A 64,130-nucleotide genomic window follows, 5' to 3' on the forward strand; every position below is an offset into this window, starting at 1 on the left:
TTCAATGAAACACTGAAATAACGAAATATTGCACACAAGTCTGTTACTACTGTGGAAACAGCGATTAGTTCATAAAAAATTTGATTTGGTGAAACAAAGTGAATGAATTCAGTTTGGATTTGTATGGATTTGGGTGTAAACTATAACAGTATGTCAGGTTTTGAGATTGGCTTCAACACAAATTAGTGAATCAAGGAAAAAAACGGTATGAAGGCAACTGGAAGTATGTGCATGGGAAGTTATTTTACCTCTACAAAGGTCAGCTTTATGAGGGCTTCTGGGTGGACGGAGTGGCCAAATGTGGAACAGTGTCGGACTTTGGAAGAGAAGAGGCAACAACAACGACAATATACACAACTCCTAAGGTACATACTTTGTATTTTGAAGCATTTAAAAGTTTGTCTTTTACTTGGTGTTGCAGGTGTGGTGCTGACCCCCCTAGCAGACCAGGGTTCAAATACTATTTCAAATATCTCAATTACTTTCACATACATTTCAAAGTATTCTGATATTTATTTGAAAAGACAAGTAGTTGAATATTGGAATGTATTTGGAAAGTATTGGCAGCTATTTGAAAATACTCAAATACACTTCCATGCATTTAACCCAGGTATTTGAAAATACTTTTAAATTACTTCCAAAATAAGTAATTGCTTCAGGCCACATTATTTGAAAAATAAAGAACAAATAATAAAATACACATGTATTTGAACCCAGGTCTGGTGATGATCAATTCACTGTATGGTGAGGTGTCCCACTTTTCTCTGCTTAAGGTACATCTGTTGGATGTAAGATCAGTTTTAATGGAAACACAGTCAACGTACCAGTGAATAGGACATACCACAGAAGGACAACAGGAGGACCACCCTAAAGTGCTTCATCTCTGTTGATCTCTGGACATGTAGTAAAATGCCATAATTTAACAAATAAAGAGAGCACATCATCATGAGTAAGATCTTAGTAACTTTACTTCTCTGAAACAGGACCACTGAACATGATCAGACTTGTAATGAGGTCACAGCACCATCTGTCTATCATTCCCCAATGGCAATTTGAGGTATTAAAAAATGTATCCTAGAAGCAAAACAAAAAGCAAATGGTTACATGGTTTAAGGATGTTCTATATTCACCAAGACCTACCAACTTAGTGTGCAAACAAGTCAGAGGGTGCACTTTTGACAGGAAATTAAAGCAACATAACACCTTTTACAAAGCAAATTGTGTTGAGAAAATATGTGCAGTTCATTTCTGTATTCACTGTTTAAGCAGCAGTGAAAATAGCTTTATGTCACAAAAACATTGTTCAGACAACCATGGTACAAATTTTTTAATTCAATAACAAATAGTTTACATAGTAGTAAACTGTTGTGAGTTTATGCAGTAACATTTGGACTACAAATAACTTAAGCAGGCCGATTACATTTAATATCAAACATTAACTCTAAAAAGTAAAAATCAGAACATTAGGTTGAATATGGAACATATTCAACTCTTACAGAAGTAATGCCACATTCAAGACAACTCGGAACTTACATTTCCTGCTTGGAAACTCGTTGTAGAAAGATGAGAAATGGGTTTCCCAGGAAGCTCTACGCAAATTTTAACTTGCGAGGTTCAGAGTTGTCTTAAACACCATAAGACCTTCAGTGGTGCTCATAACAATAAAGCAAGCCACCTTGTCACAATAGATTGTTAACGAGAGCCCTCTTCAGTCCCATGCATTATTACCTGTAAGGTAAATGGAATTTTAAAAAACTGTCCACAATACAATGCTCCAAGTGCCAGTTAAGACAGTGTTTTTTTTTTCTGTTGAAAATGTGTACATGCGTTAAGTGGCATAGTTTTACAGTTATATGTAAGTAAAAAAATCTAGAAATGTGAACATTTCAAACAGTGAATAGCACAACACTTTCATATAAATGATGCAGTGTTTTTAATAGAAATGTCAAACTAATGGCAAAAGTATTGTCGTGGTAGAGATATCTATCTTGTCAGAGTGGTCAGTCTTTAAGGGAATTGAGAGCTGGGGGATTGCATGAGGGACTCCCCTCTGCCGTCCAGCTCATTCTGCAGCCTGGTCAGGTTGGATAGCTCCTCCAGCTCCTGGAACTGTCTGTCTGTCTTGTGGCTGACAAGGGAACGGTAGAAATGTACAGCAAATACTATAAATATCAGGCCAAAAGGCACCATGATGGAGGTGGAGGTGATGGCAGCAGCCACACCTGCAGATATGGTCCCATTGTTGGGATTGTGGTTCTTAGGCCTAATGGGTAGAAATTTGACCCAGCAGAGGAGTACAACCTCAGCCAGGAAGAGCAGGGTGCCAATGACTGTAGAGAAGGCCCAGGCCAGCTCGATGTGGTGGTGCATTCTCTCATGTGGAGACTCCTTCACGGAGTTGAGGTTGTGAACGTTGCTGACTGCCTCAATGTTAGGCAGGATGCAGGTACTAACCATCAGGGCAAAAAGGTGAACAGCCACCAACACAGTGGTGCAGGCACTGAAGGCAATGAGGAGACCAGGTGGGTAAGGATAGGTTGTGTCCAACTGAACCTCCACCATTGCTACCTAGAGAGGAGAAAGGGATAGTAACAGTATGAAATGTATATCAGAGAAAATTAGCATTCATGACAGAACGTCTGGAACTAGAGATCTATAAAGGAGGGAAAACGTGCTGTCAAAATTTCATCCAGACATGATCTTCCCAAATGAAGAAAAACTGCAATGCAAAACTAGGGGGTGCAAAGAATCTATACAACATGAGATGAATACACAAGGATTCTGCTTTTGGATTATGCCTAGCCGTCATCCTACTATGGACATCAAAGACTTGCCTTTGCTGCAATGCATCTTTGGGCGAGTATATTCCTTACCATAGCGAACCCAGATAGTAGAGCAGACGTTCGACTGGAAGCCTTCAGTTTTGCTCGACTCAAGTAAAGCTTCCTCCAAGACAGTGCTTGCAATGAATGCTCGTTCAGACTCATTGTGCCGCTGAAATTGAATAGACTGAACAGGCGTTGTTTGATTCGTATGTGGCTGTTTAATAAAAACGATAGGCGTTAGCTAGCCAGAGATAACATCCTCGGTGTCCAAATAAATTGATGTAGAAATTGGCAGCAGTTCAGATACTTTCAATCGATTTTCGCTAGCGCTATGTTGACATTAAATAATGGCAAAGTATTGTAAGCATAACGCTGTTTAAACTTCATACCGTCTACTTCCTCTGCAGCGCCTCTGAACCGAACATCTAGACCCTGCCGTTTCGCTCGAGCTGGCTGCACCCATAAGCCACTGCGGCGAAGCTTAATAAACTACGCACAATTCTGCCTATCCATAATAAGTATAATAAGTTAGTTGGATCATACAAACAAAAATACATTAAACTTTCACATGGTAACTAGTTACCCTGAAACGATATTTATATTGCGTACAATAATTTGGTTACTGTCATTAGTCAGTCATGCAGGGCCACTCGTGGAAAATAGAACCTGGCTATCTGAAACGTATGCAGGTGAAGAATGCGAACCAAACAGTGTCAGTTATACTTGCAAATTATTTATAATAATTTGAACGACAGTGGATGATTATAATTTAGCCATTCGCATGACACGTTGATACAAATGTCTAGCTACTAACTAACAATTTGCAATAATCAATTGAATAATTTTAGACAATGTTCCCACGGCCCATTGTGCCCAAGAGCGTACATGCATGCAATATATCCATATTGAGGGATCTAAACTAGAGCTAGCATGCATGCGGACTCCAAGCAGCTTTTGTTGTGTATGCAATTGCAGGTCTATGACAGACCGCGAAATAGTCGGCGAAATAAATGTAATAGCATTTGTTTGTTATACATTCAGAACTATTTTCATAGTTGACGTGAAGAATAAGTAGTGTGGGAGGTGACGCATGACGTTGTCCAACAATGTTTTGATTCTGTCGGTGACGTTATCCAGCACAAAACAAATATGGTTACCACTTAGTTGAGTCGAAACGCAGTGATAATTAGTTTAAATGTGATTATTATCATTTTTAAATGAAGGGCTGAACAGATACACTAGGCAAGGGCTCAGATCATGGAAGCTGGTGCAGATTCTGGACGCAAGCTGGTGTGTAGCATTATTACCCTATTCTAGCATAGCTAGCCTCGCTTTTAACTGGACTAGCTAGCTAGGTTAGCTGAGATATCAGTGGTAGCCTAGCTTATCATAATTTCATTGACCCTCAGAACAGAAGATGTCATATGTTGTTAAAATTTGACAAACGTCAGCTTTATGTAGTTACTTAGGCTATATTTTACTTGGTAAATTATAGACGTCATTCACAATCCCACTCAGACTCTGCGTACCGTTGTTATTGTGCATCTTAGCACGTTATGTTAATGTTTGTCTTGGACATAACGAGTGAGGTTATTAACTAGCATTGTTTAATCATCTGTAAAGGTGTTTGCAGCTAAAGGCCCACCTACAACCACAAATACAGCATAGCCACGTGCACCACTGTTTTATTGTTATCTCTCTCGAGCCTACATAAGATAATGTACTGCCTGGCCTTTGCTTTTTCTAATTTGATACGACCGCCCTTATTCAAAGCTATACTTGCATGTTCATTATATACTCTAGTACTTTAAGAACATTATTGGTAAGACGTGATAAATATTGACTCATACTTTTATAACCTGTATTTTCATTCCTCTACTAGCGCTCCATCTGCCGGACAATGTACGACGAAAATGAGGACTTCTCTGACGTTGAAGAAATTGCAAATGTCAGGGGTTTTAATCTGGAGGAGAAACTTGTTAGTAATTCGTATAACAGACATTTCGTTCAGTTGATGGACGGCAAAGGTAATTTAAAATAAAATGCTTAATTCGTAATTTTAGCCTACCACACTCACTGTCCCCTCACTGGTGGACATGCTTAAAGGCCAGTGCAGTCAAAAATGTAATTTTCTTGTATTTCATATATTTCCACACTGAGGTTGGAATAATACTGTGATAATGCCCATTTAGTGTAAGAGCTGTTTGAAAAGACTGCCTGAAATTTCAGCCTGTTTTGGTAGGATGGAGTTGTGGTGTGCCTTGTGACATCACCAAGTGGTAAATTAGTTAATACACCAATAAGAAAGAGCATTCCAAACCTCTGCCAATAACAGCTAGTTTTCCCATTTTCCCCTCCCCACTCAGACCACTCCCAGACAGTCTTAGGAAAATGATTGCTTGAGAAATTGGTCTTTGCTAAGAAGCTACTGTATTTTTTTTTGCATTTTAATTGAAAACAATCACAGCAAGGTACTTAATTGTTACTGAGAAATGATTTGATATCGAGATAAAAAATGTCTGCATTGGGCCTTTAAAATGTTCTTCCTTTTCATCCATTGCATTCACACACATTAGGGGAGAAGTTCCATTTGGTTAATTTGTCTTTGTATAGGATGTCCTCACACATCTATGGCAGTGTTTAGACAGGCAGCTGAATTCTGATATTTTTTCCACTAATTTGTCTTTTGACCAATCACAACAGATCTTTTCACACCAGATCTTTTTCAGAGCTGATCTGATTGGTCAAAAGACCAATTAGTGAAGAGAAAAAAAGACCAGAATTGGGCTGCCTGTCTAAACGCAGACATTGAGACGCACACAAATTGTACTCTACTGTACCATGTGCAGAGTGAAGTTATAATGAACACCTATACTTTTTTTCTTCTCAGATTTCACTTATGAGTATGTTCAAAGAGAAGCACTTCAGACCCCTCTTATTTTCAAAGCCAAAGATGGACTGGGGCTCAGGTGAGAGATGAGTACAATATGAAGACATGTGAACAATAAAGTCCTATTTAGCCTATTAAATGTTCTTGTTTGCCTTGGTTAAATATTAGGTTTTGTGGAATGGTTTGAAGGTAATATGCTTATCTTGACTTTATTCTTGAAAAAATACAGAATGCCAGACCCGGAGTTCACTGTCAGTGAGATTAAGGGTTTGGTTGGTAAGTCTATCTTTTAAATATTAGGCATGGTACATATTCCTTTCACTGCATAAATACTTCTCTTAGACTCATCATTTAGTTTGGACAGCAGTGCCCACACTGTACTCAACAATACCCTGCATTTGTTGATGAATGAAAAGCATGCTGCCGGAAAAGGTGTCAAGTCAAAAAGTGTGTGGGTGTTGATGGAAACTTTTTTTTAAAGCCTGTAATGCAGGGTTCTTTCACTTGTGGAACAAACATTAGATGACTCACTTTACCAAGATGCATTTCAGAAATTTCCAGTGCAGACACAACACACATAGGCCTATCCATCTATTTTACAGAAAGTCAGACTGAAATCAGTTACAGTTAAATGCCACTTTTTATTTAGGCTTTTTACTTAATTACCTCTAATAGGATCACTCATGTGACCTGGTAGTGTTCAGGTTTACGGTAAGACTGCTGTGTTTGTGTTTGCAGGTAGCCGTCGTGCCGTTGATGTGATGGACGTGAGCACTCAGAAAGGCTCTGAGATGAGCATGGCCCAGTTTGTCCGCTACTATGAGACGCCTGAGGAGGAGCGGGACAAACTCTTTAATGTTATCAGCCTGGAGTTCAGTCACACCAAACTGGAGAACCTCGTCAAGAGGCCCACTGTGGTAAGATGGCACCGCCAGTTTTTGATTAATTTATCCATTATGAACAAGGGCAAATTTGATAGTGAATGCCAACTGTCAACTCTCTCTTATAGGTGGATCTAGTGGACTGGGTGGACAACATGTGGCCCCTTAAACTGAAACAAAGACAAACTGAAGCCACTAATGTCATCTCAGAGATGAAGTACCCCAAAGTACAGAAGTAAGTAATTTGTCTTTTAGAAATTCAGTTAGTTATTGTGTGCAATGACAACGTTTCTTTTGATGTGTGGACCTGTTACAAAAATGCAGTTGATTGTACATAACAGGAAAACGCTGAAGCACAGGCCAAAGTTTCTTTTAAAAAGCTGTGAGAAAATTGCTGCTTTGCTGGGAGGAAATATTAGCTTACTCCTCCTTTTTCCAAAGTCCCTTTGCCCTCTCTCTTTTAGCCCCCTGCTGTCATTCACTTCCTCTGATGGTTCTAGATGGTTGCTAGGCAGCAGGGCTCTTTCATGGTAGAGGGCGGTTCTTCACAGGATGCCGAAGTGACTTCATGGCTCCTCTTCAGCCAATCAGCTACCAGCATTATGACATAGACATAATTCAAGAGCCAATTGTGCCCTCCCTTTCGCCCTCACTCTTCCCCTCTCTCTTTCTAGCTCTCTCTTTCACTCTAATATTCTCTCTCTCCTACTCTCACTCCTCTCTATTTTTTACTTAATGGTGCAGGGCAGAAATAAAATCCGGAGCAGTTCTCTCCTGTCTGGTCGGTGACTAGCGGGTGGGGTGGGGGGTGGTCCTGAGCGAACTGGGTCAGAGAGAGGAATAGCTATCGGGTACGTCTGTCTTTTATTGGGAAAAGCTGTTCAGATTGAGAGATGTCGGGAGTACTCTATCATGTCATTTGATTTATTTACACTGTCTTTAATGGAGACGCTCAAGGGCTGGTGTGATTGATCGTGAGTGGTGTTTTGTAGTGGGATGTTGGGCTTCAATAGCCCAGGGTCTGCTCACTCTCTGTCCAGAGGAGAGCTGCAAACTGCTGTACAATAGGCTGGGGATCTGTGTGTGTGATTATGTGAGTGTCTCACAGGTTCAGCAGATGGGCCCTCAGTGAAGTCTGTAAGCCATACAGTATTATGCGTCTCAACATGTTCTGTTGAGTGTCGGTGATATGTGTCTATATGGATGAGGTGACCTTCTCCCTCTGAGTGGGAGCATTTATAATGTGCTTACACTGGCAGTTTCTACCATTACCTCAGTCAAGGTCATACTCCAGTCTCCAGCCCATGTGAACCCTCTCCTCCGGTGTCTCTGTGGCAAGGTGCAGATACACTGCTGTGGGATGGATGACAAGACTGTATCTGTCTGACTGGCCTCATACAGTAAGAGTCAGCCGGGGCTGGAGAACTATAACTTAGCCATAGACTTATGTAACTAGACCAAATCAAATGATATGTATGGACAAAATGAGCCAGGGTTTATGTTGATCAGTGCCAGGTATATAATTAATATATGGTTTATTCATCACTAATTTTGGATGTCCCATGGCTTGAAGAGTGGAATTTCTACCCTGCCATAATCACAGTAGAAGTATCACAGCCTTTTTACTAGGGCTGTGATGATACCAGTATCACCATTTTTTCAGACAAAAATGGAAACATGAAGCAGACCAAAACTCTAAAATATTGTGTGCTATAGCTTGGAATTATTATTATTTTTGACTCTGGATGACAACATAATGATGTTTGTTTCCAACATTAGGGCTGTGATACTGGTATCGTCTCGTCCCAAACTTTTTATTTGGCCTTTAAAAAAAATCTATCACACACTCTGTGTGGTATGCACTTGTTATTAGCTGATTTCAATCTGATAAACCTTGAGCGTAGACTAACTGTGCTGGCTGCAAAATGATACCAGAAGAACAGATGCACCATTTTACAGTAACCTACATACAAATCAAACCACCTAACAAAAATCATGGCTGTGGCTCTAACAATAATGTGCCATGTAATGATAGTATGGCCGGGATGATACCTGTATCGTGATACTCATTAGTATCGTGGCAAGGAAACAAAACACGAAGTGTATTTAATAACTTTAGGAAAACAGCACTAATGTTGGGAGATTTTTTTAAAAATTTGGTCATTCAGTCACATTCATTTATTTTCCAAGCTGTAGCACATTAAGTTACATACAGATGGTTTTTAAAGGACCAAAGAGTTTTGTCTGCTTAGTGTTTTCAGTTTTGTAATGGAAAAAATATTGCGATATTGGTATCGTCCCGGTCATAAATGATAGTGTTCCATTTTCTCCACTGAAGCCCTGGAGTCATAGCCTCGCAAGCCGCCTGATTTCGCGAGCTTACATAGTTTTACTATAGCGCAGCGGTAATCATTCTGGTTTATATGAGGCTACTGGAGTCAGTGGTCGGGTCCCATTCTATTAATAGACCTGTTCTCATTCTTATCTTACTGAATGATTTATGTCCCACGGAGCCCTAATCATTCCACAATTAACTTCCAGAGGAGAGGCTGTTGTGAGTGATTCTCTTAGCTTATTTGTGGTTACTGATTTTTGTTGTTGTTGTTGGTGTTTGTTGGAATAGGGTACTGGCAGTTGTAGTACAGTAGAGAGTAGCGGATTTCAAACAGATATTGTGGTTGAGCTGCTTGTTTCTTAGAAATTAATCACTTAGAAATTAATCACAAAGACATTTTCATCCAAATAGCTTTCAAATTCAGTTGTACATTGTACAGCTGGAATGTTGAAATGGTACAATTACTGTATAGTTTCTGGGGTAAGAACAATTAACAAAAAATGAGCTCACTTAACATTTTTAACACACTTTTTTGATATAATTGGTGACTATACTTGGTGGCCGTACTGCACATCTTTTATTTCCCCCTTTCGGTTTCTGATGTTCATTCAGCTCAGCCCCTAACCCACAGTCGTCTTAGTTACATTTTAGTCATTTAGCAGATGCTCTTATCCAGAGCGAATTGCGGGAGCAATTAGGGTTAAGTGCCTTGCTCAAGGGCACATCAACATATTTTTCACCTAGTTGGCTCAGGGATTCAAACCAGGGACCTTTTGGTTACTGGCCCAACGCTCTTAACGTCTAGGCTGTCAAACAAAGAAAATATGCTCCCCTAGGTGCGTCATAACTATTCAGATCCAGTGGGTCATCATTCACCCCTCTCATGTCCCTCTGTAGGTACTGTTTGATGAGCGTGAAGGGCTGCTATACTGACTTCCACATTGATTTCGGGGGCACGTCTGTGTGGTATCACGTTTTCAAGGGAGGAAAGGTAAGTTGTCATGTTTGTTTTCCAGATTGTATGTGGCAAAATAGTGCATCCTGAGGCTCTCTGGTATACCGTCCCCCAATCCTGGTACTGTACATGTATCCTATTTCTGTAGAGGCGCTACAAGTGAACCCGTTCCCTGTTTGTCTCAGCGATTGCTGCAGAGTCAGCAGACATCAGAGGATTGTTGCTAGGGTGTCCGTATGCACACCTTTGACGGATCACATTATACAAACTTGCAAAGGTCAAGCTAGGGCATGAAGAGGAAGCGAGGGGGAAGAACATTATGTGAAAGGATGAGCAAATCTCCGAAATGTGCTGACTTCTCTAATATAAGCTGTAACCTTGAGAAATATATCGCCCTTGTTTTTAGATGACAACCAAAGCCACATCCCCAACTTTTATCTCCCTGTCCTGTGCTCAGGTGTTCTGGCTGGTGCCTCCGACACCTCATAACCTTGTCCTGTATGAGGACTGGGTTCTGTCAGGCAAGCAGAGTGACGTCTTCCTTGGAGATCGTGCAGATGGCTGCCAGAGAGTTGAGCTAAAACAGGGCTACACCTTCTTCATCCCCTCCGGTGAGCTGCCTAGCATTTTGTTTTGATCTATTCCTATCATAATATCATTAATATCATTGTAACAAACCATACAGTACATGCACTGCTTTATTCAGGCATGTGTTTGAGAACATGTTTGGGCATACCATGTCTGTCTGCCTGAGCATGTTTTGAGTGGGTCAGCTGGTTCTCATGATGTTTGGCTGGCTGTCCCGTTTCAGGCTGGATTCATGCAGTCTACACCCCCGAGGACACACTGGTGTTCGGTGGCAACATTCTGCACAGCTTTAACATTCCCATGCAACTCTCAATCTATGAGATAGAGAACAGGACTAAGGTAGGCTGTCTCATACAGGTGTTCCAGTACTGACGCTTCACTCCACCTTTGACCTGCTCCATTAGTGAAACCATTAGTGAAACTAAACTGTGTCTCTACAATGAAGATTGATGGGGAAAAAGCCTCACCTCATACAAACAAGTCTAGGTCACTTAGTTTGCTATGTCAATGAGTATGAGAACTGAATAGTCCCTTCCTCAGCCCCTACCTCTGTTTTTTTACAAATCTGAACTGGATAGGTGAAATCCGAAATGTATATGAAAGAAGAAATTGGGAAGCTAGGGATTGAAACAAGGCAGGAATGTGACACAAAGGCCCAGGTGCTGAAAATTCTGTCATTTGCATTACCATCTAATTGAGAAACAGACTGATGTGCTCATGATGGCGCGGATGAGGTCTGTGCCTGGAAGAAAATCCATCCATATTCATGTGGAAATAGTCTGTGACAGCGGTTCATGTAAAATCAGAATACAGCTCTAAAAGGGCAGAAATGAATCATGGAGCTTGTTGTGTCATATTGGCTTAATCTCTCGTGGAGAGATCCTGCGCGTAAACCGACGAATCTGACACTGATTATTTGGAAGTATAATTGGACAAAGGCGGTGCTTAAGCAATTTTAAACTCCAGGGGTGATCAACACAGGTTTAATTAGTGGAGGGGAGGGGGTTTTGGCTGAGTTTCTTTTTGCTAGGGTGGAGATTTCGCCAACCGAACCGTATGGACCCACGCAGCTGATCAAATTACGCAAGATTTAAATTCTGGGTTAACTGAGATTAAATACTGGCAGCCTGAGACTGAAATACTTAAAGGAAAGAGTGTTTCTCTTCTTTTCACATAAACTCCCTGGGCCTTCTTATGTTGATGAAATAAAGTGTATATGAGCCTATTGCTTTTGTGTGTATGCATGTGTTTGTATTGTATATGACATAATTAGAGGAATGTCTAGAAATATTTCACTCTTTTTATTCCGGTATTCTTTCCAATAATAAGATCGGAGTAGTTGCTGTAATGATATGGATGCTTGTCCTGCAGGCTTTGAGGTTTATATGGATACTTGGCTAAATGTAGCTTTCTCAGTTATGATGGATAGCTGGTTGGAAGAGTCAGCTTTGCTGAAAGTACAGTACTATTTTTGTTTCTGCTGGAAAAGAGGCATGAGAGAAACAGAGACCGTTTCATATGCTCCCCAGGGCTTGGCACATTGCGTTCACTCTATTTTTACACCTCAACACAGAAATGGAGCTGGAGAAAGAAAGGATTATCACTGAAAAGTGTTGATCTGTATGAAATCATCTCAGCGAGATAAATATAGCTGTGTTTCTAAGAGGAGAGTGGGAATCAGATCATGCTGCTGTGTCTGAGAGGGCAAGCTCTCCCTGGAGAGATGGGAATGAATGGAAGAGCTTGGCCTTGAACAGGGCCTCTGGTTTGCCAGTGTGTGTTTAACTTAACCGTTGTCTCTATCAAATGCAGTTGAATTGTTCATCTAGTTTCTTACACGACATGATCAAAGTATGTGGACACCTGCTTGTCGAACATCTCATTCCAAAATCATGGCATCAATATGGAGGTAGTCTGTGGGGTGGGGAACTGTGGGGAACTGCTTCCATTCAGCCACAAGCATTAGTGAGGTCGGAAGCTGATGTTGGGCGATTAGGCCTGGCTCGTAGTAAGCTTTCCAATTCATCACAAAGGTGTTTTATGGGGTTGAGGTCAGGGCTCTGTGCAGGCCAGTCAAGTTCTTACACACCGATCTCGACAAACCATTTCTTTATGGACCTCGCTTTGTGCACTGGGGAATTGTCATTCTGAAACAGGAAAGGACCTTCCCCCAAACTGTTGCCACCAAGTTGGAAGCACAGAATCGACTAGAATGTCATTGTATGCTGTAGTGTTAAGATTTCTCTTCACTGGAACTAAGGGGCCTAGCCCGAACCATGAAAAAACCGCCACAGACCATTATTCCTCCTCCACCAAACTTTACAGTTGGCACTATGCATTAGGGCAGGTAGCGTTCTCCTGGCATCCACCAAACCCAGATTCGTCTGTCGGACTGCCAGATGGTGAAACGCGATTCATCAAATCACATTTTATTTGTCACATGCGCCGAATAAAACCAGTGTAGCATTCCACAGTAAGGTCTAATTTACAAGCCCTTAACCAACAATGCAGTTTTAGAAAAATATTTACTAAATAAACTAAAGTAAAAAATAAGAGCAACAATAAAATAACAATAACGAGGCTATATACAGGGGGTACCGGTACTGAGTCAATGTGTGGGGGTACAGATTAGTTGAGGTAATATGTACGTGTAGGTAGAGGTAAAGTGAAGATGTATAGATAATAAACAGCGAGTAGTAGCAGCAGCGTCAAAAAAAGAAAGAAAGGGGGGGGGTGTCAGTGCAAATAGTCCGGGTAGCCATTTGATTAGCTGTTCAGCAGTCTTATGGCCTGGGGGTAGAAGCTGTTAAGAAGCCTTTTGGACCTAGACTTGGCACTCCGGTACTGCTTGCCGTGCGGTAGCAGAGAGAACAATCTATGACTAGAGTGACTGGAGTCTCTGGCAATTTTTAGGGCCTTCCTCTGACACCACCTGGTATAGAGGTCTTGGATGGCAGGAAGCTTGGCCCCAGTGATGTAATGTGCCGTACACACTACCCTCTGTAGTGCCTTGAGGTCGGTGGCCGAGCAGTTGCCATACCAGGCAGTTGCCATACCAGGCAGTTGCCATACCAGGCAGTTGCCATACCAGGCAGTGATGCAACCAGTCAGGATGCTCTCGATGGTGCAGCTGTAGAACCTTTTGAGGATCTGAGGACCCATGCCAAATCTTTTCAGTCTCTTGAGGGGGAATAGGTTTTGTTGTGCCCTCTTCACGACTGTCTTGGTGTGTTTAGACCATGATAGTTTGTTGGTGATGTGGTCACCAATGAACTTTAAGCTCTCAACCTGCTCCACTACAGCCCCATCGACGAGAATGGGAGCGTCCTTGGCCCACCTTTTCCTGTAGCCCACGATCATCTCCTTTGTCTTGATCACGTTGAGGGGAAGGTTGTTGTCCTGGCACCACACTGTCAGTTCTCTGACCTCCCTATAGGCTGTCTCATTGTTGCCGGTGATCAGGCCTACCACCGTTGGGTCGTCGGCAAACTTAATGATGGTATTGGAGTCGTGCTTGGCCGTGCAGTCCTGTCAAGAAGTCCAGGATCCAGTTGCAGAGGGGGGTGTTTAGTCCCAGGGTCCTTAACTTAGGGATGAGCTTTGAGGGCACTATGGTGTTGCATGCTGAGCTGTAGTCAATTAACAGCATTCTCACGTAGGTGTTCCTTTTGTCCAGGTGGGAAAGGGCAGTGTGGAGTGCAATAGAGATTGTGTCATCTGTGGATCTGTTGAGGTGGTATGCAAGTTGGAGTGGGTCTAGGGTTTCTGGGATGATGGTGTTAATGTGAGCCATGACCAGCCTTTCAAAGCACTTCATGGCTACAGATGTGAGTGCTATGGGTCGGTAGTCATTTAGGCAGGTTACCTTGGTGTTCTAGGGCACAGGGACTATGGTGGTCTGCTTGAAACATGTAGGTATTATGGATTCGGCCAGGGACGGGTTGAAAATGTCAGTGAAGACACTTGCCAGTTGGTCAGGGCATGCTCGGAGTACACGTCCTGATAATCCGTCTGGCCTTGTGAATAGTGACCTGTTTAAAGGTCTTTCTCACGTCGGCTATGGCGAGCGTGATCACACAGTCGTCCGGAACTGCTGGTGCTCTCATGCATGCTTCACTGTTGCTTGCCTCGAAGCAAGCATAGAAGTAATTTAGCTCATCTGGTAGGCTTCATCACTCCAGAGAACGTGTTTGACCTGCTCCGGAGTTCAATGGTGGCGAGCTTGACACCACTCCATCTGGCGCTTGACATTGCGCATGGTGATCTTAGGCTTGTGTGCGGCTGCTCTGCATTGGTAACCCATTTCATGAAGCTCCCGACGAATAGTTCTTGTGCAGACGGTACTTCCAGAGGCAGTTTGGAATACGGAGTGTTTCAACCGAGGACAGACGATTTTTACGCGCTTCAGCACTCTGTGGTCCTGTTGTGAGCTTGTGTGGCCTACCACTTTGCAGCTGAGCCGTTGTTGCTCCTAGACATTTCCACTTCACAATAACAGTACTTACAGTTGACCAGGGCAGAAATTGGACAAACTGACTTTTTTGAAAAGGTGGCATCCTATGACGGTGCCACGTTGAAAGTCACTGAGCTCTTCAGTAAGGCCATTCTACTGCCAATGTTTGTCTATGGAGATTGCATGGCTGTGTGCTTTAAAAAAAATGTTTTTTTAATACCCCTGTCACCAATGGGTGTGGCTGAAATAGCCGACTCTACAAATTTGAAAGTGTTTCCACATACTTTTGTATTATATAGTAGCAGTCAAAAGTTTGGACATGCTGTGGTAGCCATGCAGGTTAAGTGTGCCTTGAATTCTAAATAAATCACTGACCGTGTCACCAGCAAAACACACCATCACACCACCACCACCACCTCCTCACGATGGGAACCACACATGCGGAGATCATCCGTTCACCTACTCTGCATCTTACGAAGACACGACGGTTGAAACCAAAAATCTCAAATTTGGACAGATCAAAGGACAGATTTCCACTAGTCTATTGTCCATTGCTCGTGTTTCTTGGCTCAAGCAAGTCTCTTCTTCTTATTGGTGTCCTTTAGTAGTGGTTTCTTTGCAGCAATTCGACCATGAAGGCCTGATTTACACAGTTTCCTCTGAACAGTTGATGTTGAGGTGTGTCTGTTACTTGAACTCTGTGAAGCATTTATTTGGGCTGCAATTTCTGAGGCTTGTAACTCTGATTAACTTACCTTTGCAGCAGAAGTAATTCTGGGTCTTCCTTTCCTGTGGCGATCCTCATGTTTTAGCCTAGAGTAAATGATAACTGTCTAGTCCCAGACATTAGGCCTACTGCTTGAGTATTAATACAGAAGGAAGTAAATAAACCACCAGACCTACAGTGAAGATTAGGCGTTAACTCTTGTTAATCAGTACAAAATGGTAGCAGACTGAACATGGGAATGACTACCCTGATTGTCTTTTTAGAGACTTTTGTTCTCTTAATCACATTTTCTCTCCAAACTCGTTTCAGGTTCATTCCAAGTTCCGCTACCCGTTCTACAATGAGATGTGCTGGTATGTCCTGGAGAGGTACGTGCACTGCCTGACCAAGCGCTCCTATCTTGCTCCGGAGTTTCACAGAGAGCCTCTGCTAATCGGTGAGTGAGCCCAACTAATGGAGCTGTTTAACCAATGACCCGGGTGTGTCCATGAATGCTGCTTCAATCTTTCTTCTATCCCGAGAGCTCCTGCCTTGCACTCTTGTTGTAATTACCACTCACAAGTGGGTAACTCTCTAATCCTTTGCTAAGAGCCAATGTTATAACACCTCTGACCTCTGTTTAATCAGTGAGACTGCGTTATCACAGAAATGATAGCTAGCATGATGAAAGTGACAGAAATTATAATCTGACCGGAATGGTTACACATGGAGCACATCAGACTGGTCCTTTAGTCTTCTCTCATCCTCCTCCTGCACTTCTTCAGATTTGGAGACGAAGCTGAGCACTGAGAGCCCCTCTGACTCGCCAAGTCAGGACATGGACGAGGAGGACTCCTGCGAGACGCAGCAGGAACGAGAAGAACGGAGTGACAGGTCAGCATTTGATGACCCCTGCTCTCCTGATAACAGGAAGGGTAAACCCAGCGCCCCTCAGCCTCTCAAAGCTGCCTTGGATGATAGCTGCATCCCCACCTCCATCCAGCCTCCAGAGTTCCCCAAAACCCCCTCTGGTTCGCCAGGCTCAGAATCTCAGAGTAAATGGACTCATTTGACTGAGTTTGAACTGAAGGGCCTTAAGGCCCTGGTGGAGAAGTTGGAAGCGCTCCCCGAAAATAAGAAATGTGTCCCAGATGGCATGGAGGACCCCCAGGCCCTGCTGGATGACATGAAGGTATGTGCCTCGTCCAGCTCAGCTCTAATGTATTTTCTGTCTCTGTGTAAATATCTGGACGTACCATTACAAAACACAGGAACTTACTCTTTTACCCGTTCCCCAGGTTGTCTTGAAGGAACATGAAGACGATGATCCCAAAATGGCTGCCACTGGTGTACCTGTGGTGTTCTGGCCCAAGAAGTCTGTCAAGGTGAGAATGCGGTGTTTGTAGCCTCAGTATTGTCATTCATTTGTCATCTGAAAGCCTGCCCATATTCATACTCTGTCTTGGCCTAGTAGAGCAGGGCGTATGTTGAGATTTTGGTACTCGTGTCTCTCTCTCAAACTAGATTATCTTCTTCCCTAGAGCAGTGGTTGTACTTATTTGCATAATGTTGATTTAGCGGGCTGCAGAATTGCCTAACGAGGGAGATAATGAGATTTTCTGTATTGTTTTGCTCCTCATCTCTTCCATGTCACAGCTGGGTCTCATCCACAGTGTCTGTCATTGTTGGATAATTAACACTGTTCTGCGTGATCTTGTTTACCAAGTGAGGGCTTTGAGTTTACTGATAAAAGGTTAACTAAAACTATGCTCCTTATGGGTGATCTATCTAGGCCTATTGATCAGCTTGACAAATAATTTGCAAATAAGTCTGATTTATTATTTTGTATCGAAGTCCAAAAATGCTTAATTGTGTCACTGCATCTCATTAGACATCACTTCTACTGTTGTATTGACTAAGACAGAATGGGGATTGAGGGGAGGAGTGGCGGCATGATAGAAAATGGTCTGTGTGAAGCCCCTTTTGATCTTTAACTTCCTTTACTGCATTAAAAGCTCCAACCAACCACCGTACAGCTGGGCATAAAGTAGAAGCCAGAGCAGAGCAATCAAAGCCAGATTCACTGATGCAGCGGGCAGGCAGGAAAGCAACAGACTAGATCAATCCCTCACAAAGAAGTGTGATGTGGACACAGTAGCACATAGCTGCATATGGGATGGATTTTGATCATAGAAATCTGTGGTCTGCTGCTCCCCCTACACGTCGTTGATCAATTCAAAGGCCAGATGCTGATTCTGTGGGCTCTTTTTGTGTTCCTTTTGGAATAAAACACCATCTGTCTCTCTATTGGCTGAATTTGTCTGGTCTTCCTTCCCAGTGATCCTGCTCATGTAGGAATATCCCCAAACTGGTTCTGCATTCTCCTTCCTGACTGGAAGAAGGTGGGGCTCCACTGCACATATTCAAATACCTTATCTGCATATGGTCTCCCCATTGGCTGCACTGTCTCCCTGTACTCCTTCCTCCCAGAGACCTAGCCATTCCCTATTCATGAGCTAGCCTGCTCTGCTCTGCTGTGTATATTGCCTTTGCTGGAAGATTGTGGAGCAGGAGGGAGGGCTGTGCGGTAGACGGCAGCAGCAGCTGGATGAGGAGGAGGCTCAGGCTGGGGCGGGCTGCAGCCATGTCAGTTTGCTGTGAGTTGGTCAGGGTATGAAAAGCAGCCATGGCCATGTCGCTGAGCACTGACGATGAGGATTACGACTCAGAGGCTGAGCAGGTTGGTTAGCGCACTGAACTCCTCGGGACATAGCAAAGGAGAGGAATGTGTCTGTCTGTGAGGCACAGTTAATTGAGCTGAGTGGTGATTGATTGTTGTAGGGAAAGGGAGCCACCTGAAGAGAAATGCTGCTTCTGTTTCTGTGTTAGCCTCCTTTCTTGTGTTCTTTATTTTCTTCCCTGTGGTTGTATGTTGATTTACAGGTTGTGTGTGTGTGTGTGTGTGTGTGTGTGTGTGTGCCTGAGAAATGCAGTAAGGAGGTGTGATGGCACAGACCGTTCAGACAGCAGCGTCAGTCCTCAGGGAAACTACTGGTTGTTCCAGAACAGGGAAGAGAAACGAGATAAACAACAACAATGTGTGTGAGAGATCAGGCAGAAAGATGCAGATTAGAGATGAATATTTAATAGGTTCGTATGTATGAACAGGGAAGAATACATCTGATACATTTAATATATTTATTGTGCCTGCAATTGTGTATGATAATGAGGGAATATAGTTGATGTGTACCGTATGAATTGGCTATGGCACGTAAATGAGCCAGGAGATTGTGTATGTAAACGCTGAGGAAGATTGTGTTTGTGTATAGACTCCTCTGCCACATAGTCATAGCACTGCATTCCACAGCCCCTTCCAATTATACACTGACTGTGAGTGTGTTTATCATTGGATACAGTTTAATTCTTTTCGATCCTGCCACAGATGAGATGGCGGAATATATTTTTTCCCTCCCTGTTGCTGTTGATATCAACACAGCATTTGTACGTGGTGTTCCTGTTCGATAGGGATGTGCATATATTTGGTGTTCAAAAAAAAAATATATATATATATCACCTCCATCTCAACTGTCTGGTTGCAGATTATTATTATTCTCATGTGCTCAGTGCCTATGAGATGATAGATTGAGATAAATGCCTTTGAGTTGTTATATCAAGAGCAAATTCATTAGGCTTGTAAATCCCCCAGAAGCCCACAATAACAGTGTCAATGTTTGGACAACTGTTTTTTTTTTGGGGGGGTGGGGGGCATTAGCAACAAACCTTTTTGATCGGCATACATACATTTTCACAAAGTAACCTAAAATAAATCACAATCTATATTTTTTGACAGTATCTCTGGGCGCTCAGTGCCTCAGTCTAAGAGAGCCTTGCATCTATTATTCCTCGCTTGCGTTTGAGGTTTACCAGCAGTGGTGTTTTATCTTGTTTGTGCTGTATGACTGATTGGGCGTGTGCCTGTGTGGATATGGGCTATTCAAATTGAGCAGGTCTTCCTGTGTTCCACTGTGACGCAGTAGGTTATTACACTGTGGCACATACTCCAACTCCTCTGCTGAACCTCAGCTTTGCTGAGCTAAGGAATAGCACGCTGGTTTGTAGAGGAATGTTCATCATCATACCTTAGATCTAGGGTCCTGTGTCTTGGTTAATCATGTCACATGACCTGGATTTTCACCATTATTTTAAGCCTTTTCCAGAAATGAGAATTAGACCAAAAATGAAAGCAATTGTCTGAGGATGGTTCTGGACCATCTGACATAAAAAGAAAATGGGACAGCTTTGATAAAAAAGCTTTAAATAAAGGTTAAAATCCATGTCATGTGACATGATTAACCAAATCACAGGGCCCTACTAGCTAGCTACATAACATACCTACATGTGTGCTCTGGTAATGCATTACATAGTTTACAGATAACAAACTTTCTAGGCATGGAAGGCTTTGACGCTGATGAGATAGATAAGCTACATTTCTGTCATTGCATGTCCTTGCAAGGAGATATAATGCTCCCTGTACAGTCTCCATTTGGGATATGATGAGGAACATCTTATGTCACTCAGTGACCTGAGCTTCCTGAGACTGACTGATGGGTCAGTTCAGGTTCTGTAAAGTTAGTTTCACTTCCTCTTTTTAGATGGAGATTTACACCCTTCTGTCACTGCTCTACAGGATTCCCAATCCTATTGTGTTTTTGTGTCGCTGGGAGACGAGGGGATTTTCAGGACAATGTGGAGGGCTGTCTGGAACATATTTTCTCATGTAAGGTCCGTGGTCCTTTGGGGTCAGGTCCGATCTGACAGTGTTAGATCTACTCCTTTGAGCCAGGTTAACTTGAAAATCACTAAATGCTGTCAGGTAACCTGTTGGGTTATGACTTTTGATATGGGCAAATGGATCCTCTGTCATTGTCTATGGTTGCTTGTGACAGATATGTCAAGGAGGTGACCGGTGACAGGACAGATCATAGAACACTGCATGTTAGGGCTGGGAATTGCCAGGGACCTCACGGTACAATATTATCACGATACTTAGGTGCCGATGCGATATGTATTATGATTCTATATGTATTGCGATCCGATACTGCGATTTGATGTTTCAAACATATTGCTGACTGTACAGTGCATTCGGAAAGTATTCAGACCATTTTGACTTAACACATTTTGTTACGTTACAGCCTTATTCTAAAATTGATTAAATAAACATTTTTCCATCAATCTACACACAATAACCCATAATGACAAAGCGAAAATAGGTTTTTAGAAATGTTATCAAATTTATAAAATACAAAAACCATACCTTATTTCCATAAATATTCAGACCCTTTGCAATGAGACTCGAAATTGAGCTCAGGTCCATCCTTTTGCTATTGATCATCCTTGAGATGTTTCTCCCAACTTGATTGGAGTCCACCTGTGGTAAATTAAATTGATTGGACATGATTTGGAAAGGCACACACTTGTCTGTATAAGGTCCTACAGTTGACGGTGCATGTCAGAGAATAAACCAAGCCATGAGGTCGAAGGAATTGTACGTAGAACTCAGAAACAGGGTTGTCGAGGCACAGATCTGGGGAAGGGTACCAAAACATTTCTGCAGCATTGAAGGTCTCCAAGAACACGGTGGCCTCCATCATTCTTAAATGGAAGATGTTTGGAACCACCAAGACTCTTCCTAGAGCTGGCCACCCGGCCAAACTGAGCAATCGAGGGAGAAGGGCCTTGGTCAGGGAGGTGACCAAGAATCCAATGGCCACTCTGACAGAGCTCCAGAGTTCCTCTGTGGAGATGAGGGAACCTTCCAGAAGGACAACCATCTCTGCAGCACTCCACCAATCAGGCCTTTATGGTAGAGTGGCCAGACGGAAGCCACTCCTCAGTGGAAGGGACTGGGAGACTAGTCAGGATCGAAGGAAAGATGAATGGCGCAAAGTACAGAGAGATCAGGACCTGAGACTGGGGCGAAGGTTCATCTTCCAACAGGACAATGACCCTAAGCCAAGACAATGCAGGAGGGGCTTTGGGACAAGTCTATGAATGTCCTTGAATGGCCCAGCCAGAGCCCGGATTAGAACCCGATCGAACTTCTCTGGAGAGACCTGAAAATAGCTGTGCAGCAACACTCCCTGTCCAACCTGACAGAGCTTGAGAGGATCTGCTGAGAATAATGGGAGAAACTCCTCAAATACAGCTGTGCCAAGCTTGTAGCGTCATACTCGAAGACTCGAGGCTGTAATCGCTGTCAAAGGTGCATCAACAAAGTACTGAGTAAAGGGTCTGAATACTTATGTAAATGTGATATTTGGCATGGGTCCCCAGATCCTCAAAAGGTTCTACAGCTGCACCATCGAGAGCATCCTGACCGGTTGCATCACCGCCTGGTATGGCAACTGCTTGGCATCTGACCGCAAGGCGCTACAGAGGGTAGTGCGAACGGCCCAGTACATCAGCCAAGCTTCCTGCCATCCAGGACCTATATAATAGGCAGTGTCAGAGGAAAGCCCATAAAATTGTCAGAGACTCCAGTCAACCAAGTTATAGACTGTTTTCTCTGCTACCGCACGGCAAGAGGTACCTGAGCGCCAAGTCTCGGACCAAAAGGCTCCTCAACAGCTTCTACCCCCAAGCCATAAGACGACTGAACAATTCATAAAATAGGCAACGGACCATTTACATTGGACCCCTCCCCCCCTCCCCTTTTGTACACTGCTGCTACTCACTGTTTGTTTGTTACCTATGCATAGTCACTTCGCCCCCACCTACATGTACAGATTACCTCAACTAGCCTGTACCCCCGCACACTGACTCGGTACCGGTGACCCCTGTATATAGCCTCGTTATTCTTATTGTGTTACTTTTAAATTGTTATTTATTATTTTAGTCTACTTGGTAAATATTTTCTTGAACTGCGCTGTTGGTTAAGGGCTTGTAAGTAAGCATTTCACGGTGAAGTCTACACTTGTCGTATTCGGTGCATGTGACAAAGTTTTTTTATTATAATTTATTTTATTTTTAATACATTTTCAAAAATGTCAACCTGTTTTTGCTTTGTGATTATTGGGTATTGTGTGTAGACTGATTTAGGGAAAAAACTATTTAATCAATTTTAGAATAAGGCTGTAACGTAACAAAATGTGGAAAAAGTCAAGGGGTCTGAATACTTCCCGAATGCACTGTATGTCTGCTGCAGAGAGACAAGAGGGAGCATAAGAAAACGAGTCTTTAGTTATCTGCACTTCCTCTCTGGCTCAGTCAGGCCCCGAGTCTGTAATCCAAACAGATCCTTGGATTCCACCACAGATTATAGATGCCCCCAATATCTAAAATAAAATGTTATTTTGCCAAGATCTCTGATCACCCCAGCCTAGCCACTCTGCTTGGTGTACACTTGTTTTAGGATAAGTCTAGAACAAGGCAAGGTTTAGCCCCTGACCCTGATGTTCTTCGCTGATAGGTTATTTGCATTTTCTCTGTCCAGTGGTAGCAGCACTTGGTTGGCTACCCAACTCTCTCTGCATGTCACAGGAATAATAGAAAGTTTGTTGTTGCTATGCTGATCCTTGGAAAATGTGCACTGCTGATGTTGCTATAGAAATCTGATACACCTGATTGGCTGTGGCTGTTTTTTGTTCCATTCTTTGCTGTAATTGTGATCACTGATTTCTCTCATCTCTTCCTACTGCTCTCACTAGGCTAGGTGGAGAATGTTATGATGACATAACCATTCTATTGAATTCAAACACCTCATTACATCATGCAAATTCTTCCAAAGCGGTTTGTGGTTTTATTCTTGCAAAACCTGTTAGTCCCGCTGGTTGGCCATTGAGTGAGGATAGGGAGGAGGTGGAGTGTGCACAGCTTAGTGATTTAGTATGAGGATCAAAGGGATTAGTGAATTAGCAATTTCAATGTTGTTATTATTTTGACTCACATATTGTGTTTTGCATAATGCTTTTCAGATAGAAATATAAAGCAGTACACACACCCAGTGTTGCTGGTGCAGCTCTGAGCAGTCAGTCAGCATTCACCTGCATTTCCTTAGTACATGCCATTACCAACTGTAAATCACAGGATGGGGGGAAAGTAACACATGTTCAGTACCGTGGGTTGCTGTGGAAACAAGTGCCTGTTGGATACCTGCCATTTGAATTCACAGTAACCACATTTCCTCTGGCATAGCTCGTGCCCAATCACCATGTACTGTACACAGCTAGGTTATACACTGAACAAAAATCTAAACGCAACATGTAAAGTGTTGGTCCCATGTTTCATGAGTTGAAATAATAGATAGAAAGTCAGTATGAGGGTTAGCTCAGGATAGAATGAAAGGTGGCTAGTGCGTGGGAGAGTATCTGTAGAGGTCAAAAAGTACTTGCACTCAACCATGAAGAGGAATAACCCAAAGAGGCCAAGATGCAAAAATAATATCATTAATTTAATCCACACTCAAAATAATACAGAAAGTGCAAGGTGCTAATAAAACAAATTCAATAAACTGAGCATACGTTTTGGCCTCATGCCTTCATCAGTGCTGTACAAACAAATTAAAAAGACACGTACTTAAAACACCTGCTGTGCGTAACAGGCGCAACAGGTGCAAGCAGATAGTTCATTAGAGACTGGCAAATGGGGAGTCGATGCATATTAAAAAGGAATATATAAAGTATCAAAAATTGACAATTTGTCAGGTATAATTGGAAAGAGACAATCTAGGCTACATAGCAATAGATATGAAATACTCGAGTAGGCTAAAAAGCTCAGCGATCCCATACGCACAAAAAGCTTATTTCTCTAAAATTTTGTGCACACATTTGTTTACATCCCTGTTAGTGAGCGTTTCTCCTTTGCCAGGACAATCCATCCCCCTGACAGGTATGGCATATCAAGAAGCTGATTAAACAGCATGATCATTACACAGGTGCACCTTGTGCTGGGGACAATAAAAGCTACTCTAAAATGTGCAGTTTTGTCAAACAACACAATGCCACAGATGTTTCAAGTTTTGAGGGAGCATGCAATTGGCATGCTGACTGCAGGAGTGTCCACCAGAGATGTTTCCAGAGAATTTAATGTTCCTTTCTCTACCAAAAGCTGCCTCCAACTTTAGTTTTAGAATTTGTCAGTACGTCCAACCAGCCTCACATCCGCAGACCACGTGTATGGTGTTGAGTGGGCGAGCGGTTTGCTGATGTGAACGGAGTGCCCCATGGTGGGGTTATGGGCAGGCATAAGCTACGGACAATGAACACAATTGCATTTTATAGATGGCAATTTGAATGCACAGAGATACCGTGATGAGATCCCGAGACCCATTTTCGTGCCATTCATCCGCCGCCATCATCTCATGTTTGAGCATGATAATGCACGGGCCCATGTCACAAGGATCTGTACACAATTCCTGGAAGCTGAAAATGTCCCAGTTCTTCCATGGTCTGCATACTCACCAAACATGTCACCGATTTGAGTACGTTTGGAATGCTCTGGATCGACGTGTACGACAACATGTTCCAGTTCCCACCAATGTCCAGCAACTTCGCACAGCCATTGAAGAGTGGGACAACATTCCACAATCAACAGTCAGATCAACTCTATGTGAAGATGTTGCACTGCATGAGGAAAATGGTCACACCAGATACTGACTGGATTTCTGATCCACGCCTCTACCTTTTTTTTTAAAGGTGTCTGTGATCAATAGATGCATATCTGTTTTCCCAGTCATGTGAAATCCCATAGATTAGGACCTAATTGACTGATTTCCTTATATGAACTGTAACTCCAGTAAAACCTTTGAAATTGTTGCATGTTGTGTTTTTTAAATATTTTTGTTCAGTGTATATACAGTACAAAAGTACATGGACACCTGCTCGTCAAATATCTCTTTCCAAAATCATGGGCATTAATATGGAATTGGTCCATCCTTTGCTGCTATAACAGCCTCCACTCTTCTGGGAAGACTTTCCATTAGACGTTGGAGCATTGCTGCTGGGACTTGCTTCCATTCAGCCACGAGCATTAGTGAGGTCGGGCACTGATGTTTGGCGATTCGGCCTAGTCGCAGTCGGCGTTCCAATTCATCCCAAAGGTGTTCGATGGGGTTGAGGTCAGGGCTCTGTGCAGGCCAGTCAAGTTCTTCCACACCGATCTTGGCAAACCATTTCTGTATGTACCTTGCTTTGTGCACTGGGAAATTGTCATGCTGAAACAGGAACGGGCCTTCCCCAAACTGTTGCCACCAAGTTGGAAGCACAGAATGGTCTAGAATGTCATTGTTTGCTGTAGCATTAAGAATTCCCTTCACTGGAACTAAGGGGCCTAGCCCAAACCATGAAAAAACGCCCCAGACCATTATTCATCCTCCACCAAACTTTACAGTTGGCACTATGGATACGGGCAGGTAGCGTTCTCCTGGCTTCCGCCAAACCCAGATTCATCCGTCGGACTGCCAGAAGGTGAAGTGTGATTCATTACTCCAGAGAACACGTTTCCACTGCTCCAGAGTCCAATGGCGGCAGCGAGCTTTACACCACTCCAGCCGACATTTGGCATTACGCATGGAGATCTTACACGCTACCCAAACTGGACGTGTCAAGTGTGCAAGCGTTGCAAAATAAATTTACACATACATGTTATTCAATCATTGCACCCACACTGCTCGCACGTGCCAACGAGCGTCTTCGTTGCCAAGCACTAAAATAGAAGGTGCTTCTATTTGTTATTCCGAACGCGATGCAAGTCCTGCCTCTCCCATCTCCTCATTGTCTTTTACAAGCAAATACCCACGTGCCATCTCCTCATTGGTTATACACACGTGGGTGATTGAAAGATGAACTGAGGTCGGTCGGTAGTTGTAATACACCTTATTATGAAAGTTTGATGCCAATCGCCATATAAAGTCCATAAAGAAAAATCCTGGAAGGAGGAGAGATGACTAGAAACTATTCGGTAACCGTTTTATGTGTGGATTAATTAGAGGACTTTGCATATCAGGTAAAATAACAACTCAACATTTTATATACCAGGACAAATTAGCTAGCAACTGCAAGCTAGCTAGCTAAATTGACATAAATGATTAATGCTTTTCGACCTGTCCCCAAATTAATATAATTGGTTGAGTTTGTTTTGATATTTCAACCTGCGTGTCGTGATTGCGTTCTGTGTGGGGGGACAAAATCAACTTGCGTACGCACCGTATCCGGTTTGGGCATGGTGTTAGGCTTGTGTGCGGCTTCGGCCATGGAAACCCATTTCATAAAGCTCCCGACAAACAGTTCTGAGGCTGACGTTGCTTCCAGAGGCAGTTTCGAACTCTGTAGTGAGTGTTGCAACCAAGGACAGGCGATTTTTACGTGCTATGCACTTAACTTCTCGCGGCCCTGTTCTGTGAGCTTGTGTGGCCTACCAATTCCCGGCTGATCTGTTGTTGCTTCTAGAAGTTTCCACTTCACAATAACAGCACTTACAGTTGACCTGGGCAGCTCTAGCAGGGCAGAAATTTGACAAACTGACTTGTTGGAAAGGTAGTATTCTATGACGGTGCCACGTTGAAAGTCACTGAGATCTTCAGTACGGGCCATTCTACTGCCAATGTTTGTCTATGGAAATTGCATGGCTGTGTGCTCCATTTTTATACACCTGTCCGCAATGAGTGTGGCTGAAATAGCCGAATCCACTAATTTGAAGGGCTGCCCACATACTTTTGGTTATGTAGTGTATCTATGCCCATAACCATATATCAGTATGTGCCGCTTGGTGACGTACATTATAACCCTGTGGTCTATGGGTGAACGGTCGTGATGAGCGCAGTATCTCTTTGAAGCATACTGAACAAAAGTATAAACGCAAAATGCAACAATTTCAACGATTTCACAGTTTAAATAAGGAAATCAGTCAACTGAAGTTAATTCATTAGGCCCTAATCTATGGATTTCACATGACTGGGCAGGGGCGCAGCCAATTAGAATGAGTTTTTCCCCACAAAAAGGGCTTTATTACAGACAAATTCTCCTCAGTTTCATCAGCTGTCTGGGTGACTGGTCTCAGACGATCCCGCAGCTGAAGAAGCTTGATGTGAAGGTACTGGGATGGGCTGGTTACACATGGTCTGCGGTTGTGAGGCCAGATGGGTGTACTGACAAATTCTCTAAAACGACATTGGAGGTGGCTTATGGTAGAGAAATTAACATTAAATTCTCTGCCAACAGTTCTGGTGGACATTCCTGCATGCCAATTGCACACTCTCTCAACTTGAGACATCTGTGGCATTGTGTTGTGTGACAACTGCACATTTTAGAGTGTATTTTTATTGTCCCCAGCGCAAGGTCCATCTGTGTACTGATCATGCTGTTTAATCAGCTTCTTGATATGCCACACCTTTCAGGTGGATGCGTTATCTTGGCAAAGGAGAAATACTCACTAACAGGGATGTAAACAAACGTGCAAAAATGTGGGAGAAATAATATTTTTGTGAACATTTCTGGATCTTCAGCTCATGAAACATGGAACCAAGACTTTACATGTTGCTTTGTATTTTTGTTCAGTACAGAAACAAACCTCCAATAGTCTGCCTAATATAGATGAGTTCACAGTACCCTCGGGATGTTTCAAGTTTTATTTGTCACGTGCACAGGTACAGTGAAATGTGTAACTTGCAAGACCTACTCTGCAGTATTCAATATCAAAATAGTATAACAAATAAAATATTTATATGAAAATCAGTGTGATTTTGAATATGATTTAAAATATGAGTTTGTTTACAGTAGCTAACAGTAGCTAATGCTTGGGTGTTCCACCTAAGTGTTTTCCGGTCCGCCTAAGTTGTAATTTTGAAATATGTAGAAAAGATAATGTACCTATATACAGTACCAGTCAAAAGTTAGGACTCACCTACTCATTTTGGGGTTTTTCTTTATTTTTACTATTTTCTACATAGTAGAATAATAGTGAAGACCTCAAAACTATGAAATAACACACATGGAATCCTGTAGTAACCAAAACAGTGTTAAACAAATCAAAATATATTTGAGATTCTTCAAAATAACCACCCTGTGCCTTGATAACAGCTTTGCACACTCTTGGCATTCTCTCAACCAGCTTTTTATTTTATTTAACCTTTTTATTTAACTAGGCAAGTCGGTTAAGAACAAATTCTTATTTACAATGACGGCCTACCCCGGCCAAACCCTCCCCTACCCCGGACGACGCTGGGCCAATTGTGCGCCGCCCTATGAGGAATGCTTTTCCAACAGTCTTGAAGGAGTTCCCAAATATGCTGAGCACTTGTTGGCTGCTTTTCCATCACTCTGCGGTCCAACTCATCCCAAACCATCTCAATTGGGTTGAGGTCGGGTGATTGTGGAGGCCAGGTCATCTGATGCAGCACTCCATCACTCTCCTTCTTGGTAAATTGCCCTTACTCAGCCTGGAGGTGTGTTGTGTCATTGTCCTGTTGAAAAACAAATGATAGTCCCACTAAGCGCAAACCAGATGGGATGGCGTATCGCTGCAGAATGCTGTGGTAGCCATGCTCGTTAAGTGTGCCTTTTTTAATTCTAAATAAATCAGTGTCACCAACAAAGCACCTCCACACCATCACACCTCCTCCTCCATGCTTCATGGTGGGAACCACACATGTGGAGATCATCTGTTCACCTACTCTGCGTCTCACAAAGACTCAGCAGTTGGAACGAAAAATCTCAAATTTGGACTCAACAGACCAAAGGACAGATTTCCACCAGTCTAATGTCCATTACTTGTGTTTCTTGACCCAAGCAAGTCTCTTCTTCTTCTTATTGGTGTCCAATGCCTGATTTCACACGGTCCCCTCTGAACAGTTGATGTTGAGATGTGTCTGTTACTTGAACTCTGAAGCATTTATTTGGGCTGCAATCTGAGGTGCAGTTACCTCTGCTGCAGAGGATAAGTTCATTAGAGGTAACTCTGGGTCTTCTTTTCCTGTAGCGGTCCTCATGAGAGACAGTTTCATCATTACGCTTGCTGGTTTTTGCGACTGCACTTGAAGAATCTTGAAATTTTCCAGGTTTGACTGACCTTCATGTCTTAAAGTAATGATGGACTGCTGTTTCTCTTTGCCTATTTGAGCTGTTCTTGCCATAATATGGACTTGGTCTTTTACCAAATAGGGCTTCTTCTGTATACCACCCTACCTTGTCACAACACAACTGATTGGCTCAAATGCATTAAGAAGGAAAGAAATTCCACAAATGTACTTTTAACAAGGCACACATGTTGATTGAAATGCATGTAAATGTAGCCTTTTATTTAACTAGGCAAGTCAGTTAAGAACAAATTCTTATTTACAATGACGGCCTACCCCGGACAAACTTGGGCCAATTGTGCGCCGCCCTATGGGACTCCCAGTCACGGCTGGATGTGATACAGCCTGGATTCGAACCAGGGACTGTAATAATGCCTCTTGCACTGAGATGCAGTGCCTTAGACCGCTGCGCCACTCGGGAGCCCAAGAGTGTGCAAAGCTGTCATCAAGGCAAAGGGTGGCTACTTTGAAAAATCTCAAATATGAAATATATTTTTATGTAATACTTTTTTGGTTGCTACATGATTCCATATGTGTTATTTCATAGTTTTCATGTCTTCACTATTATTCTACAATGTAGAAAATATTGAAAAATAAAGAGAAACCCTTGAATGAGTAGGTGTGTCCAATCTTTTGACTGGTACTGTATACAGTGCCTTGCAAAAGTATTCATCACCCTTGGCGTTTTTCCTATTTTGTTGCGTTACAACCTGTAATTTAAATGGATTTTTATTTGGATTTCATGTAATGGACATACACCAAATAGTCCAAATTGGTGAAGTGAAATTAAAAAAATTGAGTGTTTCAAAAAATGAAAAAGTGGTGTGTGCATATGTATTCACCCCCTTTGCTCTGAAGCCCCTAAATAAGATCTGGTGCAACCAATTACCTTCAGAAGTCACACAATTAGTTAAATAAAGTCCACCTGTGTGCAATTGAAGTGTCACATGATCTCAGTACTTATACACCTGTTCTGAAAGGCCCCAGAGTCTGCAACACCACTAAGCAAGGGGCTCCACCAAGCAAGCGGCACCATGAAGACCAAGGAGCTCTCCAAACAGGTCAGGGACAATGTTGTGAAGAACTACAGATCAGGGTTGGGTTATAAAAAAATATCAGAAACTTTGAACATCCCACAGAGCACCATTAAATCCATTATTAAAAAATTGAAAGAATATTGCACCACAACAAACCTGGCAAGAGAGGGCCGCCCACCAAAACTCACAAACCTGGCAAGGAGGGCATTAATCAGAGAGGCAACAAAGCTGCAAAGCTCCACAGCGGAGATTGGAGTATCTGTCCATAGGACCATTTTAAGCCAAACACTCCACAGAGCTGGACTTTACGGAAGAGTGGCCAGAAAAAAGCCATTGCTTAAAGAAAAAATTAAGTAAACACGTTTGGTGTTCGCCAATAGGCATTTGGGAGACTCCCCAAACATATGGAAGAAGGTACTCTGGTCAGATGAGACTAAAATGTAGTTTTTTGGCCATCGAGGATAATGCTATGTCTGGCGCAAACCCAACACCTCTCATCACCCCGAGAACACCATCCCCACAGTGAAGCATGGTGGTGGCAGCATCATGTTATTATTTTCATTGGCAGGGATTGTAAAACTGGTCAGAATTGAAGGAATTATGGATGGTGCTAAATACAGGGAAATTCTTGAGGGTAACCTGTTTCAGTCTTCCAGAGATTGGAGACTGGGATGGAGGTTCACCTTCCAGCAGGACAATGACCCTAAGCATACTGCTAAAGCAACACTTGAGTGGTTTAAGGGGAAACATGTCTTGGAATGGCCTCGTCAAAGCCCAAACCTCAATCCAGTTGAGAATCTGTGGTATGACTTAAAGATTGCTGTACACCAGCGGAACCCATCCAACTTGATGGAACTGGAGCAGTTTTGCCTTGAAGAATGGGCAACAATCCCAGTGGCTAGATGTGCCAAGCTTATCGTGGCATACCCGAAGAGACTTGCAGCTGTAATTGCTGCAAAAGGTAGCTCTACAAAGTATTGCCTTTGGGGCCACCGTATTTAAAAAAGATATATATCATCTTTGAGAACTAACTCACCAAAATAAAAGCTAGGGGGAAAAATGAATACATTCGGGATTATTGATTTTGTTTGAGCATATTACAGCATTAGCCATGGCAAAATGCATAGAATTGCAAATTTTTCTCAGCTCCACGGCAGGATGTTAAATCGCAGGGAATTCGCTATAATATTGCAACATTTTCTCTCCGCTCCATGTGTAGAATTGCAGGTAATTGGCTTAAAATGCAAACATTACTCTACACCGCCAAGATTGGGGGCCTCAAATGTTCTTGCACATGAACCGGACCGAATTCGGCTGCGTCGATGGGCCGACCATGGCTATTGCCACATCCCCCTGCCACACCCACCTTTTTTGATCCAGAAAAATATTTTAACGTGTGTGTGTGTGTGTGTGTGTTTTATGAGCAGCACATACAACGTTGTCTTTGCGTTGGCTCAGGGCCAGAAATAAGAGGGGAAAATAAACACTCTCAGGAAGAAATAGACTCAATAATGGAAAATGCTCCACATCAAAGCAGCCCCTCCCTTCCCCTCAATCTCCCACTGCCTTCAATTTAATTTTACAGCATATTTAAACTTGTGCCCTCTCGTTGTTACGTAAAAGTGTTAGTGTTTTGGCATACAATGTTGCTAGGGAAACATGGAAACACTTTCAAACCAAGCTTTTAAGATGTTGGAGTGCAGATGATTTGAGTTAGAAAAATTGCATGTTCTCACTTGAGTGCGGTCAGATGTTGATGACTTCAAATTGTATTAGTCACATGCGGCGAATTCAACAGGTGTAGACCTTAGTGAAATGCTTACTTACGAGCCCCTAACCAACAATGCAGTAAAAAAAGAAGGAAAAAAAAGAATAAGAAATAAAAGTAATACGTAATTAAAGAGCAGCAGTAAAATAACAATAGCGAGACTATATACAGGGGCGTACCGGTACAGAGTCAATGTGTGGGAGCACCGGTTAGTCGAGGTAATTGAGGCAATATGTACATGTAGGTAGAGTTATTAAAGTGACTATGCATAGATGATAACAACAGAGAGTAGCAGCGGTGTGAAAGGGGGGGGGTGCAATGCAAAGAGTCTGGGTAGCCATTTGATTAGATGTTCAGGAGTCTTATGGCTTGGGGGTAGAAGCTGTTTAGATGCATCTTGGACCTAGACTTGGCGCTCTGGTACCGCTTGCCGTGCGGTAGCAGAGAGAACAGTCTACGACTACGGTGGCTGGAGTTTTTGGCAATTTTTAGGGCCTTCCTCTGACACCACCTGGTATAGAGGTTCTGGATGGCAGGAAGCTTTGCCTCAGTGATGTACTGGGCCGTACGCACTACCCTCTGTATTGGTGGCCGAGCAGTTGCCATACTAGGCAGTGATGCAACCAGTCAGGATGCCCTCGATGGTGCAGCTGTAGAACCTTTTGAGGATCTGAGGACCCATGCCAAATCTTTTCAGTCTCCTGAGGGGGAATAGGTTTTGTCGTGCACTCTTCACGACTGTCTTGGGGTGCTTCCTTGGACCATGTTAGTTTGTTGGTGATGTGGACACCAAGGAACTTGAAGCTCTCAACCTGCTCCACTACAGCCCCGTCGATGAGAATGGGGGTGTGCTCGGTCCTCTTTTTCCTGTAGTCCACAATCATCTCCTTTGTCTTGATCACATTGAGGGAGAGGCTGTTGGCACCACACGACCAGGTCTCTGACCACCTCCCTATAGGGTGTCTCATCGTTGTCGGTTGTCATCGACAAACTTAATGATGGTGTTGGAGACGTGCCTGGCCGTGGAGTCATGAGTGAACAGGGAGAACAGGAGGGGACTGAGCATGCACCCCTGAGGGGCCCCTGTGTTGAGAATCAGTGTGGCGGATGTGTTGCTATCTACCCTTACCACCTGGGGGCGGCCCGTCAGGAAGTCCAGGATCCAGTTGCAGAGGGAGGTGTTTAGTCCCAGGGTCCTTAGCTTAGTGATGAGCTTTGAGGGCACTATGGTGTTGAACGCTGAGCTGTAGTCAATGAATAGCATTCTCACATAGGTGTTTCTTTTGTCCTGGTGGGAAAGGGCAGTGTGGAGTGCAGTAGAGATTGCATCATCTGTTAGGGTGGTATGCAAATTGGAGTGGGTCTAGGGTTTCTGAGATAATGGTGTTTTTGTGAGCCATGGCCAGCCTTTCAAAGCACTTCATGGCTACAGATGTGAGTGCTATGGGTCGGTAGCCATTTAGGCAGGTTTCCTTAGTGTTCCTGTGCACAGGGACGATGGTGGTCTGCTTGAAACATGTTGGTATTACAGACTCGGACAGAGGTTGAAAATGTCAGTGAAGCCACTTACCAGTTGGTGAGTGCATGCTCGCAGTACATGTTCTGGTCATCTGTCTGGCCCTGTTGACCTGTTTTAAAGGTCTTACTCACATCAGCTGCGGAGAGCGTGATCACACAGTCTTCCGGAACAGCTGGTGCTCTCATGCATGTTTCGGTGTTATTTGCCTCAAAGCGAGCATAGAAGTAGTTTAGCTCGTCTGGTAGGCTCGTGTCACTGGGAAGCTCTCGGGTGTGCTTCCCTTTGTAGTCTGTAATGGTTTGCAAGCCCTGCCATATCCGACAAGCGTCAGAGCCGGTGTAGTAGGAATTCGATCTTAGTCCTGTATTGACGCTTTGCCTGTTTGATGGTTCGTCGGGGGGCATAGCGGGATTTCTTATAAGCTTCCGGGTTAGATTCCAGCTACTTGAAAGCGGCAGCTCTAGCCTTTAGCTCAGTGGGAATGTTGCCTGTAATTCATGGCTTCTGGTTGTGGTATGTACGTATGGTCACTGTGGGGATGACGTCATCTATGCATTTATTGATGAAGCCAATGACTGATGTGGTGTACTCCTCAATGCCATCGGAGGAATCCCGGAACTTATTCCAGTCTGTGCTAGCAAAACAGTCATGTAGCTTAGCATCTGCTTCATCTGACCCCTTTTTTTATTGATCTAGTCACTGGTGCTTCCTGCAGGAATCAGGATAGAATTATGGTCAGATTTGCCAAATGGAGTGCGACGAAGAGCATTGTATGCGTGAGTGGAGTAAAGGTGGTCCAGAAGTGTTTAATTTTATTTATTTATAAAAAATAAATAAATCTTCCTCTGTTTGCACATTTAACATGCTGATAGAAATTTGGTAAGACTGATTTAAGTTTTCCTGCATTAAAGTCCCCGACTATTAGGAACACCGCCTTTGGGTGAGTGTTTTCCTGTTTGCTTATGGCGGAATACAGCTCATTCAGTGCGGTCTTAGTGCCAGCCTCAGTCTGTGGTGGTATGTAGACCGCTACGAAAAATACAGATGAACTCTCTAGGTAGATAGGTGTACAGCTTATCAGGAGATGCTCTAACTCAGGTGAGCAAAACCTCGAGACTTCCCTAGATATCGTTCACCAGCTGTTATTTACAAAAATACATTGTCCGCCGCCCCTTGTCTTACCAGACGCCGCTGTTCTATCCTGCCGATACAGTGTATAACCAGCCAGCTGTATGTTGATAATGTCGTTCAGCCACGACTCCATGAAGCATCAGATATTACAGTTTTGAATGTTGGTAGTTTAATCTTCCGCATAGGTCATCGATTTTATTTTCCAAAGATTGCACATTTGCTAGCAGAATGGAAGGCAGTGGGGGTTTATTCCAGCCACCCCAGTCATAGACTGTTCTCTCTACTACCGCATGGCAAGCGGTACCGGAGTGCCAAGTCTAGGACAAAAAGGCTTCTCAACAGTTTTTACCCCCAAGCCATAAGACTTCTACCCGGGACTATTTACATTGTGTGCCCCCTCCCCCCAACCCCTCTTTTACACTGCTGCTACTCTCTGTTTATCTTATATGCATACTCACTTTAACCATACCTACATGTACATACTACCTCAATTGGGCTGACCAACCAGTGCTTCCGCACATTGACTAACTGGGCTATCTGCATTGTGTCCCACCTCCCGCCAACCCCTCCTTTTACACTACTGCTACTCTCTGTTCATCATATATGCATAGTCACTTTAACCATACCTACATGTACATACTACCTCAATAAGCCTGACTAACCGGTGTCTGTATATAGCCTTGCTACTCTTATTTTCAAATGTATTTTTACTGTTGTTTTATTTATTTACCTACTTACCTACACACACACACACACACACACACACACACACACACACACATACCTTTTTTTTTCGCACTATTGGTTAGAGCCTGTAAGTACGCATTTCACTGTAAGGTCTACACCTGTTGTATTCGGCGCACGGGACAAATAAACTTTGATTTGATAATGAATTCTCAGAAGGCAGCCCGCCTGCTGGCTCCTTTTTCTCTGCCTTCTCTTCACTCAAATGACAGGGATCTAGGCCTGTACCCATGGTTCTGTGTTTTCCGTAGTAGATGGTTAGACCAGCGAACTAGGTATCACAGGTCATAATAAAAGCACTGCTTCTTGTGGTGCAGAACTTAGTTGGTCAACTGCTGGGATTGATTAGATGAGTCAATTCACCTGGTTTCCCTAAACAGCTGCCAATTCCGGGGTCAATATGACAGCAAATACTGCAACACCCTGCAGACCTGATCCTGTATTCACAAAGCCTTTCAGAGTAGGTGTTGATCAAGTGTCAGTCTTTTAGATCATAATGAATTGGGAGTATTTGGACTGATTGGGACCTGATTCTAGATGAGCACTCCTACTCTGAGACTCTTTGTGAATATAGGCCCAGATCCATCTGTCTCTGTACTAGACCTTGCTTTCACTTTTTGTGTTGTTGTACTATAAAGATACCTGACTCCTACCTCTTCATCTTCTCCATTCAGCAGCAGAGACCTCCCAACAGGCCCAAACCCAAAATGGCGGCCTCGTCTCCTGCGCCTGCGGTCAAGCTGTCGGCCAGCCGGAGCACGTCTGGGGCCCGGAGAAGGAGGACGCGATGTCGGAAGTGTGAGGCGTGCCTGAGGACAGAGTGTGGAGAATGCCACTTCTGTAAAGACATGAAGAAGTTTGGCGGGCCGGGTCGCATGAAACAGTCCTGCATCATGAGGCAGTGTATCGCGGTAGGCCTCATACTAACCTGCAGAGTATTTGGACATTCTTTGTATGTGTGTGGACATTTTATCTGGTGACTATGTGCAGAGGGGGAGTTTCTAATATACTAATGTGGTGTTTGTTGTCTCCAGCCTGTCCTGCCACACACTGCGGTGTGTCTGGTGTGTGGGGAGGCAGGGAAGGAGGACACAGTGGAGGAAGAGGAGGACAAATTTAACCTCATGCTCATGGAGTGCTCCATCTGCAATGAGATAGTCCATCCACTCTGCCTCAAGGTAAACTGCTCAAGACAGTATGCTGTTAATGAGCATCTTATCTGTTTGATTTAATTGATTCAGTGTGAGCACTTACATTACTGCAGTAATATTTGTTTATGGTAGCCCTTCCTCCTATAGAGCAGGGGTCGAGTGGTTTGGTTTTGTCCCGCACCCCCAAAAAAAACTATTTAGAATTTTTAAGATTTATGTTTTTGGTCACCAGGAGCAAGTCACAGGAGCAAAAAATTAGTTTAATTTAGGAAATCTGTTCCCAGGTATTCCCACAAATAAAGAGACATACGTGAACGTGTCTCAATGTATTCAAGGTATGAAATTATTGTTTAGGGGTTAGGGGTTCAGAGCAAAGCCGTGGCGCAGTTATAAGCAGTCTCACTTAAACCCCCATATCCGCTGCTCCGTTTGACATTTGTTACGTTACAGCCTTATTCTAAAACGGATTACATGTTGTTTTTTCTCAATCCCCATAATGACAAAGCAAAAACAGGTTTTAAGAAATGTTTTCAAATGTATGAAAAAAAAAAAACTGATATCACATTGACATAAGTATTCAGACCCTTTACTCAATACTTTACTTCACCATAAGGATGGTGCCAGGTTTCCTCCAGACGTGACGCTTGGCGTTCAGGCCAAAGAGTTCAGTCTTGGTTTCATCAGACCAGAAAATCTAAATCTTGTTTCTCATGGTCTGAGAGTCCTTTAGGTGCCTTTTGCATTTTACTGAGGAGTGGCTTCCGTCTGGCCACTCTACCATAAAGGCCTGATTGGTGGAGTGCTGCAGAGATGGTTGTCCTTCTGGAAGGTTATCCCATCTCCACAAAGGAACTCTGGTGCTCTGTCAGAGTGACCATCAGGTTCTTGGTCACCTCCGTGAACAAGGCCCTTCTCCCCCGACTGCTCAATTAGGCCAGGTGGCCAGCTCTAGGAAGAGTATTGGTGGTTCCAATCTTCTTCCATTTAAGAATGGAGACCACTGTGTTCTTGGGGACCTACAATGCTGCAGAAATGTTTTGGTATCCTTCCCCAGATCAGTGCCTCGACACAATTCTGTCTCGGAGCTCTACGGACAATTCCTTCGACCTTATGACTTGGTTTTTGCTCTGATGTGCACTATCAACTGTGGGACCTCATATAGACAGGGAATTGCCTTTATAAATCATGTCCAATCAATACATTTACCACAGGTGGATTCCAATCAAGTTGTAGAAACATCTCAAGGATGATCTTGAGAAAAGGATGATCATGGAAACAGGATGACCTTGAGAAAAGCTAAGGGTTTAGTTAAGAGATGGCTGAGTTATTGATAAATCAGGAAATGTGATTTCATGTGTCAATTTTAAATCCTTTGTAAATCCTGTGTAATGTCATCAAAGACATTACATTGATGAACCATGTTACGTTTGGCATTGATATCTTAACAAATAAGCAAACTAACAATTCACTTGTTTAACTATGTAATGCTAGAACTTAAAATAATCATAACAAATCTTCTCATTGACAAAAGCCAGATTCACTCCAAATTTGGTTGTTGGACTCATCACAATGATCCCTCAATGTTCGCCAGTAGATGCATATTAGCACATATGTTAAAATATACCAAAATACTTAATAATAAAATATCTTCTCATGAGCCATAGGACCAAATGACACCAAATTTGGTCCTGATCAGTAAAAGATGGCTGAGTTATTGACAAATCAAAATCTGATTTTAAGTGCTCATTTAACCCACTGTAAATCCACATTTAACAGTGGCCTATCGACTTGAAACTTGTCATTGTTATCATGGACGTCCTTAAGATGTACTACACTGAATTTGGTATTGATATATTTTTTTTAAACAAGAAAAATATTAACAACTCACTCTTTGCATATGTAACGCTAATGATTTTGTATTTAGTGCACATAAAGGAAGATACAGTAGTTCCTACATGATAGTGCTTGCTTTGTTATCCAACTGATCTTGTGTTCCTTTTGTCACCCTGTGAACCCTGTTTATTGCTGCTCGTAGCTATATTTTTCACCCCCCAAAAATATGAGGGTCTAAGTTGTGGTCAATTTGCAGTGTACATATTATCATAATTATGTTCCGGCCCCCCATCATCCGCTCCGACAAAAATTGGTCCGCAGATTAATCTAGTTGCCTTCCCCTGCTATAAAGGACTTATTCTGCAAATGATAAATGATAGCTTTGTTTCATACTTTATCACTTTTACTTGTGTTTCCTATCACCTTCACCCACTCACTACTTGTGCTCTCTTGTTCAGGTGAAGAATTCTGGTGGAGTTGTAAATGAAGAGTTGCCAAACTGCTGGGAGTGTCCAAAATGCAACCATGCAGGGAAGACCGGGAAAGTAAGCATCTATGTGGTTGTGGAAATGAATGTTCTAGGCAGAATATCTACGCTCTGCACTGTTCAATAAATCACGTTTATTATAAAAAGACTTGAATTGTCTGGAAACAAATAGGCAAAAGGTATAAAGTTGTCTTCCCTTGTTTCTTCCCTTTTGGCTGTCAAGCAAAAAAGAGGACCAGGATTCAAGTACGCGTCCAACCTTCCCGGGTCGCTACTGAAGGACTCACGATTGACCCGTGACGTTAAGGAAGAGTCCGACCTTCCCGGGTCGCTACTGAAGGACTCGCGATTGACCCGTGACGTTAAGGAAGAGTCCGACCTGCCCAGTGTGCCAACATCACCCACTGCAGTGAAGAGGAAGGTAGAGCGTGATGACACCCCCAAGAGGAAAGCAGAGGAATATCCTCCTCTGAAGAAACGTTCTCCCATGTTGTCTCTGGGCGGGCTACCTCATCCCCGACCCAGGCCTGAGGACAACCCTCTGAGGAAGAAGAGGAAGCTGTTCGACATCAAAGATGAGGACGAGCCTCCTGTTGTCAAGAAAAAGGTAATTTATCCAACAGGCTTTAAGCTGACCATGGATAATTATTTTTATATTGACTGTCTTTACTGAGCATTCCTCTTGATTTGATAAGAGACAGATTTGATAAGGCCCAGAGTTTATTTTGTCAAGATTCTATTACCAAACAACCCTTTTGATTTGAGAATTTGTAGTCCACTTACTTGTCAAACACTGTTTGGAGAAAAATCTATGATAAATAAGGTCTTTATAAAAATGCAAATTAAAACTGTAAAGATGATTGTAACAAATTAATGTCAGAGTAATTGATATGCTCCCCATGTGCCCTTACAGAAGAAGCCCCCAAAACCCGATGACACCTTCACCTCCAAGCTGTTACAGCCCATCAAGCAAGAGAAAGTTGATGAGGACGAAGACCATGAAGATGACAGATACACAGGGGACAGGGTTGCAGCTAAAGGGAAAAGAGAAGAGGATGAAGATGAGGAGGAAGAAGAGGAGAAAGATGGTGTAGAGGACAGTAAAGACGGTAAAGTAAAGACTATGCTGAGTCCACTGTTACGGACGTCTGCAGCCAGAGAGAGTGACCAGTCCTGCTCCAGCTCTCCCCGGGCAGGGCCCAGCAGTGAAGGGGGCGATGCCCCAGAGAAGACACTTGGCCAGCTGAAGGCACACCAGCGACGCCGCCTACCCAACAAAGAGCTGAGCAAGGAGCTGAGCAAAGAGCTCAACCTGGAGATCCAGAAGACCGAGGACTGCTTGGCCAATCAGAACCGCAGACCACTGAAGGGGGAGAACAGCCCAACCAATAACAACCGTCGACCACTGAAGACTGAGGACTCTATCAATCAGAACCGCAGACCACTAAAAACAGAGGACTCCCCCACCAATCATAACCGCAGGCCAATTAAGACTGAGGATGGCCTATCCAATCACAACCGTCGACCATTGAAGACCGAGGACAGCTTGGCCAATCAGAACCACAGGCCAATGAAGACAGAGCCTGAGAGTGACGGGGAGGAGCATAAGCCCAAGCGGCCACTCGACAACGGCAGCAGTGACCTCGGAGACTGGCTCCACCCCAGGGGGCGGGAGGTGAACGGGACGCCCCGCCAGCTCTCGCCCCTGGGGTGGAACCGCAGCTCTCCGATCACACCTATTTGCCCACGCCCCCCTCCCTGCCACTCACCGTCCAAGTGTGTACAGATGGAGCGTCACGTGATCCGGCCGCCTCCCATCAGCCCCCCGCCAGACAGACTTCCCCTGGATGACGGACAGGCCCACGTGATGCGCAGGGAGGTGTGGATGGTCGTGTTCGGCCACCTCGCACACAGAGACCTGTGTGTCTGCATGCGCGTCTGCAAGACCTGGAACAGATGGTGAGCTGTAGCTATCGGAGGTCGTGTCTACACTTGACAATTACATGCAACTTCTGCTATCAGAATACGAAGATCGTATGGGTCTAGATGCACAAAAGTCACTTTGTGGTCTGATTGTGTTCAGATCTGTCTGACCACTTAAGGAGGTGGTCAGGGATGCGTTGTGTGCGGATTTCTCCTCAGTCTGGACGCAATCAGGCTACCAAAAGCGCATACAGTGGACGACGTCATCAGTGTCTAGAAAACTTGTGTTTTGGGACCGAGAGGCACCTTATCAAAACAAATTTATTTATAAAGCCCTTCTTACATCTGCTGATATCTCAGTGCTGTACCGAAACCCAGCCTAAAACCCCAAACAGCAAGCAATGCAGGTGTAGACGCACGGTGGCTAGGAAAAACTCCCTCGAAAGGCCATCATTATAACATTGGAGGAAATGCGTTCCTAGCGTGTGAGGATCGTGTTTGCTGGCCTCATAAATGCTTTTGTTTGGCTAGAGTTATGCAATCCCTTCAGCATTGCTTGGTAACTACAGAGGTTAGCTGGCTACTTAGCTATATAGTAGTTAGCTACTGCCGTCTATTGTTGTTGTTGTTATCATATTTGGTTTATTCCACCATTTGTAGAATGCACACTGGCATTTGATTATAGTGCAGGAACGGACACAATGTGGACGCATTTAAATATAGACTCGTGACGTGTTCGGAATTCCATGATCAGAACTCCATTATCAGAATACTAAAGTTGCATGAACTGCCAAGTCCAGACAGGGCCTGATAGACCAAAACGTCTGGTACGAAGTTGGACAAGTCAGTCTTGTGAATAGTGGGTTGTGTTTTTCAAAGTGGTCCTTGTTTATTGGAAAGACCGTATGAACACTAAGCTGTAAGGCTCGTGGCTTGCCTAGAGCTCTCACCTCAGTGTAGTCTTTCCACAGCTGTAGCTATGGTGGCTGTGTGATCGTGTAGTTACCTTCGTCCCTGCCTCCCCAGGTGCTGTGATAAGAGACTGTGGACGCAGATCGATCTGAACCGCTGTAAGTCCATCACTCCCCTCATGCTGAGTGGCATCATCCGCAGACAGCCTGTGGCTCTGGACCTCAGCTGGACCAACATCTCCAAGAAGCAGCTCAGCTGGCTCATCAACAGACTGCCAGGTATATTCAACACCAGCCAGCAGTGTTGTAACTGAGGCAATGTGCATATCCCTCTGTGGCTTTTTAATAGAACGGTCTACAGTATACACCTAGCCATTATACTGTGTCTGTCCATGGCTCTGGGTACACATTGCAAACCTGATGTCACCACTGCAGCCTGTTACTGTGCTTCTCTGTACTGAGAGCATTGATAAGAACGTATTTAATGCGACTAGTTTGGTGATAATGTAACGCTGTCTTTGTTTCCTTGGTTGGGTGAGCTGGAAGTTTCAGAGAATGCTGCCGTATGTCTGAGATTCTGCTCCATAATAATGGTATCCCCAGGGGTTCCTCAGTGTTTCTGACGATTGGCTTTGTTTCTTCTTAGAATTAATTATGCGGCGACTGTAATTACATTTGCATAGTGATGGTTTTTGTTTGCTTGATTTTGCACCCTCAGGTTAATGAACTGTTGGAGACTATTAAGACCCCCCCCAAAAGGATTGAACGGGGCAGCAGATAATGTTACACGCTTTGAGTTTTGAGTTACTTAATTAGGACTGACTTAGTCCAAGGGAGGCAAACCCAATTCTGTATTATTATGGCGTTTTGGTTTCGGTCATTTTGACAGTGCTAGGGTGTGTTTAGTAGGAATTGAGAGAGTGAGTGATGTCGTTGAGTTTGACCCCTCTTAACCCCTGACTGTTGTCCCTGCAGGTCTGCGGATGCTGCTGCTCTCAGGCTGCTCCTGGGTGGCTGTGTCTGCCCTCTGCACCGCCAGCTGCCCGCTGCTGCGGACCCTGGACGTCCAGTGGGTAGAGGGTCTCAAAGACGCCCAGATGAGGGATCTGCTCTCACCCCCCACAGACAACAGACCAGGTAGGTTTTCGCCATCCTGCACTGTGTTAGTGACCATCTGGACACATGGTGTGAAGTATTGAACAGTATGTCAATCTGCTTTGGAGTCCAGTCAGGCTGCTGCAGCCCATCCATGTCAGGTCTTGCTGTGCTCTCTGCTGACCATTTGTGTCGGTCTTTATAGGCCACACAGCTGGAAAAGCTTGCATTCGATTTTGCTCCTAGTAGAAGTAAGGAAGCTTTTTAAAAAAATATTTAAAAAAGAACTTGACATGCATTCAATCTTTGTCTCTCTCTACCTCTCTAGGTCAGCTGGACAACAGGAGTAAGCTGCGAAATGTGGTGGACCTGCGTCTGGCCGGGCTGGACATCACGGACACCTCTCTGCGCCTCCTCATCCGCTACATGCCCCAGCTGACCAGACTGGACCTGAGCTACTGCAACCACGTTACTGACCAGTCAGTCAACATCCTGACTGCTGCAGGGACCACCACCAGAGACTCGCTCACTGACATCAACCTCTCCGGTAGGATCATACAAGGCCATGTCACAATGCCTACTATCACTATAGACATTGGCCATGTCAGTGTTAAGTTCATGTTTTAAGTATCCCTATATTTCTGTTATTACGGGGCTTTCACTCAGTCAAGAGTGCGCATGCGCAGGAAGTCTTGTCGTTGTTGGACCTAGCCTTGAGTGTAAAGGCTACCTTGTAGTGTGTTCATTAAGTAGAGTAAACTTTGTTAAACTGGAACCTTGTCGTTGTGTCATTTCGAGTTAACATTGGTAGCAGAGGATGGCTTCTAACTACAACGTGCCACCTCGCTTCGACGAGAAGAGGTCGTACGAAAGTTGGAAAAATGAACTGGGAATCTGGATACGCGTTACTAATCTGGACGGGAAAAAGCAAGCACTTGCGGTGGTATTATCGCTCGAGGGAAGAGCGAGAGATACAGCACTGGATTCTGTATTTCTCAAAGAAGAGAAAGACCGTGCCTACGAGGCATATTCAAACTTTGACAGTGTTACGAGAGATATTTCGGTTGCAATGGCAGACTACATCATTGATTTCGAACAGAGGTACAATAGAATGCGCAAGTACGACATGGTTCTCCCAGATGCAGTGTTAGGGTTCAAGTTACTAGACACTGCCTGTCTAGATGGTAGGGAGAAACAGTTGGCTTTGACTGCTTGTACTGTGCTGACTTTTGCATCTATGAAGTCGGCACTAAAAATAATATTTGGTGAAAAGACGCCTGTCGCGCCAATAACAGATGGAATGCAAGTGAGTGACGCAGCATATTACACCGAGCAGCACAGAAAAGGCGCCAACAAGTCACGTTCTCAAGACAACCAGAAGAGGGCGCCATTTCCCGGCACAAATCCACTGGACACATATGGAAGGAGATCGAAATGTGCTATTTGTCAAAGCACTTACCATTGGGTTAAAGACTGTCCTCATAAAAATGAACAAGTTAAACTAACAGAGGAAAATGTAAACACAGAGATAGAGCAGTGTAACATTACACTGTTTTCAAATGAATCTGCTTCTGATACTGAGATTTTTATAGTTGAATCCTTAGGATCTGCTGTGATTGATACTGCATGTACACGGACAGTGTGTGGTGCAAAATGGCTTGATAGCTATGTCAGTGAACTAAATATGAAAGAAGTACAAAATATGATTGACACACCAAGCAACAGAGCTTTCAAATTTGGAGACGGGAGAATTGTCCATTCTACCAAGAGAGTTAAGATACCAGCAAAAATTGGTCAGACTAAGTGTCACATTGAAACAGAGGTGGTCCCTACAGATATCCCCTTACTATTAAGCAAAGCTTCCCTCAAGAAGGCAGGGGCTGTATTAGACATAAAAAATGACAAGGCAGTGATGTTTAAACAACCAGTGACTCTTGAACTTACTACCTCAGGCCACTATTGTGTAAACATTTTAGACAAAGACATCACACAGAGTCCATGCAAAAATTAGATTCTGACAGTCACAGAGAACATGAGCACTAAAGAAAAACACAAAGTCTTGTTAAAGCTTTACAAACAGTTTGGACATGATACAGTTGACAGACTTCAGAAGTTACTCAGCAGTTCAGGGAATAATGATGATGAGAAGTACGAAACTGGAAACAAAGTGTACTACAAACGAGTTGACTGTCAAGAGTGGAAAGGACCGGGAGTAGTCATTGGTCAAGATGGTGTGGTGATATTTGTGAGGCACGGAGGCATGATTGTCAGGGTGCATCACTCAAGATTGCGGAAAGTAAATGATCAACAAGATAGAGGAGCTGTTGCTGAGAATCAGTCTCCTAATGAAAATGACAAAAAGGACACAGTAACAGACACAAACCTACCAGATGTCGCATCCAATGATATGGACACCGAAACTGACACAGGAAATGGAGCAGAGACCTTCAACCATGCCACAGGTAATACTGTTGAGCGTTCAAATGAGGAAAACATTCAACAGCCACATGTGTTAAGAGAACATGGTTGTTCCAATCTGAAAACTGGACAAACTGTTAAATACACGGACAGAGAAAGTGGTATTCCACATACAGCAACCGTCATTGGACGAGCAGGAAAAGCAAAACACAAGAACTGGTACAACTTGCAGTACTCTGAACCAGCTACACTTTCTGGTACAACAGGGTCAGCTGACCTGCCACTTGTAGATAATATCAGAATTGAACCAATGGAAAATCGAGAAAAACAGAATGACATTCAAAATGATGATGTACTTGAAACAAAGGACGTGTCATTTGACTCAGCTAAGCTAGATGAGCTCAGTAATTGGAGGAAAAATGGAGTGTTTGAGGAAGTCAAAGACATTGGCCAAAAGTGCGTCTCAACAAGGTGAGACGTACCCTTAAAGAATCCTTAACTGGAATAGTGCCCAAAGCACGTCTAGTGGCTAGAGGTTTTGAGGAGCTGGCTGCTAAAGAACTCCCAAAAGACTCACCGACATGCGCCTCAGAGTCACTCAGATTGCTGATGTCAGTGATCTGCCAGAAAAAATGGAAACTTAATTCCATAGACATCAAATCTGGATTTTTGCAGGGAACAGAGCTGTCAAGGGACATTCACATCCGACCTCCGCCCGAAGCTAAAAGTGAAGGAACACTGTGGAAAATAAAAAGGTGTGTGTATGGACTGGCAGATGGATCACTCTACTGGTACAACAAAGTCAAGGCAACAATGCTGAATACAGGTCGAAAAATGTCACAAGTGGATCCTGCAGTCTTCTATTGGCTTGATCAAGACTGCAATGTGAATGGAGTACTTGCCTGTCATGTTGATGACTTTATCTGGGGTGGCTCACAGACCTTTGCTTCAACTGTGATTCCACACCTCAAAGCTGTTTTCTAGGTTGGCAGTGAGGAGCATGATCATTTTTGTTATGTTGGCATAGAGTTTATTACAGTTGATGGAAAAATACTGATGCAACAGGAGAGCTATATCAAGAATCTTCAACCTATCCACATGGATTCTTCAAGAGCCGTACAAAGGAATTCCCCTCTGTGGAATTGAAGCTGTTCAATTGAGGTCAAAGATGGGACAAATTTTATGGGCTGCGAGACAGAGTAGACCTGGTTTGATGGTTGCAACTTGGCATCTAACACAACACACGCCACTGTACAAACCATTCATGAGGCAAACAAAGTTGTTCGTAAACTGAAATCACAACAAGTGACTTTAAAGTTTCAGCATGTTGGAAAAGATGACTCTTTGAAACTAGTTGTCTTCCGTGATGCTTCGCTAGGTTATCACTGGAGGGACAAAACGGCACTTCCTACCTGTAGTTTGTGTCACTGACAACTACTCATTAGTTGATGCTGTGAAGTCAACCAAGTCTGTCATAGAGAAAAAACTTTGAGATTAGCAGCATCAAGGAACTTATTCAAGCACAGAGAATCCAGCGGATTCTGTGGTCGACCACAAAGGAACAGCTTGCTGACTGTCTGACTAAAAAGGGAGCATCCGGTCTTGTGCTCCTACAGGCTCTCAGTAATGGAAAGTGGCAGCTTGAGTAATACAAATAAAAACTGTCACACAACCCATTTGTAATGGGGATCTTGAATAATACTTGGACATTTAATTATGTTGTTGATGTTTTATTTGTCTTTAAAGAAAAGGGGGAGATTGTTAAGTTCATGTTTTAAGTATCCCTATATTTCTGTTATTACGGGGCTATCACTCAGTCAAGAGTGCGCATGCGCAGGAAGTCTTGTCGTTGTTGGACCTAGCCTGGAGTGTAAAGGCTACCTTGTAGTGTGTTCATATAGTAGAGTAAACTTTGTTAAACTGGAACCTTGTCGTTGTGTCATTTCGAGTTAACAGTCAGAATGTCTCTACTAAAAGTAATCACTGCTAACAGTACTATTCACTATTTAGAACATACTGGTGAGAATCCGGACATGGCCATTGACTGCTCATTGCAATGTTCATTCATTGCTTCATAGGTCTTATTGAATAACAAATGTTCCCTACTGAGATGAATGTGTGCCTCCATAAAGTCATATAACGACCTCATAAACACCAGTATAAAGTATAAATAGCTTAAATAGAGAATTGTCTCTATTTCTGATGCACAGTTGGAGCCATGGGGTGGAGTAAAACTAGGCTCCATTCCAAACACCATAACTGAAGTACCCCCATGGTTCTCCTCTCCCTGAGTAGTGCTGTTAAAGGTTGGGTCAATGTGGGACAGACAGACAGGGGGTTCTCTGGCACCACTGATGTCTAATTATCCACTGTCAGTCACTGTTAATGGGGGAAGCCGTAACCCATTGACTGCTCTCAATATGCTCATGACTATGGTGAGGTTTTGATTGGAGCCTTTATTCTAGAAAACAAATGACTGTTATGACCAAGTATATAGGAGGCGCCTATCTTTGGGTTTTAACTGAAGATGATGAATGGTCTCATATTACGACAACCTAATACTGTATATTCCTCCTCCCTAATCTCTGCAGTGTGCAACAGAGTCACGGACCAGTCCCTGACCTACTTCAAGCGCTGTGGAAGCATCTGTCATATTGACTTGCGATACTGCAAGCAGGTGACCAAAGAGGGCTGCGAGCAATTCATTGCTGAGATGTCAGTGAGTGTACAGTTTGAACTAGTAGAGGAGAAACTACTGCTGAAACTCAGCTAGTGGACAAACAGCAGGTTGACGAAGACTACTGTATGCACTGGCTAGCTAGGACACTCGTTAGAATAAGGAACTGGCAAGGGTGATGTTATCACCATGGAGACGGTGTTGTATTTCACGCATCTCTGTGCAAAAAACAACCCACATTGGAAATGGCATAAGACATTTTAATAGTGACTGGTGCCCTGATACTCATTGAATGGCTCTTGTGCTGCTGAAGCAAGAATGTTTTCCAGAACAGGATGTTCAACATGTAAGGCAGGACACCTGGCTGTACTGGAAATTTGACAGCGCATGTTTTTTTTTTTCTTTGTTTGTCTTTGCTAAGATATTGAAGTATTTAATTTTTTCTTTCTGCAAGTGAACTCTATAAATACATACATACATACATATATACAGTTGAAGTCGGAAGTTTACATACACCTTAGCCAAATACATTTAAACTCAGTTTTTCACAATTCCTGACATTTAATCCTAGTAATAATTCTCTGTCTTAGGTCAGTTAGGATCACCACTTTATTTTAAGAATGTGAAATGTCAGAATAATAGTAGAGAGAATTATTTATTTCAGCTTTTATTTCTTTCATCACATTCCCAGTGGGTCAGAAGTTTACATACACTCAATTAGTATTTGGTAGCTTTGCCTTTAAACTGTTTAACTTTGGTCAAATGTTTTGGGTAGCCATCCACAAGCTTCCCACAATAAGTTGGGTGAATTTTGTCCCATTCCTCCTGACAGAGCTGGTGTAACTGAGTCAGGTTTGTAGGTCTCCTTGCTCGCACACGCTTTTTCAGTTCTGCCCACAAATTTTCTATAGGATTGAGGTCAGGACTTTGTGATGGCCACTCCAATACCTTGACTTTGTTGTCCTTAAGCCATTTTGCCACAACTTTGGAAGTATACTTGGGGTCATTGTCCATTTGGAAGACGCATTTGCGACCAAGCTTTAACTTCCTGACTGATGTCTTGAGATGTTGCTTCAATATATCCACATAATTTCCCTCCTCATGATGCCATCTATTTTGCGAAGTGCACCAGTCCCTCCTGCAGCAAAACACCCCCACAACATGATGCTGCCACCCTTGTGGTTCACGGGATGGTGTTCTTCGGTTTGCAAGCCTCCCCCTTTTTCTTCCAAACTAAAGATGGTCATTATGGCCATTCGGTTCTATTTTTGTTTCATCAGACCAGAGGACATTTCTCCAAAAAGTACAATCTTTGTCACTTTTCGCACCAAAGTACGTTAATCTCTAGGAGACAGAACGCGTCTCCTTCCTGAGCGGTATGCCGGCTGCGTGGTACCATGCTGTTTATACTTACATACTATTGTTTGTACAGATGAACGTGGTACCTAAGTGTATGTAAACTTCCGACTTCAACTATATAAAACCCTTTTGGAATTATGTTAGCACAGCTGAAAACTGTTGTGCTGATTTAAAGAAGCAATACAACTGGCCTTCTTTAGACTAGTTGAGTATCTGGAGCATCAGCATTTGTGGGTTCGATTACAGGCTCAAAATGGCCAGAAACCAAGTACTTTCTTCTGAAACTCGTCAGTCTATTCTTGTTCTGAGAAATGAAGGCTATTCCATGCGAGAAATTGCCAAGAAACTGAAAATCTTGTATAACGCTGTGTACTACTCCCTTCACAGAACAGAGCAAACTGGCACTAACCAGAATAGAGAGGAGTGGGAGGCCCCGGTGCACAACTGAGCAAGAGGACAAGTACATTAGAGTGTCTAGGTTGAGAAACAGACGCCTCACAAGTCCTCAACTGGCAGCTTCATTAAATTGTACCCGCAAAACACCAGTCTCAACGTCAACAGTGAAGAGGCGACTCCAGGATGCTGGCCTTCTAGGCAGAGCGGCAAAGAAAAAGCCATATCTCAGACTGGCCAATAAAAATAAAAGGTTAAGATGGGCAACAGATCACAGACACAAGACAGAGGAACTCTGCCTAGAAGACCAGCATCCCGGAGTCGCCTCTTCACTGTTGCCGTTGAGACTGGTGTTTTAAAAAAACAAGGACATTTTTAAGTGGCCCCAAACTTTTGAACGGTAGTGTATGTACACACACACACACACACACACTGAGTGAAAAAAACATTAGGAACACCTTCCTAATATGGAGTTGCACCCTTTTGCCCTCAACAGCCTCATTACGTTGGGGACTCTACAAGGTGTCAAGTTTTCTCCAATGCTTCCTACAGTTCTGTCAAGTTGGCTGGATGTCCTTTGGGTGGTGGACCATTCTTGATACACACGGGAAACTGTTGCGTGTGAAAAACCCAGCAGCATTGCAGTTCTTGACTCACTCAAACTGGTGTGCCTGGCTCCTACTACAATAACCTTTTGAAAGGCACTTAAATCTTTTGTCTTCCCATTCCCCGTCTGAATGGCACACATACACAATCCATGTCTCAATTGTTGCAAGGCTTAGAAATCATTCTTTAACGGGTCTCCTCCCCTTCATCTACACTGATTTGAAGTGGATTTAACATCACATTAATAAGGGACCATAGCTTTCACCGGGATTCACTGTTCTCTTTCTATGAGGAATGATTGTTTTGGGTTAAAAACCACTCCAGGCCACTCTTGAACATCTAAAACTATATAGATATTATAATGGGCCGATATATTTTCAAATAACTGCCTTTTTTTCCTGACCTGCAAATTTGCTTTTGACAAACAAACACATCAGTCCGAAAATAAATCTGTGCGGCTCAACGTTTAATTTTGAAAAGCTGATGTGGCCCTCGAGCCAAAATGATTGGCCACCCGTGGTGTACACAATGGTCATGTTTTTCTAATTCTTTTCATTATTTTATTTTGTTGCAATGCACCGTTTCTACATTATACAGAACAATGTTTTTTATCAGAAAGTGTTTCATACATTTGTGCAGTACTGAATGCACTGATTTACATGTACCATTTTGATTGAATAGTGTCAATCTGCCTCAGTTTGTTTTTTATTATTTAGACTCAAACCTTCTCTGAAGATTTATGCCAATAGAGCATTAGCTTGTTTTCTGTGCAGGTGTTTTATATTGTATTTATTTAAGTGCTGCTATTTCATTTTGATATGTGTATTTGTCTGTACACAGGTACTTTCTCCTTTCCATAGAACAGTTGTTTTACTCCACTTCAATTTCTAAATATTTTAATCCACTTCAATTTCTAAATATCTATAAAAATCGATTTCCACTTTGACAATTTTTTAAATATTACTGTACTTTCCCAGGTTTATCAAGCCAGTGTGAGTTGGCACCAGTGACCGTTTGCTAGAGGAAGCATCATGAGACTGATTTAAAGTCTACTACTTGCATACCAAGAATCTGTCAATCAGTCTCCATATACTAGGCTGGTGACATTACCATACTGTTTTTAATTGTATTTATTTTTAAAAAGGGATTCTCACACCTATAGATGCAGGTTTTAAAGACATGCTCCTGAACTTTGCCGACTAGTGAGTCTTTTTTAAACCTCCCACTTTCGACTGAATGTGTCAATGCCGTTCATACATGCATAATCTATGAACAGAATTACTGTTCCACGAAATCGCTAGTTTGAAAGCGACTGTTAACTGGAAACTGTAGGCTCTGCCATTTTCCCCCACGTGGGCTAGCCCCCTAGCAATTTGAGCTTCAGCCCCTCGCAATCAAATTGTATTTGTCACGTGCGCCGAATACAATGGTTGTAGACTTAACCGTGAAATGCTTGAGTGACAGCTAGCAAGATGCACACATAATAGAGCGAGAGAGAGAGCAATGATGTGGTGCACATATCTGATGTGGTATGCAGTTTTCGGGGACCAGTTTTATCTTATGAGCGCTACTTTCAGAACTACTGGCTAAAAAGTATACAAAAGTACTGGAGAATCTCTTTAATCAGACACAGTATAGTATGTGTATAATAATAACCTGCATACACAAGTAAAGCCACTACTTACTACTGGTGTAATATAAGGAATGTAGTTAGTTACCTGTCAGACACTGACCGTACAGTTCCCCAGTTTGTATTTAACGCGTGTTAATTACAGGAAATAACAAAAGTATGGCTACTGGGGGGTCCTAATGTGTATATAAATATACTTCTTTTGTATGAGGACAGGTCTATCTACCAACCATGTCTTCCCTGTGCAGTTGGGAAATATTTTAGTACTAGTATGTCATTGGTTCAACTGTATATACTGTATAGAGAACTGTTTGTGACTTGAGTTACTAAAAATTAATTCTAAATACTGAACTCTCTATTTTTGGTCATGTTTCCACGATTGTCTTAATTTATCTTTTTGGTCATGTTTATAAGCATTGTGTGCAATATGTAAACAAAACATTTGTGAAATATGTTTAAAGTATGTCATATGTTGGAATATCTATTAACGGTTTTTACATTCTGAAATAAAGACCTTAAACATCAACATTTGGAATAGTTTGCCATTTTGTCAACTTGCTTTCATTAAACCGGGGATAAACAATTGATTTAGGGTAACCGGTCAGATACAGCAGTGTTAAAAAAACAAAACAGGATCTCTGCTTATTATATGGTACAGTATTTTATTCAATCTATTAAATACTTGTAATTACCAAAATAAAAAGTTCAACATTCCAAAATACAAAGTTCCAGGATTCCATAGAGTGCTCATAGCTATAACTCATCCTACTTTGACATCATATAGCTGCCTACAAGTGACATCTGAGATATCGCAGCATTATTATAAACATACATGTAAACACAGTGACAGTGTTCGCTACCGTGTGCAATGTACAAATATTCATAAGGTTTTGAATCCCCTAGCAGGTAAGGACAAGAAATGCTCCAAAATAAAATGAGAACTTTAATGGGGAAATGTCATGATCAGTGATCTCTGTTTTTGATTGGAGAGTCATTAATTTGATCAAATTAAGGGAATTTACATTATGAAAAAAATTATATTCAACCTCCTAAAATATCAAATGCTAATAAATTATATTAAGACATCCAAAGCAAATGGAAAAATATATATTTATCAATAGCTTACATATCATATGCAATTATTTTACAGCAATAAGCTTTTTGTCTAACGATCTACAGGCATTAGTAGATTTTTTTTTTCAATAAAATTATATTTATTCAAATGTCTATGATAGAACAGAAGTTGTATTTGTATAAACAAATAAACTTAAGACTGAGTTTATGCATCCTTTTCTTCTCTTGAAAAGAGATATTAAAAGACAAACCCACAACGTGATAAAAGACGTTTAAATATGAGCTCAGAACAGAGGAATTAGCACCTGTCACCTTCAAGAGGTGAACACTGAGCCAATGGACAACACACCTAGGAAAAGTAATGGAATGATATTGCTTAATTAAGCTAAGTAGCAGAGACACATTGTCAGTCATGCCAGACTTTAATAAAAGATACACCGACGAAGAGCATAGGAACGTAAAGCATGGGATGACCCAGCCACAGCATATGGTATGTTACCACAGTAGACAGGAGCCTTCTCTAAACCAAACAAGATCATCATAATGTGATATCACTTGTGACTGATTAAACACATGCAAGGAGAACATGGGTTGGACAGCCTTGAACTGAAGCCCCCTATAACCCATAACATGTGGCTCAAGAGCTTCCCTACAATCCAACCAATCACTGAGCTTGAAGGTTTACATATTGATTGGGTTGGATGCTGCTCAAATCTACAATGCATGGTCTGAAGTGAGGAGTGACACTTGGCATAGAAACAGCAATCAGACATCAGTAATGAAGTTTGGCACCTAAAACACCCTCCCCTGTGTGTGTGTGTAGAATGGAACAGCACAGAGACATGCAGCCTGGTTGAGTTTCTCAGACTAGTTTCATAGACAGATGTAGAAGTCTATTTTTTAATATTGCACATACTAAAGAACATTGAAGGAGATACATATAGTATAGCCTGGTGTGGTGTGAGTGTGTAAACCATATTGACTCTAACCCTGGGATATCATAATGATCTCCACCTTGATCACCTCATACCTACTCACCATGAAACATATCCAATTCAAGTATCCATGGGACCCAGGGCCAGACTACTGCATTTGGAACCCTGGGGCACAGACCTCAAGGCACTCCCCCCTCCTTCTACACATTTTATCATGAGGCAGAGAGAATATGTTGCCGTTTTAAAGCTAATTTCCTGTAATTTTACACTATTTGCTATCTGGGGGGCCCACTGACCCACAACCCCAAAAAATGTAATAATACAAATTTGGTTGAGGAAGGTCTGGGCCCCGGGGCACAAGCCCTGTGTCCCCGTTCGGTATACCGGCTCTGATGGGACCAATTCCACTTCATGGTTTATTAAAAGTAAAAAAACTAATTGAAATGAAGCACTGTAAAATAAGATATTGTAGAGTTATTTGTGAAACAATTCAGTGTGTATCACACTAAAGACAGAAGGTTAGTCAGTGTCCCGGAGCCAGTGGAGGTCCAGACACGACAGAGCAGTTTCCTGTGGGGCTCTTGTAGTTCTAGTAGCTGTAGTAAAAGTCAGGCTGTGTGAAGCTGTCTGCTCTGCATGTCATTTGGACTGGAGGATGTGCACATCTGCTGCAGCATTAAGTCCTTGGAAACTTGCAAAACCATTCACACTCCCTCAGGTTTTCAAGCATATGCACACACTACGTCACAGCTTCAATGTCCTTGGCTGACATGCACGCTCAAGGCAGAGTTAAGACTTGAAGACGTGCACGGCCCGCACCACGTACTGCCTGCAGATGGGGCACTCGCTCATCCTCATCCCACATTTGGTACAGGTGACCATGTGACCGCACTCTAGCAGCACACAGTCGATCACAGCGTCCATGCAGATGCGACATAGGTGGTCATCAGAGGCCAGCTGAGCCTTTACACTGTCTGTGGAGAAAAACAACACATGAGAAAATAGTATTACTCCACGGAGCTAGCAGCCTGAGGATGGATGTCTTCTCTTGGGTCATTCACATACTGTACATGATGACGTAGTGCCCAAATAGCCAGTTAAACAGCAGGATGAGGTGGTCTCTCTCAGAACAGCACATAGCGTATTACTCAGGAGGGGTTATGGTTGGGATTGAATGGGAAATTAGACTTCAGCATGCATCAATATGGAGAGATGTATTTCAAGACAGTGATGGTTTTGCAGGTGGGATAGTGGTGGAGTTAGACATGCCTACCTTCCACCTCACCATTGCAGATAGGCGGAGGATATGACACCACTTTATTTACAGAAGGAAAGGAGCAGTAACAAAACAACCATTAGTGATTCTAATAGGACACAACCTCTTACTCCAATTCTTCCTTCTCACATAGTATTAAAACAATTCCTGTACACAGTAATTTCCTATACACAGTCATTTCCTATACACAATTCCATTACACAGTCATTTCCTGTACATAGTCATTTCCTGTACACAACTCAAATATACAGTTGAAGTCAGAAGATTACATACACCTTAGCCAAATACATTTAAACTTAGTTTTTCACAATTCCTGACATTTAATCCTATTAAAAATTCCCTGTCTTAGGTCAGTTAGGATCACCACTTTATTTTAAGAATGTGAAACGTCAGAATAATAGTAGAGAGAATGATTTATTTCAGCTTTTATTTCTTTCATCACATTCCCAGTGGGTCAGAAGTTTACATACACTTAATTAGTATTTGGTAGCTTTGCCTTTAAACTGTTTAACTTTGGTCAAATGTTTTGGGTAGCCATCCACAAGCTTCCCACAATAAGTTGGGTGAATTTTGTCCCATTCCTCCTGACAGAGCTGGTGTAACTGAGTCAGGTTTGTTCGCACACGCTTTTTCAGTTCTGCCCACAAATTTTCTATAGGATTGAGGTCAGGACTTTGCGATGGCCACTCCAATACCTTGACTTTGTTGTCCTTAAGCCATTTTGCCACAACTGTGGAAGTATACTTGGGGTCATTGTCCATTTGGAAGACCCATTTGAGGCCAAGCTTTAACTTCCTGACTGATATCTTGAGATGTTGCTTCAATATATCCACATAATTTTCAGTCCCTCCTGCAGCAAAGCACCCCCAGAACATGATGCTGCCACCCCCGTGCTTCACGGTTGGGAAGTTGTTCTTCAGCTTGCAAGCCTCCCCCTTTTTCCTCCAAACATAACGATGGTGATTATGGCCAAACAGTCCTATTTTTGTGTCATCAGACCAGAGGACATTTCTCCAAAAACTACGATCTTTGTCCCCATGTGCAGTTGCAAACCGTAGTCTGGCTTTTTTCTGGCGGTTTTGGAGCAGTGGCTTCTTCCTTGCTGAGCGGCCTTTCAGGTTATGTCGATATAGGACTCGTTTTACTGTGGATATAGATACTTTTGTACCTGTTTCCTCCAGCATCTTCACAAGGTCCTTTGCTGTTGTTCTAGGATTGATTTGCACTTTTCGCACCAAAGTACGTTCATCTCTCGGAGACAGAACGCGTCTCTTTCCTGAGCGGTATGACGGCTGCATGGTCCCATGGTGTTTATACTTGCGTACTATTGTTTATACAGATGAACGTGTTACCTTCCGGCGTTTTTTCTGAGGTCTTGGCTGATTTCTTTTGATTTTCTCATGATGTCAAGCAAAGAGGCGCTGAGTTTGAAGGTAGGCCTTGAAATACATCAACAGGTGCACCTCCAATTGACTCAAATGATGTCAATTAGCCTATCAGAAGCTTCTAAAGCCATGACATAATTTTCTGGAATTTTCCAAGCTGTTTAAAGGCACAGTCAAATTAGTGTATGTAAACTTCTGACCCACTGGAATTGTGATACAGTGAATTATAAGTGAAATAATCTGTTTGTAAACAATTGTTGGAAAAATTACTTGTGTCATGCACAAAGTAGATGCCCTAACAGACTTGCCAAAACTATAGTTTGTTAACAAGAAATTTGTGGAGTGGTTGAAAAACGAGTTTTAATGACCCCAACCTAAGTGTATGTAAACTTCCAACTTCAACTGTATGTGCATCATGTAATATACAATACAACCCAACAAAACAGTATTGAATGCCCTCACCTGCAGACATGCTGTTGATGTTGCTGACATTTTCCACTGGAAGAAAATACAGAAATACATCTTTAATACTGTGTATCTGGACCTGTGAATAATACCAAATCAAAGAAAGATGTTTTAACTTAGACAGTTTCTCTATTGTTCAAACTAGGTTTGAACTGGAGATTGATGATCTATGAAGGTCGTTATCAAAAGGATCAGTAGTGTTGTAGTTAAGATTAGGTTGGTTGGTATAGGGGGACTAAAATGATTCAACGTGGTGCTTACTGGACTTCCTGTTCTGTTCGTTCTCCCTGTAGAGCCGATGCACCCGCTCTATCAGCTCCCACTTCTCACAGCAGCCAGAGTAGTTGACAAAGTTACGGGCCAGAATCTCTTTGAGCTGCCGGACAGACAGGCTCTCAATATCCCCTTCGTTGTCCAGGTCAGATAGAGAGGCCCGTATCCTCCTCTGTATCACTGGACTGACCTACAAAGAGAAAAGAGGAGGCACTTCATAAAACATGTTCAATACAAAGAGTTCAATTATGACTATGTTTGGTCACACCATGGTCATTGAGGCAATACAACTGACCAAGTGAATGCTCTCACAAGAGTGGGTCAGTGATTTCTCTTCAGTTAAATACATGAGGTGGAGACTGAATGGACAGAGGCAGCTCGAGGTAAAGCGCTGGTCGTCTCACCTCTATGATAGGTTCACTGGCAGGTTCCAGGTGAAGGAGTGGGATGCTCGGAGCTCCCCCATGCTCCTGGAAACACAACACAACACAAAAGAGGATCAACAGCAGTTTAAGAAACAGTACTGGAGCAGATATGACAGTTTTGAAATACTTGTGTTGTCTGATGCTCCTCACCCTTTCTCCCACAAATCAGAACTTCTATAAAACACCACCAGAGGTGCTGTGATCACGAGACAGGTTTTTTATTCATACTAAACATCCATCAGAGGGAAATAAAAATAGTACAGTTTGCTGTAATAATCATAAATCAAATTCATATCTGATGTCTCTCTTCAAATGTCTGATAAGGAAATGAGGCATGTAGGCGTATCCTCCAGGAGTACGCGCAATGCCGCCGGGGGTCGGGAAAAAAAATGATCTTCACATTTTCAAACAGTACATTTAGTAAGGCCCATAGAGACACACTGCTACTACCAGCAGTACTACACCTGCACCTGTCGACAACACAAGTTGTTCTGCTTCCACGAGCACATCCAATGCTAGCATCAGTAATTCTACATTTGTTGTTAGCCCAGCTAGCATGGACACTGACTGTTTTGAATCTGATGCAGCCTAAGAGCTACTGCCATCTTACCCGGGAAAGCACTGAACAACAGACTGGGACGTTGAACCATCGAAGAGGCGCAAATATGATGAAAACTACATTAATTTGGAGTTATTCACAATTTTCGATGAACAAAGAATGTTTTATATGTAAGATGGTTAAATAAAGAGAAAAATTATTTATTATTATTTGTGCCCTGGTCCTATAAGAGCTCTTTGTCACTTCCCACGAGCTGGGTTGTGACAGAAACTCACACTCATTCTTATGTTTAATAAATGTATCGTATAGTGTGTGTGGCAGGCTTACAATGATGGCAAAAAACATTTGCGAGTGCGCTGACATTGGTGCAGCTGGAGGTTGAATGTTTGAAGGGGTACGGGACTATAAAAAGTTTGGGAACCACTGCTCTCAAGGTACCATGTTACATTTAGTATTCAGCACCATTTGCTTCTTCTAATCTTAACAGATTGGTTAATTATTCCCTTTGAATATGTTAACTACAGTGGGGCAAAAAAAGTATTTAGTCAGCCACCAATTGTGCAAGTTCTCCCACTTAAAAAGATGAGAGAGGCCTGTAATTTTCATCATAGGTACACTTCAACTATGATAGACAAAATGAAGATTTTTTTTCTCCAGAAAATCACATTGTAGGATTTTTAATGAATTTATTTGCAAATTATGGTGGAAAATAAGTATTTGGTCACCTACAAACAAGCAAGATTTCTGGCTCTCACAGACCTGTAACTTCTTCTTTAAGAGGCTCCTCTGTCCTCCCACTCGTTACCTGTATTAATGGCACCTGTTTGAACTTGTTATCAGTATAAAAGACACCTGTCCACAACCTCAAACAGTCACACTCCAAACTCCACTATGGCCAAGACCAAAGAGCTGTCAAAGGACACCGGAAACAAAATTGTAGACCTGCACCAGGCTGGGAAGACTGAATCTGCAATAGGTAAGCAGCTTGGTTTGAAGAAATCAACTGTGGGAGCATTTATTAGGAAATGGAAGACATATAAGACCACTGATAATCTCCCTCGATCTGGGGCTCCACGCAAGATCTCACCCCGTGGGGTCAAAATTATCACAAGAACGGTGAGCAAAAATCCCAGAACCACACGGGGGGACCTAGTGAATGACCTGCAGAGAGCTGGGACCAAAGTAACAAAGCCTACCATCAGTAACACACTACGCCGCCAGGGACTCAAATCCTGCAGTGCCAGACGTGTCCCCCTGCTTAAGCCAGTAAATGTCCAGGCCCGTCTGAAGTTTGCTAGAGAGCATTTGGATGATCCAGAAGAAGATTGGGAGAATGTCATATGGTCAGATGAAACCAAAATATAACTTTTTGGTAAAAACTCAACTTGTCGTGTTTGGAGGACAAAGAATGCTGAGTTGCATCCAAAGAACACCATACCTACTGTGAAGCATGGGGGTGGAAACATCATGCTTTGGGGCTGTTTTTCTGCAAAGGGACCAGGACGACTGATCCGTGTAAAGGAAAGAATGAATGGGGCCATGTATCGTGAGATTTTGAGTGAAAACCTCCTTCCATCAGCAAGGGCTTTGAAGATGAAACGTGGCTGGGTCTTTCAGCATGACAATGATCCCAAACACATCGCCCGGGCAACGAAGGAGTGGCTTCGTAAGAAGCATTTCAAGGTCCTGGAGTGGCCTAGCCAGTCTCCAGATCTCAACCCCATAGAAAATCTTTGAGGGAGTTGAAAGTCCGTGTTGCCCAGCAACAGCCCCAAAACATCACTGCTCTAGAGGAGATCTGCATGGAGGAATGGGCCAAAATACCAGCAACAGTGTGTGAAAACCTTGTGAAGACTTACAGAAAACATTTGACCTCTGTCATTGCATACAAAGGGTATATAACAAAGTATTGAGATAAACTTTTGTTATTGACCAAATACTTATTTTCCACCATAATTTGCAAATAAATTCATAAAAAATCCTACAATGTGATTTTCTGGATTTTTTTTCTTCTCATTTTGTCTGTCATAGTTGAAGTGTACCTATGATGAAAATTACAGGCCTCTCTCATCTTTTTAAGTGGGAGAACTTGCACAATTGGTGGCTGACTAAATACTTTTTTTGCCCCACTGTATATTTGGAGTTTGCCTGCAACCAGAATCTAATGGTCTTGGCGGGATGAATCTGATGAGAATGTTTACCTTGTGGCGTATTGCCTTGCATTAACTCAGCCATTTATGTGCAATGAAGAGAGAACATAAAACAGCAACGATCATGAAGAGCCTACTCCTCCCCTCCTCTCTGTCTCCACCGGACCACCGCACAAAAAGCAATTAGCTAATGGTGCAGGGCTAACGCATTCTTCCGGTGTGACATCACGATGAGGGATGGGGGCTGGGTCTATAGGGGGTCGGGGGAGGCTGATGTTCCTGGGTGTATGTGCACACACATGCTCCCTACGTATTCCACTGGACCAATCAGCCGCAGGCTGCAAGCATGCACCTGTGTTAATAATGCATCAGCAGGCCTGTTTGTGGTGTGCTAGCCTCCCTAGCCCAGCTCTAACAACTGACAACACCACAACTGCACTACCACCAGACACCAGCTATGCCCACAACCAGCTTAGAGCCCCACTCATTTGATCCTTTATGGATTACAATAGGAGTGGATGATTTTGATGTTTAGGCCAAAATGATCCCACGGACAGAGATGTGAGCAGTATTGTTGTGTTTCGCTCTCTCTTTTCAATTACAGCTGTGCCGTTGAGAGGAATCAGAAGCCAGCCTGAGCGTTGTTGATGACTGGCTGCAGCTCCCAGGGCTGCACTGTAAGAGCAGCTGTCAGTCACGTGGATGTCAGATCACAGAAAAGAGTGAAATTGTGCAGTATGAAATATGAATGTAGCAGATGATCTGTGTGAGTGAACCCCTTCATTCATGTCAAACACAAAGCACCAGACTGTATCAAACTGGCTGCAAAGGACAGGGCTTGACTGCAATAAACTATACTGCAATTACTAGAATGCTTGTAAGCTTTTTATGCTCCTATATTTAGCCTAAATGGTTATCAAAGGGGTTAATTTCAGCAGGGCTGTGGACAATCATAAACCATTTACATCCCAGCACTAGAGATCTAGAGTAGCAATTGCTCGTTGTTGATTGTTATGCTTAGCTGTGACAACTCTACTTCACACTGACAAATATGTTCCCCACATCCATGCCATGTGCTTATCAAGCTTCACATTAATTAGCTTTGATACAAGGAGGACATATGTCAAAAGAGCAGGGAAGATGGTAAACGAAGGGGGGCAACTGTATGGGGAATGGGACTAGGTTGTGTTTGTGAGTGTGTGTGTGCATGCATGTGTGTGTTATGTGTTTGTGTAGTCATACCTGGCTCTGAGCGGTCCCTGAGCTGTCGCTCCGGCTGAGAGGAGAGTCTCCTTGAGAGGCGGAGAGAGACGACTGCTCCGAGGTGGAGAGAGACGACTGCTCCGAAGCGGAGCGGTGTGCGGCTGAGGGGGGCGAGGCGTGGAGGGAGTGAGGGAGCGAGTGCAGGCTGTCTGTGTCTGCATCCTCCTCATCTTCTTCTTCTTCTTCCTCCTCCTCCTCTTCCTCTACACCTCCTTGTGTCAAGGTGTTTTCTCCAGCTTCCTGGTGGCAGAGCACCAGGTCCACCAGGTCTTCCTTCTCCCTGCAGGTGTCTGTAGGGATGTTGCGCAGCAGCAGGTACTGGCGTAGGTCCTTAACACGCAGGGCCATGAGCTGTGGTCTCTGGAAGGCCGTTCCGCGCAGGAGGTGGCAGGTGGTGCAGCAGCGGAGGCTCTCTTGCAGCACCGAGCACAGGGCGCAGAAACTTTTCTTACAGTCCGAGCATATGTGCTGAGAGAAAGAGAGAGAGAGAAAGACAAAGAGAGAGAGAGACAGAGAGAGATACAGCGATAGAGACTCACCACACACATTTAGAAGAGAGGCGATCCCATCAGCCAGTCATGTCCATTCCTCCTGATCAATTCATTAATAGATTTAATTAATTATTGGCATCATGGAGTCAATTAACTATCCTGGTTTTATAACTCTTAATTACAACTAATGAGAGGGATCTGCCAAATCTACCAGACAACAGCTTTCCAATACAAGGACTCATTCCCTATGATGTCACTATGTCCTAGGAAAGAGGATGAGTTTACCCCATTTGGCACAGACAAGCTAAATAATACTATATGGAATATTCTCTAGCTATTCCTGACATTTACAAACTTATCTCGGTTTACTGAGGAAACTCAGATTAAATCGACTGACAGGCAGTCTGAACGGAGACAGAAAAAGTGGGATATGGCCAGTTAGTCCCCCAGAACCTCTCCTTTCTTGACACAGATACACCCCCCCCCCCCCCCCCCCCCACACACACACACACACACACACACACACACACACACACACACACACACACACGAGTAGAATATATATATATTCCAGGATTGAACCTGCCATCGGCATGGCAGCAGGTGTGAGCGGGCTGATAGAGCAGTCTGAGCCTGGAAGTGCAAGAACGCTGAAGCCTCCAGGGGCTTCTATCGCTGTCCCAGCATGCTACACTGTCAGTCAAAGCCTAGATACGCTCTGCCATTTACCTGTCTGCAGTCTAAGCTGATGCCCTGGTGTGACCAGTATGATTGAGTATTTCATATGGACGTTAGTTTTATTAGTTTATAAGGGGCACAGTGTTCTTCCTCATCTTTTTACACACTATTGTCATCATCCTCATCACCACCTACCTTGCGCCTGAAGACAGAGAAGGCCAGTCCACAGGCCTTGCAGAGCTGACCTGCACTCCCTGAGCTGGTGGGGGGATATGTGGAGTAGCCGGCGCTGGGGGCAAAGCGGAAGGGCCCCGTCCCGGCCCCAAATCCTGGCTGCTGCCCGCGCACCGTCCCTGTGCCCATCACCTCGTTCAGCAGCCCACAGCATGACGCCCACATGGACGATGCCCCCGCCTATGAAACAAACACACAAAGCATGCACGTCTGTTCTTTTTAAATTAATGTCTCCAAGTTTGAATGCATAGTTTGGAGTCCTATTATCCATGCCAGTAGGTTCATAAACAATATGCCTTTGGCAGTACTGAAGTCATAGTAGCCTTCAACGCAATCAATATAGTGCCCCAATTTCACCTCCAACACTAGACTAGAGAAAAGTACAACTTTTGTTGTAGGTCGCATCGCTAAGTGAATAGTATCTCAGACTTCTCACATCATTCGTAATTTGTCCCTGAATCCCACAATGCCTCATTGTGACCTTCAGATGCTCAACCACCTCCCCCCTCTGATGAACTACCTTTGTAGCTCCTGAGTTC

The 64,130-nt window shown here is 43.1% G+C and overlaps 3 protein-coding genes across 4 annotated transcripts; 1 reads left to right on the forward strand and 2 right to left on the reverse strand.

The window, feature by feature from the left end:
• Window positions 1-821: 821 nt before the first annotated feature.
• Window positions 822-3,263, reverse strand: LOC120044240 (calcium release-activated calcium channel protein 1-like). 2 transcript variants are annotated; one of them, XR_005476532.1, is made up of 3 exons: window positions 2,874-3,263; window positions 1,534-2,568; window positions 824-1,074 (listed from the first exon to the last, which is right to left on the reverse strand). XR_005476532.1 is itself a non-coding variant. In XM_038988846.1 (2 exons), the coding sequence occupies exons 1-2, from the start codon at window positions 2,985-2,987 to the stop codon at window positions 2,008-2,010; spliced, it is 675 nt and encodes a 224-aa protein (XP_038844774.1). In that variant the 5' UTR covers window positions 2,988-3,263; the 3' UTR covers window positions 822-2,007. The 2 variants fall into 2 exon arrangements, 1 of the variants encoding a protein (XP_038844774.1); XM_038988846.1 differs by having other exon boundaries at window positions 822-2,568.
• A 743-nt stretch (window positions 3,264-4,006) lies between these two features.
• On the forward strand, window positions 4,007-48,930 carry LOC120045037 (lysine-specific demethylase 2B-like). Its single transcript, XM_038989863.1, has 21 exons — window positions 4,007-4,115; window positions 4,708-4,852; window positions 5,716-5,794; window positions 5,945-5,991; window positions 6,454-6,632; window positions 6,725-6,831; window positions 9,829-9,922; window positions 10,344-10,497; window positions 10,698-10,813; window positions 15,964-16,090; window positions 16,419-16,825; window positions 16,932-17,018; window positions 36,575-36,811; window positions 36,935-37,078; window positions 39,343-39,429; window positions 39,595-39,978; window positions 40,285-41,330; window positions 42,321-42,484; window positions 43,181-43,342; window positions 43,629-43,847; window positions 48,310-48,930. Exons 1-21 carry the CDS (start codon window positions 4,083-4,085, stop codon window positions 48,489-48,491), a joined length of 4,200 nt encoding a protein of 1,399 aa, XP_038845791.1. The 5' UTR covers window positions 4,007-4,082; the 3' UTR covers window positions 48,492-48,930.
• A 6,251-nt stretch (window positions 48,931-55,181) lies between these two features.
• LOC120044241 (E3 ubiquitin-protein ligase RNF34-like) lies at window positions 55,182-63,774 on the reverse strand. The gene is made up of 6 exons (XM_038988847.1): window positions 63,553-63,774; window positions 62,168-62,656; window positions 58,196-58,258; window positions 57,780-57,981; window positions 57,516-57,551; window positions 55,182-55,366 (listed from the first exon to the last, which is right to left on the reverse strand). The coding sequence occupies exons 1-6, from the start codon at window positions 63,754-63,756 to the stop codon at window positions 55,182-55,184; spliced, it is 1,179 nt and encodes a 392-aa protein (XP_038844775.1). The 5' UTR covers window positions 63,757-63,774.
• Window positions 63,775-64,130: the final 356 nt, after the last annotated feature.

Source organism: Salvelinus namaycush, chromosome 3 (genome assembly GCF_016432855.1).
Source record: "Salvelinus namaycush isolate Seneca chromosome 3, SaNama_1.0, whole genome shotgun sequence".
Taxonomy (NCBI): domain Eukaryota; kingdom Metazoa; phylum Chordata; class Actinopteri; order Salmoniformes; family Salmonidae; genus Salvelinus; species Salvelinus namaycush.

Excerpts from the sequence above, each read along its gene's own strand:
- LOC120044241 (XM_038988847.1), bottom strand. The coding sequence starts at position 63,756 with ATGTGGGCGTCATGCTGTGGGCTGCTGAACGAGGTGATGGGCACAGGG. Across the intron at positions 57,552-57,779 it reads CGAACAGAACAGGAAGTCCA|TGGAAAATGTCAGCAACATC; the intron begins GTAAGCACCACG and ends ATTTTCTTCCAG. Across the intron at positions 55,367-57,515 it reads CATCAACAGCATGTCTGCAG|ACAGTGTAAAGGCTCAGCTG; the intron begins GTGAGGGCATTC and ends TTTTCTCCACAG.
- LOC120044240 (XM_038988846.1), bottom strand. The coding sequence starts at position 2,987 with ATGAGTCTGAACGAGCATTCATTGCAAGCACTGTCTTGGAGGAAGCTT. Across the intron at positions 2,569-2,873 it reads TACTATCTGGGTTCGCTATG|GTAGCAATGGTGGAGGTTCA; the intron begins GTAAGGAATATA and ends TCTCCTCTCTAG.
- LOC120045037 (XM_038989863.1), top strand. The coding sequence starts at position 4,083 with ATGGAAGCTGGTGCAGATTCTGGACGCAAGCTG. Across the intron at positions 6,832-9,828 it reads AAGTACCCCAAAGTACAGAA|GTACTGTTTGATGAGCGTGA; the intron begins GTAAGTAATTTG and ends GTCCCTCTGTAG. Across the intron at positions 10,814-15,963 it reads AGATAGAGAACAGGACTAAG|GTTCATTCCAAGTTCCGCTA; the intron begins GTAGGCTGTCTC and ends AACTCGTTTCAG.